The sequence below is a fragment of the Bos grunniens genome, chromosome 8 (assembly GCF_055505025.1).
Source record: "Bos grunniens cultivar Pamir isolate PY7600 chromosome 8, Bosgru_T2T1.0, whole genome shotgun sequence".
Classification (NCBI taxonomy): domain Eukaryota; kingdom Metazoa; phylum Chordata; class Mammalia; order Artiodactyla; family Bovidae; genus Bos; species Bos grunniens.
The window spans coordinates 110,631,629-110,698,056 of record NC_141172.1 but is presented as its reverse complement, the minus strand read 5'-3'; the positions used below and the strand labels follow the sequence as shown (position 1 = coordinate 110,698,056).

General features: G+C 51.3%; 3 protein-coding genes across 12 annotated transcripts; 1 reads left to right on the top strand and 2 right to left on the bottom strand.

Annotated features, from left to right (window-relative positions):
- Positions 1 to 5,917: 5,917 nt before the first annotated feature.
- ADI1 (acireductone dioxygenase 1) lies at positions 5,918 to 12,256 on the bottom strand. Of its 2 annotated transcripts, none has more exons than XM_086414061.1 (4): positions 12,045 to 12,256; positions 10,135 to 10,254; positions 7,519 to 7,698; positions 5,918 to 6,534 (listed from the first exon to the last, which is right to left on the bottom strand). In XM_086414061.1, the coding sequence occupies exons 1-4, from the start codon at positions 12,162 to 12,164 to the stop codon at positions 6,415 to 6,417; spliced, it is 540 nt and encodes a 179-aa protein (XP_086270187.1). In that variant the 5' UTR covers positions 12,165 to 12,256; the 3' UTR covers positions 5,918 to 6,414. The 2 variants fall into 2 exon arrangements, with proteins under 2 accessions (XP_086270187.1, XP_086270188.1); XM_086414062.1 differs by lacking the exon at positions 12,045 to 12,256 and adding an exon at positions 10,354 to 11,895.
- Positions 12,257 to 39,746: 27,490 nt separating this feature from the next.
- On the bottom strand, positions 39,747 to 48,869 carry RNASEH1 (ribonuclease H1). Of its 9 annotated transcripts, none has more exons than XR_015168794.1 (10): positions 48,691 to 48,869; positions 47,552 to 47,667; positions 45,185 to 45,355; positions 43,486 to 43,585; positions 42,599 to 42,653; positions 42,169 to 42,253; positions 41,587 to 41,711; positions 41,179 to 41,242; positions 40,396 to 40,486; positions 39,747 to 40,018 (listed from the first exon to the last, which is right to left on the bottom strand). XR_015168794.1 is itself a non-coding variant. In XM_086414056.1 (9 exons), exons 1-8 carry the CDS (start codon positions 48,804 to 48,806, stop codon positions 40,400 to 40,402), a joined length of 855 nt encoding a protein of 284 aa, XP_086270182.1. In that variant the 5' UTR covers positions 48,807 to 48,869; the 3' UTR covers positions 39,747 to 40,018; positions 40,396 to 40,399. The 9 variants fall into 9 exon arrangements, 4 of the variants coding, with proteins under 4 accessions (XP_086270182.1, XP_086270183.1, XP_086270184.1 ...); XR_015168795.1 differs by having other exon boundaries at positions 45,185 to 45,343; XR_015168798.1 differs by having other exon boundaries at positions 42,169 to 42,249; positions 45,185 to 45,343.
- A 10,153-nt stretch (positions 48,870 to 59,022) lies between these two features.
- RPS7 (ribosomal protein S7) lies at positions 59,023 to 64,442 on the top strand. Its single transcript, XM_086414044.1, has 7 exons — positions 59,023 to 59,079; positions 59,242 to 59,325; positions 59,420 to 59,491; positions 59,632 to 59,775; positions 61,229 to 61,293; positions 63,681 to 63,831; positions 64,336 to 64,442. Exons 2-7 carry the CDS (start codon positions 59,251 to 59,253, stop codon positions 64,411 to 64,413), a joined length of 585 nt encoding a protein of 194 aa, XP_086270170.1. The 5' UTR covers positions 59,023 to 59,079; positions 59,242 to 59,250; the 3' UTR covers positions 64,414 to 64,442.
- The last annotated feature ends 1,986 nt before the right edge of the window (positions 64,443 to 66,428 follow it).

The following is a 66,428-nucleotide window of genomic DNA, read 5'->3' as shown; positions in this document are numbered from 1 at the left end:
AAACTAAGATCATGGCATCTGGTCCCATCACTTCATGGCAAACAGATGGGAAACAGTGGAAACAGTGACAGATTTTATTTTGGGAGGCTCCAATATCCCTGCAGTTGGTGACTACAGCCATGAAATTAAAAGACACTTGCTTCTCAGAAGAAAAGCTATGACCAACCTAGACAGCATGTTAAAAAGCAGAGACATTACTTTGCCAACAAAAATGTCCCTATAGTCAAAGCTGTGGTTTTTCCAGTAGTCATGTATGGATGTGAGAGTTGGACTATAGGGAAAGCTGATATCAAAGAATTTATGCTTTTGAACTGTCGTGTTGGAGGAGACTCTTGAGAGTCCCTTGGACTGCAAGGAGATCCAACCAGTCCATCCTAAAGGAATTCAATCCTGAATATTCACTGGAAGGACTGATGCTGAAGCTGAAGCTCCAATACTTAGGCCACCTGATGTGAAGAACTGAGTCATTGGAAAAGACCCTGATGCTGGGAAAGATTGAGGGCAGGAGAAGGGGACGACAGAGGATGAGATGGTTGGATGGCGTCACCAACTCAATGGACAGGAGTTTGAGCAAGCTTCGGGAGTTGGTGATGGACAGGGAGGCCTGGCGCGCTGCAGTCCATGGGGTCGTAGAGTCAGACAGGACTGAGCAACTGAACAGCAACAAATACACTGTAGATACACGTGATTTTCTTCGTGGGTTTTTTTTGTTGTTTTTAATTTGTTTCTTGGCCGTGCTGGGTCTTCCTTGCCGCGTGTGGTCTTACTCTAGTTGCAGTTGCGGGGGCTTCTCGTGGTGGCCTTTTTTTTTGCCCAGCATGGGCTGTAGGCTCACAGCTTTCAGTCGTGGCACGCGTGCTTAGCTGCCTTGCTGCATGTGGAATCTTCCCTGAGCAGAGACTGAAGCCTCATTGCCTGCATTGGAGGGCAGATTCTTAACCACCAGGGAAGTCGTCTGTAGACAGATACACATTTGCAGAACTGGAGAAAAACACATGCAGGAGCCTCGTGGCTCAGAGTGACTGTCCCAGCAGCACAGGCACCAGGGGCTGTTTAAGGACAGGGATACCCTCTGCCACCTTGGCCTGGCATGGACAGCGAGGCCAGAGGTCCTGAGAGCATCAAGCAAAGAGGCTGCGGTCAGTGGGGGGGAGGCCAGGGGGCATCCGCTCACAGGCAGGGCTTCATGCCCAGCAGGGGTGGAGCAGGCCATCCCCTCCCCTCCCCGGGTAGGGGGCCTCTGTCCTTCCAGAGGAGGTAAGGGCAGGGGGCTCCTCGCGTCCCCCTCCATCCCCAGCACACGTCAGGGTGGCGCCCACCCCCCCACCTCCTCACCAGCAGGCAGACCCAGGCCGCCCCCAGGGCTAGGCCTGAGCCAGGCGGGAAGGACCCCCAGCCCGTGCCCGCATCCAGCCCAGCTTTCTGGTGACCAAGCCTTCTCAGCTGGTCTCTCACGTGTGAGAGGAGATGGCCAATTCAGGCATTGGGAATTATGTCAAATGTGGCCCTATGTGAACCTCAGGCAAGTCTGTTACCCACAACAGACGCATAAATAAAGCAGATAAAGTGCATGCCAGCCTCCCCTGTCCATGACCCCCTCCTAGAAAATGGATCCAACCCTTCCAGTTACTGATCACAGAGCATCTTGGACCTCAGGGTTCCTCACCCAGGACCCTGCTGCGGTTTCAGCACCATCCCCATGTTGAACTCCCCCCATACCCACCCCCAGTTACTCCAGAGAGCAGGGTATTTGGCGGGTGCTGGGCAAGGAAGGTGAGGGAGCGGGGAGGACTCACTTCGGGAAGACGTGGGGACGGCTCCCCCAGCCCTGTCCAGGGACAGCAGATCTGGCCAGGAAACCGCACGGGCGTCCCTGAATGACTGCCATGCCGGGCGGCCTCGTGTGGCTGGTGAGCAGGGTGGGCTCGCCATGTTGGGAGCCTCCCACTTGGGGTTCTCGAGGAAGGACGTGATTGGGGTCACCTGCGTGGAGGCGTCCGGGGACCAGGGGACCTGCAGGAGCTCGGGTGCAGAGCTGAGCAGTTGGAGCCTCGGGTCTCGCCTGAGAAATGGGGGACGGGCTGGGCTCAGCTTGCTGACGCTGCCACAGCAGACACCCACAGACGGGCGGCTGGACACGCCCCGAGTCTGCGCCTCAGTCTAGGCCGGCGGTGCACTCCCAGGCTCTGTGATGCTGTCTTGGGGGGCTCTGGTCACAGACCTGCCCGGCCCTCAGGGTGCCCGCATGGCCTCTGCCCCCCGCCTCCTCTTCAGTAAGGACCCCGGGCCCGGGTTCAGGGCCGCCCTCACTCAGGAGGACCTCCCTGAGGGCCGTATGCAGTCACACCTGCAAGGACCCCATTTCCAAGTAAGGTCAGGTTCCGAGGCTCCAACGACGGGAGGCTTCGGTGTTGGGCACTCAGCCCCCAACACCTGCTGGCAGCACTCGGGAGGGCGGAAACAGGCTTGTTCCACTCCAGGGTCCTCCTGGACGCCCCCTGGGACCTCTGCTCTCCGTGGACCCCCAGGGTGTGCTGCCCGTGTGTGCCTGTGGGCCCCCCTCAGTGACCCGCCTCACCAGCCAGCCATCAGGATTAGTTAACGGTGGCGCGGGCCCCAAGACGGGTGTGACAGCAGGCTGCCCGGACTGCACTGATGCCTCTGCTGGGCTCCTGCGTCCTTCAGATGAGACTCTGTCTGGCCCCGGGATTTCTTGGAACTGTCTGCTTAAATCAAACACAAGCATTTGAAGCCCGAAAAATAAAAGGCATTCATTAAAATCCAGGAGGGGAAACCAAAGGACGGGAGCTGAGTAGGGGGCCTCCTTCGTTAGAAAGGCAGGCCCCATTCCAGTAGGGGCCACGGGGCACAGAGGCCCCGGGTGACCTGGGTGTCCTCCTCCCGGTTGCCACCGCATCTAAGAGCTCAGTTCAGTTCAGTGGCTCAGTTGCCGCCGACTCTGCGACCCCCTGGACGTCTAAGAGGATGTTTGGGAAAACGGCCTCCTAAGGCGGAGCCTGGAGAACACCTGGAAACGCGGGGCGACAGCGCACTTCCTGTGCATCTGCATCAGCAGCGCGGGCACACACACACACACACATATCCCCCGCGCGAGCACGTGCGCACACTGCACATGCGCGCACACGCACGCGCACACTGCACATGCATGCACGCACGCACACTTTCCCCGCACACACTGTACATGCGCGCACACGCACACTTCCCCCTCACACACACACACACACACACGTGCGCACACACTGCACATGCGCACACACTGCGCGTGCGCGCACACACACTTCCCCCTCACACACACACGTGCATGCACACACACACACTCCCCCCACACCTGCACCCACAGCACTATCGCTGGTGATGAAGCCCGGGCGGTGCTGCCTGTGGTCTCTAATCAGGAGCGCTGATCGCCCCGCCCAGCAGTCCGGGGCCGCCTTGTCCACCTGCGGAGTCAGCTTCCTGTCTGCGGGCCCGGGCTAGCTTCCTGTCTGCGGGGTCCCGGCTCACGGGCCCGGCTCCACCACCGCAGGCGGTGGTCTCGGGAGGACCCGGCGGGGCTGCCGCTCCCGCCCCGCGCCGCGTGAGGACGCAGCCAGGAGGGGCCTTCCAGGAACCGGCCCGCCGCCCCCAGGGCTGCCGCGGACATCTCAGACCCGGGGAGACAAGCTCCCCGAGCAAAGCAATGGGCCGACCTCTCACCCTGGAAGGAAGCCGGAGTCTAGAACCTTGCGGGGGGAGGGGGACCGCATCCTGCACGCTGGCCCTCCAGCAGGTAGACACCCGGCGCCCCTCTTCCGAGGTTGTGTGTCCTCGGCCCCCTCGGCAGACACGAAAGCCCCCAGCTTTGGGAGACCAGAGCTGGGCAGGGAGTGGTGTGAGGAACGAGCCCCCAAACCCAGCTACACCAAGTCCCCTCCGTAAGGACCAGAGAATGAGGCCAGAGGGTGAGGCTCCAGGGTCACCTAGATGCCCTCCTGCCAGCCTGTTCGGCCTGAGCTCCTGGGAGAAGCAACATCAGGGTGTCCGGGGGAGGAGGCAGACCCCCTGTGCTCAGCCTCCTGAGATGTGCCCCCCACCCCCACCCCACCCCCGCCCCAGCAGGGCTTCCCTGGTGGCTCAGCTGGTGAAGAACCCGCCTGAAAATGAAGGAGCCCCCAGTTCGATTCTTGGGTCAGGAAGATTCCCCGGAGAAGGGACAGGCTACCCACTCCAGTCTTCTTGGACTTCCTGGTGGCTTACATGGTACAGAATCCGCCTGCAATGCGGGAGACGGGGGTTCGATCCCTGGGTTGGGAAGATCCTCTGGAAGAGGGCATGGCAACCCACTCCAGTATTCTTGACTGGAGAATCCTATGGACAGAGGAGCCTGGCGGGTTACAGTCCATGGGGTCACAGAGTCAGACACGACTGAGCAACTAAGCACAGCACCGCAGCTCCCTCAGCACCCGCCACCCCCCAGCCCCCCAACCGCACCCCCGCGAGGGGCGGGGCCGGAACAGTGATGCTCACGGCCCGGGCGTGTCTGAGGGCCGAGGTCGGGCTCTGCTCCCAACCTCCTGCAAATCAGCAAATGACACCGCCTGTGGGGCATCCCCACTGCCTTTGGCTGTTAACTTCACCTCCTTACTGTGCTGTGCTTAGTCGCTCAGTCGTGTCCGACTCTGCGACCCCATGGACTGCAGCACGCCAGGCCTCCCTGTGCATCACCAACTCCTGGAGTTTACTCAAACTCATGACCATTGAGTTGGTGATGCCATCTAACCATCCTCTGTCATCCCCTTCTCCTCCTGCCCTCAATCTTTCCCAGCATCAGGGTCTTTTCAAATGAGTCAGCTCTTCACATCAGGTCGCCAAAGTATTGGAGTTTCAGCTTTAGCATCAGTCCTTCCAATGAATATTTAGGACTGATTTCCTTTAGGATTTACTGGTTTGATCTTCTTGCAGTCCAAGGGACTCTCAAGAGTCTTCTCCAACACCACAGTTCAAAAGCATCAATTCTTCGGCACTCAGCTTTCTTTATGGTCCAACTCCCACATCCATACATGACCACTGGAGAAACCACAGCCTTGACTAGACGGACCTTTGCAGGCCAAGTGATTTCTCTGGCTTTAATATGCTGTCTAGGTTTGTGAGCCACGTGCCACCCCCCAAGTGCTGCACACCTTTAAAGGGAGGACACGTCTGTCAAGTGACACGTTGAGACATGTCTTACGCAACAAGCAGTGCTCCTAGGTCCACACGGACAGCTCAGCTCCCAGACGTGTGCTCCTGGGAGCCCCTGACAACTGCAAATCCGTAAACCACCATCCTCTGTATGACTGACGGTGCCCACAGGAGGAGCCACCCCTGCTCCGAGGTTCCCTCTCATCTCCTGAGCCCTGTCTCGGCAAGAAGGAGGAGGGGCAATGCCCGACCCTGGGGGCTGACGGTGTTACCCGTGTGGCTGGCACACAGCTTGACCCTAAGTCTAGCGTTCACCCACACGGCGAGGCCTGGGGTCCCTCCGTGCCTGGACACGTGCCAAAACCAACGTGGAAACGATGACATACCCATTTCCACATAAAGATTTTTAATCCAGTTTAAAAGAATACCCAAAGCAAACTGCCCTTCACATCTGAGGCTAATTCAGGGTTTTTCTATGATTATAACAAATGAGATATAATTGTATCTCAAAACTGTTGATTTAAAATACAAACGATGTACCAATTCTTGTTAAAATTCAAAGGCTTGATTGTAGAATTCGTTTCCTGTACGAGTTTAACCAGAAATTGCGCGTGGAACAGTGCTGACCCGGGAAACACAGACGTAACTACACACAGGCACACACGTCAGACGACGAACGCAAAGGGGGTGACGTGAGGGAACCACAGGTACCAGAACAGAAGGCGACTCCAAGCCGCCAGCAGAGCAACAAGGCAGCTACTTTATTTTGAGCAAGAAAGTGGCGTAAGTGAGTGCGTGTCCCCCAACATGCCAGCTTCCCCCTCAGCACCCCTGTGTTTTGGGAGAAAAGTGGGTGACCTCTCCACCGCCCTGTCACCCACTGTCACAGTCTGCACAGGGCAGGCATGGCCTCGCCTGGCGCCTGTTTAAAGCCCGAGAATCAGGCAGTAAGTGGCTATATTTGGGGAGATGAAATTCACTGGTCAGAGCTGAAGGCGTGATCTAGTGCGGGGCCACTGACCCCTGACCCCGAATCAGAGAAGTGAATCACCTGCCCAAATTTCCAGCTGGTTGCATGTGCAACCAGCTCCATGGCTCCATCCATTAAAACGTGTTCTGATCAAAAAAATACAGTGTTCTGATCTGACAAGCTTGCAGAGGAGGCTCCCCAGCCTCACGCCTGCAGCATTGAAGCCGGAGAAAGGGACAGACTCCGTGCTGCCTCACGAGGGGCCTCTAGGCCGACTGCGCCAGGAACTCCAGGTATTGCGTCCGGGCCTCGAGGTGGTCCGACGGCCGGTTGTATGGCGTCCACACGGGGTCTCCCACGAACAGCCGCATGGCCTTCACGTAGTTCTGGGGAGACACACAGACAGAGCGGCGCTGGGCATGCAGCCGTGAGGTCACGCCCCATGCCACGCACCCCTGTTCTCATACACATTCCTCTGAAAGGCAGGAGGGCCTGTGCTCAGGCAGCCGCAGGGCAGCGTCGGGCGCACGCTCTCGACAGACACACCGCCTTGCACGCGGGCCCCTCCCGCAGCACGGTTTGAAACCCACACCCCTGTCCAGCCACGGTGCACGTCCGGGGGTGTGTCCTACAGGGGAACTCTCAGCAGGCCACGATGGCAAACGCGTGAGGTTCTTTCTCCCGGAGCCGTTTACGACAGCAAAGAACTGGAGACAGCTGGCGGACCCATCTCTTGGGGTCACCACTCAACGCAGTAAACCAGAGTGGGTCCCAGTGGCCATCAGGCAGCTGCACCCAGGCTGGGGCTCTCTATATGCCGACAGGAAACAGTCCCAGAGCTCAGCGAGCAGAAAAGAGGGGCGCCACCCCCAGACAGATTCGGCTGGCTCCTGTGCACGACTCACATTCGCCTGCCAAGCGAGCCGTCTCTCCAAGAAGACTTTTGAGGACCTGATCATGGCCACCTTCAGGGAGAGATGCTGGGGCCAGGAGTGGGGCGACCTTCCTTCCCTCGCACATCCTCTCCGAGTCCTGAGCTTTAAGCTGAGCACACCCGTGAGTCTCAGGTCAGTCCCAAGCCCACGGAGGGAGCCCCAGACCACCCTTCTCCTGCTTCTGTGACCGTGTCCATGGCTCCAGCACCCAACGGCTGAGGCCCAACGGACATGCTCTCGAATGACGAAGGAGCAGGGACCCCTGGAGGGGTGCCTCCCGTTGGCCTGGGCATGTGCTCCCGTGCGCCCCTGCAGACCCCCGGCCCCCACGAACCCCCGGCCGCTCGCTGAGGCAGCGTCCTCGCCTGGCGCTGCCTGGGCTGAGCGTCCGACAGGCGCGCAGACCACACTGTGGCAGAGGAGCCGCGAGCCCACCTTCTCGTCCAGCGTGAAGCGGTGGTAGATGCCGGCGGGCAGGGTGATCATGTCCCCCTTCTCCATGGAGATCCGGATCCAGCGGTCCTCCTGGTCCCGCACGTCAAAGTACCCGCTGCCGTCCAGGATGTAGCGGATCTCCTCGTCCAGGTGTAAGTGCTCCTCAAAGAACATCTTGATCTGGGGGTGGGGAGGCTCTGTGAGCTGGGGGCCCCCCGGGGTGAGGTGGCCGGAACCACCCCTGCGCCAGCGCGGACCACCTGGCCCGCCCCCAGGAGACGCGAAGGCACGTGGTCACCCCGGCAGGGCAGGAGCACGTGTGCATCTGAGGAAGGTGCTCAGTAAACACCTCCCCCTCATCCCAACCTGGCCTGTGTCTTTCAGGGCTCCATCCTCTAACGTTTCACAATAAAAATGCTTGAATGTGCACAAACGTTGGAAGCATTCTCTAGTAAACACCCACGCAACCTTCACGTTTCTCTTTAACTGGCCTTAAGATTCCCCACCTCTTGCCTGCTGTCCCAGAGGGTTTCAAAGCTCTCCTCACATCATGCTTCCACCCTCTGGACAATCCACAGACGTTTGGAAAATCCCCGCTTCCAGTGAGAACGGCAGCCTCTCGGGCGGGCGAGGCCATGGGGACAGGTCCCTGCCCTGCAGCTGGACACGCACCGACCCGCCACCTGTCTGGGAATCTACCCTGAAGACACACCTCCAACAGCACGGGAAGGCGTGCACACGCCGCTCCCTGCTGTGCTGTTTGTCACTGAGGAACGCTGGAGGCGCCCGGAAGGCGGGAGCAGAGCGGGCTGGTAGAGTCAACGGGCACGCGGGCTCCGACAGCAGGGCGCGGTGCAGGCCAGCCAAGGGGAGCCAGGGGCCTTCTGGTAGAGTCTTCATTTTAAACCTGGCTATGGCAGCCCACTCCAGGACTCCTGCCTGGGGAATTCCAAGGCCAGAGCAGCCTGGTGGGCTGCAGTCCATGGGCTTGCAGAGAGTCGGACGCGACTGTGTGACTCACTTTACATCTTACAGAGTCACAAATAAAACTAAAACAGGCTTGGGGGCTGGGGGAGGGGGGACCTTAAATCTGGAATCAAGCCATATGCTCACAACCACAGGAGGAAAAGAAAACTCACCTAAGTGCTTTTGAACATAGTTCTCTGACTACACCCTCAGTAAGACAGGACCGCAACTCACCTGGAGCTCCACGGACAGGCCTGCTGACCCTAACTGGGTGGATGCAGCCACCATCGGGCACTGTGGTATGTGCGGGAGGAGAGAGACCCAAGGATGGGCCGAGGGAGCCCCGAGGGGCACGAACACCCTGAGCCAGGGAGCACGGAGGGGCTGGGAGCACGGCGGGGACGCGGCAGGACCACAGAGAGGGCCCCCCCCGCCCCCCGCTGAGTCTGGACCAATCTGAACATCAAGGTGGATCGCGGCAAGAATGGACACGGGCCCACGAGGAAACCACGAATCCGCACGCGTGTACTGATGGGCATCGATGGAGAGAAGCAGGCCCAATCAGTACAGGAAGATGACGGCACAGGGACAGGGTAACTGACTCAGGCCGGGTCAGTGAGATTCACTCACACGAAGCCCAAGTTTGACTCCGAGCAGAAAGTCACTCTCCACAGACCCTTCCTTAGAGCGGGAAGAGGTGTCCGGTCCCAACACGGAACCCTGGCGGGCACCAGTTCAGCCAAGTTTTGCATCATGGGCACTGGGACCCCCACCCCACCCCAGGCACAAGCCTCCAGGCGGGATGCCCTGAGCAGACGCGGCACCCCTTCCGCAGGATTCCTGCCCAAAACGTGTTAACCTAAGACAACCGTGAGATAATCAGATAGTAAAGAAGTATGTGTTACGAGAACAAAAGATAAGCTGGTATTAGGGGCAGGGTTTTATTTCAGGAGAGAAGCCGTTCGAGAAGGTGGTAATGACACGGAGACAAGGGTTTGATCCCTGAGTCGGGAAGATCCCCTGGAGAAGGAAATGGTAATCCACTCCAGTATTCTTGTCTGGGAAGTCCCATGGACAGAGGAGCCTGGTGGGCTACAGTCCATAGGGTCACAAGAGTCGGACACGCGACTTACCGCCTAAACAAACAAACAAACCCCACGGCTTCATTGGTTAATCTGCCAAACATTTAAGAAAAAAGTAAAACCATTCTAGACATACTCTTCCAAAAAACGGAAACGGACAGAATACTTTTCAGCTTATTCTAAGGCCAGCATGCCTCTCATATAAACCAAAATGAAAGACATTTAAAAAGAAGGAAAGGCTTGCATTTATTAATGTGTGTGTGTGTGTTAGTTGCTAAGTCATGTCCAACTCTTTGCAACCCCATAGACTGCAGCCCATCGGGCCCTCCATCCATGGGATTCTCCAGGCAAGAACATTGGAATGGGTTGCCATTTCCTTCTCTGAAAGTAACTATAGAAAGAAAGGAAGTGAAGTCGCTCAGTCGTGTCCGACTCTTTGCAACCCCAGGTGCCTCCATCCATGGAATTTCCAGGCAAGAGTACTGGAGTGGGGTGCCATTGCCTTCTCCTGCATTTATTAATAGTGAATAATTAATAATTCCCTTTTCCAATAATACAGAGTCCTTACCTTTTCCTCGTAATTCGGTAGTTTGTCTTTGCATATGGTTATGATGTCCACCCAGGAGTAGTTTCTCTCTTTTCGGATCTTCTCTAATTCTGGATCGTTCTCGTATTTGTCTGCATCCAGCTAAAAGAGTTTAAACAAGCAACAAACAGGAGGTCACGTGAACACACCGAAACAGTCTCTTTCTGGATCTCCAATATGATTATACTCTGAATTTATTACCTAGTCCTGTGTCCGCATTCTGGATCTCCAGTATAATTATATCCCACATATACTGCATTAATATCATTTGGTCCTTTGTCAGTCCTAAAGTCACCTTTCTTCCCCTCCTTTCCCTATTTCTTGGCATGCTTTCCCTAAAGGCTAAAAGCAGTGCAGTTGCGTCGAATTTCCGCCTCCCTTCTCTCCAACAGCGCTTCCAGGGAGATTCTATTGAAACTTCACGCTTCCAGTCCCACCACCACGAGTCGGGGAAGCTCTGATCGCCTCAGGCCTGTAACGGGCGCCTCCCCCGCACCGCCGCGTCCTGTTCCTCTGCCTCCTGTCCACTCTGCAAGTCTGCCTGACCTTTGTCTCTATGGCAACTCTATGGTTACTTTGTTTCCCCGAGCCAAAACACCTGAGGCCCTCTGAGCCCACAAATAAAACCCAAGTTCCTCAGGCAGACAAGAGGCTTTCTACCCCCTGGCCTCAGCTGCCTTTTCTTTCTTTAAAATTTTATTGATGCCTTTCTGACTGTGCTCGGTCTTCACTGCTGAGTGCAGGCTTCGTGGAGCTGCAGCTCCCCGACTACAGAGCTCCGGCTCGACAGTTGTGGCAGCCTTGCCCCAGACACGTGAGCGCTTCCCAACCAGCCTGTCTCCTGTGTCAGCAGGCAGCCTCTACCACTGAGCCACCAAGGAAGCCAGAGACATGAATTTCTCAATGACCACTCCCCAGGTGAGCAGACCCCCACAGTGCACCTTCACATCCAGGTGAGAGCTTCCCACTCCCTACGGCGTCACTGAGACACAACAGGTGAACATGCCCAGCTATCGTCCTGCTCCAGATCAAGTTATTATAAAGTACAAAAAGGCCCAGGGCACTGGAAGCAGAGCAAACAAGTCTATGGGCGACTCCCTGGAAAAGACCCTGATGCTGGGGAAGACTGAAGGCGGCAGGAAAAGGGGACGACAGAGGATGAGATGGTTGGATGGCATCACCGACTCGATGGCCGTAAGTCTGGGTAAACTCCGGGAATTGGTGATGGACAGGGAGGCCTGGCCTGCTGCAGTCCATGGGGTCGCAGGGTCGGGCACGACTGAGCAACTCAACAACTTTAATTCTGACAGTCCTGGGTCTTCCCATCCACAGGAGAACCAGGAGCCAGGAGGAGTCCGACTCGACCTGGCGGAGGAGCTGAAAACACAGCCTTACTTTATCCCCGGACACTTTCAGAGCTTGGCCAGTGTCCACTCCTGCTCCAAAACTGTCCCGTGGACAGCGAGACCGAAGGGCAGGAGTCTGAACAGACGGCGCCTCCTGTCGACCCGCCCCTCCCCCCCACCAGGGAGACGCACGGGGACACTTCAGGGACCCCAACCGCCCTCCCGCCGCCCCGCCAGGGCCCCTGGGGACAGGCCCGCGCCTACAGGGCCCCGGCCTCCCACTGGGGCGGCGGGGACCCGCGGGCCCAGGGCCCCGCTCTCACTCCGACCCCTCTGCCCTCCCCCGCGCCCCCCATCCCGGACCCCCGATCCCGGCACCGAGCACGCGGCGCGCCCCGCGGTGGAGGCCCGGGGGCCGGCCCGGTCGCGCCGAGCGTGCGCAGTGAGCACGGGCCGGGGCTCCGCAGGCCCGCTGGCCGGAAGGCGGGGCGCGCGGGGCCGAAGGGGCCGAAGGGGCGCCTGTGCCGCCGCGCGGGCTCCGCGTACCTTCCAGTAAAGGACCCCGAGCCGGCGCAGCTGCTCCAGGCCGACAGGGCGCGCGGGCTCGGCGCGGTGCGGCAGCCGCGGGTCGTCGGCCGCCTCGTCCATGTACCAGGCCTCCACCATGGCCGGGAACTGAGTGCGGGGCCTGGGCCGGGGTAGGCAGCAGTGAGCCTGGCCTGAGCCTGGCCGCACGCGGGCGCCCGTCCTCCTGCCCTGCCTCTTCCTGCCCTCACCCGTGCCTCCTCCTTTCCTCCTCCCTCCTTTCCCCTCCCCGGGAGGCGGGCGGGGCGCGCCTGGAAGCCCGGGGCGGAGCGCCTCCTTCCCGCCGGCGGGCGGGCTCCTGGCGCGAGGCGGTGTCCCTGAAGGAAAGCTGCAGCTGCTGCTGCTAAGTCGCTTCAGTCGTGTCCGACTCTGTGCGACCCCAGAGACGGCAGCCCACCAGGCTCCCCCGTCCCTGGGATTCTCCAGGCAAGAACACTGGAGTGGGTTGCCATTTCCTTCTCCAATGCGTGAAAGTGAAGTCGCTCAGTCGTGTCCAACTCTTCGCGACCCCATGGACTGCAGCCCACCAGGCTCCTCTGTCCGTGGGATTTTCCAGGCAAGAGTACGAGTGGGGTGCCATTGCTTCGGGTTACGTGAAGGAAAGCTACAGGGCTCAAAATAGCCTCCAGTTGAAACTCCAGTTGGGCTTCCCTTGTGGTTCATCTGGTAAAGAATCCACCTGTAATGCGGGAGACCTGAGTTCGATCCCTGGGTTGAGAAGATCCCCTGGAAAAGGGAAAGGCTACCCGGTTAAAACTCCCCACCATTCGTTCAGTTTGGTTCAGTTCAGTGGCTCAGTCATGTCTGACTCTGCATCTTCATGGACCGCAGCACGCCAGGCCTCCCTGTCCATCACCAAGCCCCAGAGCTTGCTCAAACTCATGTCCACTGAGTCGGTCATCTCGTCCTCTGCAGTCCCCTTCTCCTGCCCTCAATCTTTCCCAGCATCAGGGTCTTTTCAAATGAGTCAGCTCTTCGCATCAGGTGGCCAAAGTATTGGAGTTTCAGCTTCAGCATCAGTCCTTCCAATGAACACCCAGGACTGATCTCCTTTAGGATGGCCTGGTTGGATCTCCTTGCAATCCAAGGGACTGTCAAGAGTATTCTCCAACACCACAGTTCAGAGGCATCAATTCTTCAGCACTCAGCTTTCAAGAACTTTCTCCCCTAAAGAAAGGAATGGACATTAAGATTGATTACGTTCAGCTCCCAGCTGATCCCAGTTTCCAGCAGGTCTCAGGAATTCCTTGCCCCAGTTGTTGAAAGCTAACTAATAAAAAATAATCTTGAGGAAAAACAGACCCCCTCAAAACAATGTATCTCCGCATATATATGTTTTCTGTATATACCTACTCTCTTCTTGGCGCAGCAGCCCACTGATCTGACTGCTGCCCCTTCTCACCTCATTAAAGGTGATCTGTTCCTGTAAAGTGCCAGTCTCCTTCTTTCTCTGAACCTCAGCTTCTCTAACTCCCTTACCCTACAGTTTTTGGTGCCAAACCCAGGAGGTTGAGGTTCCTTCTCAGACTCCTTCTCCATGGCCAGCTCTTTGGAGCGAAGAAACCTGCCATGCTCACTTTCCCGCCCAGGCTTTCAGTACCTCCTCGGGAGGACGCCCTGTGCCTTCATGAGCAGTACAAGCCCTGGGTAAGGTCTGTATTGGTTTCCACGAACCCCAAGGAATATTGGCCTCTCTCTCTCTTCCTCTTTTCTCTATGCGCTCTTTTTAGCGAGACCAACCAACTCCAGGACAGAGGCCTTTTGCCATTCGACCTCCCTCCATCCACCACGAATTCTCACCTGACCCAGTAGCCCAGGGAAGCTTGGACAGTACTCTAGGGCGCCAGAGACTATTGTCCTTTCTGCGTTCCCAGGGAACCCTCCAGCCCAAAGGCCCTCTGGGGAGGTACTTGGGGGACGCCCCTCCCTCCTTAAAAGTCTCTCTCTCTCTCCATTTGCCCGGTCAAAAGATTAGGTGACGACCTTTTCTCTCGACCAGACAGTCGTTAGCCATTTGCTATGGGGTCAAGCCAATCTGGAGAAGGCACTGGCACCCCACTCCAGTACTCTTGCCTGGAAAATCCCATGGACAGAGGAGCCTGGTAGGCTGTAGTCCATGGGGTCGCTAAGAGTCAGACATGACTGAGCAACTTCACTTTCACTTTTCACTTTCATGCATTGGAGAAGGAAATGGCAACCCACTCCAGTGTTCTTGCCTAGAGAATCCCAGGGATGGGGGACCCTGGTGGGCTGCCATCTGTGGGGTCGCACAGAGTCGGACACAACTGAAGCAACTTAGCAGCAGCAAGCCAATCCATCCCATGGGACTGTCCCTTGGCCTGCGTAAAACAAAACCTCAAACCTACTCTTGACCAATCTCAAGGTTCATAAACTCGAGTCACTTTGTACTCAAATTTGGCCTCAATACAAACTGGATAACCAAAACCGCTGGCCTGAGTTCAGGACTTCCGATTTCAATATTTTATCAGATCTCACTAACTTACTCAAATGGAATGGTAAATGGTTGGAGGTCACCTATATTCAAGCCTTCTGGGAACTTAGAAGCCCTCCTTCTCTCTGCAAGTGTTTGGGGAAGCACACTGACCGAAACCGCCCACCCTGGCCAGGCACCGTAGTAACCATTTGCACGAGTTGTTTTACAACAGGAGGTCATGGTAAGGGACACGGAACTAATAAGCCACCACCAACTGGAAAAGTTCAGAAAAGGTCAAAAGGAGACACCACATGTCCGACCACCTCCCAGAATCCTCCTCGCTGGCATCCATCTTGGCTGAACAAGGCGTGCACCATCAGGAAGGACTCTGAGTCAGAATGATTGGCTAAAGGCAACCTGGAAACTAATCCCATCACCATAAACCCAAGACTGCGAGCCACATCGCAGAGTGGTCCTCCTGGGTTCCCTGACCCTACCTCTCTCCACCCGGGCGCCATTTCCCAATAAAATCTCTTGCTTCGTCAGCACATGTGTCTCCTCGGACAATTCATTTCTGAGTGTAGACAAGAGCCCAGTTTCGGGCCCTGGAAGGGGTCACCCTTCCTGCAACAAATGGTGATTCTGGCAGGGAATTTTCTTTGCTGCCACTGACACCCTGACCGCTCGGGGTACTCAGTGGCCAGCTTGCCTGCCGATGGACCAGACCCAGTGGCCACATCTGGGACCCTTTTGTCCCTGGACTCCTCCTGATGCAGACAACTGGCCAGACTGCCCTGACCGGAAAGAAACAAGAGACTTTATGGACCTCTCTCCCCTTCCCGCTCTCTTTGCTCTCCTTAACCCTTCCTATCCTCCCCCTTTTTTCTAGTCCCCTGGTCCTGGACGCAGGAATCTGGTGGAAGGGCCTCAGCCTGAGATGAGGATTAGAGACTGATCACCTCCTCTTTGCAGAGAACTCGAATTCTGGTTCTGTTCTGGCTTGGTTTCTGGTAGGGCCGAGTTCAGTCCTCCCTTCTCTGGAGGCCCAGGGTAAAGTCCCATAACACCTGGGTATCTGCAGGTGTCAGGAGATGTCTGTAAGGCCACCCCTTTAGCCCCCTCTCCCTCCTCCTCCCCCTTCTTCTTTCAAGCTGGCTTCCTTTCCTCCCTTTGAAATCTTTGAAGACCTGAGGTATTTTCATTTACTCTGTTAGTACTTGGATCTGAAGTTCTCTGTTTTTAACAGAAGATTTTCTGAGAGACTATTCTCGTATTTAAGGCACTGTATGATGAGGAGCGCCAGGTCTGTGTGTGTGTGTTTTAACTCTGTGTTGTGTTCTGATTTTTGATGGCCATTTTGCTTTGCCTGGCCACCATTTGGTTTAGACCTGCCACCATTCTGTTAGAACTTGCTTTCCTTTCCCTGTGCCTTGAGACTAGGGCTCTCAGGAACACTTATCTAGACCATCTCTAACTCCTGAGACTGAGGAAAAATGGGGGAAAGCCTTTAAAAGTTTTATTTATTCGAACTGTTTTTTATAAACTAGTAAATTTTATATTGTAATATCTAATTCATGACTAAGCTTAGAAAATGAAGCTAGATCTTGCGTTGTGTATGTCTATATATGTCTTGGTATGTCTTTGTCTCTGGGCAATATTTTTGAGGTTAATTTGTAAATGAGCTCTATTTAATTGGCTTAAAGAAAAGTAAGTGCTTACAAATCAAATAATTCTAAATTAAACAATAAATTCCAGGTTCATGTGAACTGGGAAATATTCAGTATTAAATACATGCTATTAATGTTTATTTGTGACCTATCTAACAAACATCCACTGGATCATTGAAAAAGCAAGAGAGTTCCAGAAAAACATCTATTTCTGCTTTATTGACTATGCCAAAGCCTTTGTGTGGATCACAATAAACTGCGGCAAATTCTGAATGAGATGGGAATACCAGACCATCTGACCTGCCTCTTGAGAAACCTATATGCAGGTCAGGAAGCAACAGTTAGAACTGGACATGGAACAATAGACTGGTTCCAAATAGGAAAAGGAGTATGTCAAGGCTGTATATTGTCACCCTGCTTATTTAACTTACATGCAGAGTACATCATGAGAAATGCTGGGCTGGAAGAAGCACAGGCTGGAGTCAAGATTGCCGGGAGAAATATCAATAACCTCAGATATGCAGATGACACCACCCTTATGGCAGAAAGTGAAGAGGAACTAAAAAGCCTCTTGATGAAAGTGAAAGTGGAGAGTGAAAAAGTTGGCTTAAAGCTCAACATTCAGAAAACGAAGATCATGGCATCCGGTCCCATCACTTCATGGGAAATAGATGGGGAAACAGTGGAAACAGTGTCAGACTTTATTTTGGGGGGCTCTAAAATCACTGCAGATGGTGACTGCAGCCATGAAATTAAAAGACGCTTACTCCTTGGAAGAAAAGTTATGACCAACCTAGATGACATATTCAAAGCAGAGACATTACTTTGCCAACAAAGGTCCGTCTAGTCAAGGCTATGGTTTTTCCTGTGGTCATGTATGGATGTGAGAGTTGGACTGTGAAGAAGGCTGAGCGTCGAAGAATTGATGCTTTTGAACTGTGGTGTTGGAGAAGACTCTTGAGAGTCCCTTGGACTGCAAGGAGATCCAACCAGTCCATTCTGAAGGAGATCAGCCCTGGGATTTCTTTGGAAGGAATGATGTTGAAGCTGAAACTCCAGTACTTTGGCCACCTCATTCGAAGAGTTGACTCATTGGAAAAGACTCTGATGCTGGGAGGGATTGGGGGCAGGAGGAGAAGGGGACGACAGAGGATGAGATGGCTGGATGGCATCACTGACTCGATGGACGTGAGTCTGAGTGAACTCTGGGAGTTGGTGATGGACAGGGAGGCCTGGTGTGCTGCGATTCATGGGGTTGCGAAGAGTTGGACATGACTGAGCGACTGAACTGAACTGAACTGGCCCGCCAACCTCGACCCACCCGTATGGGACCTAACCTTCCAGGCCCCTGCTTTAGATGTAACCAAGTGGGACACTGGGCCAAATTCTGCCCAAACTCCTGGCCACCCACCAAACCCTGCCCCACCTGCAAACATGGGGACACTGGAAAATGGATTGTCCTCAGACACTACCCATCAAATCTCGGGGTCCACCCCAGGCCCAACAACAATGGGCTGGGAACCAGACTTGGGGGGCCCTGGAACCCCAGACCATGGCTCCTCGGATGAGGTGAGAGGTGACCCAATTGTGCCTGAATTATTCCAGTGACGGAGCCCAAGCTCCAGACCACAAGCCCATCCCGTACAGACAGACTTGGAGCTTTGGGTAATTGGCACGGTGGCCAGACACAAAGTCTCATTCTAATAGACACTGGAGCAGCCTTTTCACTTTTAACCTCCTTTAAGCGCCCTCTCCAACCTTCAGAAGTGGCCATCGAAGGGGTCTCAGGCATCCCTTTTTATCCCAAAATAACACCTCCTCTCCTACATTCCTTTGGCAAAACCACACTGACACATCCTTTTATAGTTCCTCAATGCCCAGTGGCACTGGGGGGATGTGATCTTCTGGTTAAGCTACAAACTTCTATAAACATCCCATTCTTAGATCCCATATCAATTCTTTGCATCCAATTGGCACCCTAACCCCTGGCCAGCCCTCCCAAAATCTGCCCCCTGACCTTCCCCGAGAGATCCTCGGGTCTGGGACACCGAAGCCCCGTCAGTAGCCTGACACCATTCCCCCGTCCAGGTTTTTCTAAAAATCCCTCTCCGGTCATAACCCAAACTCCGTATACCCTGCCCACAGTATCCTGACAAGGACCTAAACCAATAATCTCCGGACTGCTCAAAGCCGGCCTTTTGCAGCCCATCTGTTCTCTTCATAATACCCCTATACTGGCAGTCAAAAAGGGGCCCCACTCCTGGCGTGTAGTCCAAGATCTTCTCAAGATCAATGAGGCCATGATACTGTACACCCCGTGGTCACTAATCCCTGCGCCCTTCTCTCACATATTCCCCTGACACACCCTACTTCAGGGTACTGGGCCTCAGAGATGCTTTCCTGACTGTACCCCACAGCACTCCTCACAGCCCCTATTTGCCTTCACCTGGACGGACCCAGACACATATCAATCTCAACAGTTAACTTGGACTGCTTTACCACAAGGGTTTAGAGGTAGCCCTCATTTTTTCGGTCAAGCCCTCCAAAGAGACCTACAGACTTTAGACCTAGGCTCTACTACCTCACTCCAACATGTAGACGATTTATGTAGTTCCTCTCGCCGTAACTGCCTATTCCACACCGCAATGCATTGAATGCCCCAGGCAACGGGCCTACGAGCCTCCCTCTCCAAAGCACAATTGCTTCCGCCACTGACAGTTACACAGGATCGCTTCTCACTCCCACATCCAAAATAATCCCAACTCAGAGACTTCGAACCTTGACACAGACCCCCAGGCCCCAAACCAAGAGGAAACGTCTTTCTCTATTAGGTCTATTAAACTTCTTCTGAATATGGGTCCCAAATTTTGCCCTCCATGCAAAACCCCTCTACCAAGCTACTCGAGGAAACTTAGATGAACCCTTAATGGCCCCCACCTCTCTCCACACCCCCATACAGACACTTAGCAAACTTTTACTACGGGCGCCTTCTCTTTACTTACCTGATTACACCAGGCCTTTTTTCCTTTTTGTACATTCTCGACAAGGACATGCCTTAGGGATTCTGTGCCAGAAACGCGAGGACATATAGGGCCCTCTAGCTTACTTATCCAAACAACTCGATCCCGTCACGCTCAGATGGCCACCTTGTCTCCAGGCCTTGGTTGCAACCACCCTCTTAACACCTGAAGCCCAAAACCTAATCTGAAACGCCCCTCTAAATGTATGCTCTCCTCATTCCTTCAAAGATTTACTCTCTCATCGGGCTTTCCTTTCTCTGCCCACTACTCGACTACAGATCCTCCACACACACCTCCTCGACCTATCCCTTTCTTTTACGCCTTGTAAACCTCTTAATCCTGCTAGCTTACTCCCTACACCAGATCCAGAAGCAGAACACCTATCCTATGACTGTGTTTAGACCTTAGAACATATAACCGATCAGCCCCTTACTGACCCCACAGTCCCATCCTGGTTCACAGATGGCAGTACCCAGAAGCAAGCCCCACTTGGGGCTGAATACGCTATAGTCCAGGGACAGCCTGACAAAGTTATCCCCCCTACCCCCGCCTCGTGAAGTCAGCCACACTCCCAGCTCACACATCCTCACAGAAGGCTGAACTGATAGGTCTTACACAAGCTTTGACCCTAGCCAAAGATCAAAAGATAAACATTTACACTGACTCCAAATATGTCTACAACATATTACATTCTAACATTATAATCTGGAGGGAAAGGGGATTCCTGACTCAGAACGGCACGCCTATTCTCAATGCTTCTTTTATTTCTGAACTCCTCCATGCGGCTCAGCTCCCAAAACAAGCTGCTGTAATACGTTGCCAGGGACATCAGCGACACGGCCCTATCTCCTTTTATAACAACATAGCAGATCATGAAGCAAAGCAGCAGGCTGCCTCTGTTAGTCCTGTCTTTACTATAGCCCAGGTTGACAAGCCAAACAGCCACACATTACTTTCATATTTACATTCTCTTTTCCACCCCTCCGCAAAAGTACTTAAGACTTTCCTTCAGAACTATTGAGTTAACTAAAGACAATGTGGCTTATTTAAGTAATCTGAGCCAAACCTGTACCACTTGTCAGTGGACAAACCCCCATTCTAACATTCGTCACCCACCCCCTTCTCCACCCACCAAATTCTCAGACATCTTCCCACACAAGAATGGCAGGTAGATTTCACCCACATGCCACTCGTAAAAAGGGTTAAATTTCTCCTAGTCTTCATAGATATATTTTCTGGATGGATCGAAGCTTTCCCGACTACTAACAAATAAGCCCCTACTGTGGCTCACCTTATCCTTACTGAAGTCCTCCCCAGGTTTGGGATGCCTTCCTCCCTCCAGTCTGACAATGGGCCCAAGTTCACATCCCAAATCACCCAAAATATTGCACGAGCCCTTCGAATTCCTTGGAGGTTTCACATTCCTTATCACTCCCGGTCCTCCAGTAAGGTTGAGAGAGCCAATCGAGTCCTAAAAGAAACTGACTAAATTAACAATCAAACTTCATCAAGATTGGATTAAACTCCTCCCTTTAGCCCTCTTAAAGGTCCAGTTCAATTCAGTTGCTCAGTCGTGTCCAACTCTTTGCGACTCCTTGTACCGCAGCACACCAGGCCTCCCTGTCCATCACCAACTCCCGGAGCTCACGTCCATTGAGTCAGTGATGCCATCCAGCCATCTCATCCTCTGGGCCATCCCCTTCTCCTCCCACCCTCAATCTTTCCCAGCATCAGGGTCTTTTCAAATGAGTCAGCTCATTGCATCAGGTGGCCAAAGTATTGGAGTTTCAACTTCAGCATCAGTCCTTCCAATGAACACCCAGGACTGATCTCCTTTAGGATGGACTGGTTTGATCTCCTGGCAGTCCAAAGGACTCTCAAGAGTCTTCTCCAACACCACATTCAAAAGCATCAATTCTTCGATGCTCAGCTTTCTTTATAGTCCAACTCTCACAACCATACATGACTACTGGAAAAACCATAGCCTTGACTAGACAGAACTTTGTTGGCAAAGTAATGTCTCTGCTTTTTAATATGCTATCTAGGTTGGTCATAACTTTTCTTCCAAGGAGTAAGCATCTTTTAATTTCATGGCTGCAGTCACCACCTGCAATAATTTTGCCAGGCCTTACCAAAAAAACCTCTAAATATCAGTCCGTTCGAGGCCATGTATGGGCCACAGTACTTTTAGGACTCCCCCACTCCCATGATGGTCCCAACTGCCATCCCACCTGCCTTTTCCCTTACTTGCCCAGATACAAGATGCCCTTTGGCAACATATGGATAACCTACTCCCTCAACCGCATCCCAATCTCCTGTACCCATTCCTCCAAATAGGAGACAAAATCTATATGACAGTTCAGTCCCACTCAGATCTAATCCCCAAATGGCAAGGACCCTACACGGTAATTCTGCTGACCCCTACCACTGCAAAATTAAAAGAAATCACCCCTTGGGTGCACATTACTTGACTAAAAAAGGTTATGCAGCCCAATGATGAGAATGCTTACCAGACAAAAACTAACCGAGTTTCTTCCACAGGCCCTACAACTCCAAAGTTCTCATGGCTTCCACCGGCCCCAGCTGACGACAGATGAGCCTGTTGGTTTCACGGCTGCAATTACTTCTGGAACAACTCCTGACAGATATCTGGGTCTCGAGTCCTCAAGGATCCACGTTCGAACACGATGAAGATTACATCTCTACCCTGTGGCTGCAGGGGACCTTTTATAACTTTTACCCTTTTGAAATCCAATTCTTCTCCACAACAGTCTACCTTATATTTACTTCCCCAAATATTGGTTAACATCTTCTTCCTATCTTCTTTCTCTCCTCTGACCAAGAACTCTTTCAAAACCCTAACTTCAACTATCTATTCCGGACCCTTAATTTAACCCATACTCTCCCCAATGCCTCTAACCCACAGTTGGCTAAAGACTGCTGGATATGTCTATCCATAACTCCTCTGGGAGATTCAGCCCCCCCCCCCCACATCCATCCTTGACTGGACCAGTGGTAACATATCCCTACACCACTCATACCGTGGGGAGCCTTTATTCATCTCATATCTTAAATATCTTCACTGCTGCTGCTGCTGCTGCTAAGTCACATCAGTCGTGTCTGACTCTGTGCGACCCCACAGACAGCAGCCCAACAGGCTCCTCTGTCCCAGGGATTCTCCAGGCAAGAATACTGGGGTGGGTTGCCATTTCTTTCTCCAATGCATGAAAGTGAAAAGTGATATCTTCACACTAGTGATCAAATCCAGAATTCAGACAAACTCTTAGAATCTTTCCTCACTGACCCACCCTCCTACAATGGAAAACCTCCAATAGGAGGCCCTGTCACCCAGAGAGTAACACTGTTATCAGATCAGATCAGTCGTTCAGTCGTGTCCAACTCTTTGCGACCCCATGAATCGCAGCACGCCAGGCCTCCCTGTTCATCACCAACTCATAACCAGCTCCTTTTGATGGGGGAGCCTGGTGGGCTGCCGTCTATGGGGTCGCACAGAGTCGGACATGAGTGACGCAACTTAGCAGCAGCAGCAGCAGCAGAAACTTCTGAAACGGTTCATATGACCAACCCATGGGCATAATCTCTAAACCCATGTGTAACCATATGTCCACTTTACTCTTTGCCACTGGAAAGGCTATATATATAATGTTTCTGGTCCTACAGGACATTCGTTAACCTTTACAGGACGGTTCCCTCAACATACTCCTCCACTTCTCCCATCATTGGGGCCACCTTAGCGGGGTCCCTGTTCTTGAACGAATGATCAAATCCCCACCCCCCACCCCAACTCCTCTTCACCATCGACTTCAGCTGTTGCATTGTGACACCTGGCCTGTTCCTCCTGTGTGGGGCATCTACATACCTCTGTTTACCTACTAATTGGATCGGAACCTGCACCCTGGTATACTCCAGTCCAAACATTTTTATAGCCCCCAGTGATCAACCCCTACCTATTCCTCTCATTCACAAGTGAATGAAACAAGCCCTTCATTTCATTCGCCTCTTAATGGGACTAGGAATAGTGGCTGGAATTGGAACAGGAACTGCCGGCCTAACCACCTCCGTCCACAACTACCAGGTACTATCTAAAGACCTACCAGACAGCCTCAGGAGATAGCCCAGGGTCCAACAGCTCTCCAAAATCAACGCGATTCCTTGGCGGCCGTAGTTACAACATAGAAGGGGATTGGATCTACTAACTGTAGAGAAGGGAGGTCTGTGCCTTTTTCTAGATGAATCCTACTGCTTCTATGCCAACCAGTCTGGTGTTGTTCAGGAAGCTGAAAAAACCTTAAAGATTGAGCCTCTCGAGTCTGCCTGAGATTAAGCAACTCCTGGCAGTCATGGTTGATGGACTGGGACCGATGCCTTGGGTTTTGCCCCTTCCCGGACCATTCATACTCATTATCCTCCTATTCACATCTGGACCTCGTTTGCTTAATCTTTTCCAGGGATTCCTCTAGGACCAAATCCGAGCCATTTCTTGAGATTGAGTCAAGACTGTTCTGCTCAAGACCCTGGCAACTAGAGTAGAAAATCAGCACTATGGGCCTTAGACTTCCTTCCTCCCAGACCACAAACCTGCTACTCTGCAACCCCATGGACTGTAGCCCTCCAGACTACAGCTCCTCTGCCCATGGGATTTCCGAGGCAAGAAACTGGAGCAGGTTGCCATTTTCTTTTCCAGGGGATCTTTCCAACCCAGGGATTGAACCCAGTTTCTTGCATCTCCTGCACTGGCAGGCAGATTCTTTACCACTGTGCCATCTGGAAAGCTCATACTGGTACCCACTCCTGAATGCCCAGAGCAGGCCAATGGGGATGAGCTAATGAAACAGAGATCAGCAGTCTCGGTCTTCCAGATCCTCCACCCAGGAGCTAAAATGGCTCCGCTTATGACCTTCTCTTGTAGCTGTTATCCCCTCCTTCACCCACGAATGCGCAGAACCCCCAGGGGCTTTGCTTATGTGGATTCTATCTACTAAAATTCATCTGAAAGGAGAAAAAAAACAGGTTTTATGTATTAATTCATCTAAACATAACAGTGATCACCATTACATCTTAACAAATAACATTTTAGTGAAGAAGTCAGATTTTACAAAAAAAAAATGAAAAGAGTAGCATTTTTTTTTACATTTCTACAATTCTTGTCTGGCTTAATAGCAGGAAGAGAGACGCTCATCTGCTTCTGCAGAGTCTCTTGATATATGTTATTTTGGTTGAATTGTATGAAGAATATCCAGCCTCACACAGGTATATAGTTGGAAAAGGGAGGAGTATTTTAATAGCTTCTGGACAGTTGTAGATATTCATACTACACCAAATTTGTAGCTATTGATACTACACCAAAATTTGACAGTTGGTGGTTTCCTAAAAGTTAGTTGCAATGTGGAATCTGACAACTAGAGCAATGATTTCAAATTCTGTTATATCCACGTACACTGAACTTTGAATAGTTGATTTGTACATGATTGTGTAACAGCATGCACCAGTCCTTTTGAGAATACTGTTCCACAAAGTTATATATCTCTTTCAAATATTGACACAGGCTGGTCTACAATACCACTAGGCTTACCAGAAAAATCCAGGAGTAGGCAAGCTGTAAACTTCATGGGGCAGAAACAGTTTCACAGTGTTTGAGTTTTCTTTTGAAAGCTTGAATTGGCCATAAATGTTGTCAGTTGTTTACTTCCTGATTTTTTTGGCCACACCTCAAGACATGTGGGATCTTAGTTCCTGATGAGGGACTGAACCTGCACCCTCTGCAGTGGAAGCTTGGAGTCTTAGTCCCTGGATCTGAAGAGACAGGGTCACCCTATTTTGGGGAATGTCTGCCAAACACCCTGGTTGGAATAACCACGGTTACCTGGTGGCGAGATGGGTTTGTAGCTCAGTCATACAAGAGCTTCTGCCTCAAAACGACCCAGGCACTTTGTTGAACAGTGTGTGAGAGGCTTTCTGTTACTTCCTGCTTTGTCCCAGAGGGTATTAAAAACATTGGTCCTCAGGGGTCAAGATTAATAAAATTGAAAATGTGATTGCTTCTTTGGGCCCTTCTTAAGAGAAACTGAGCTGTTTTGCTTTGTCTTATGAAGAACATGATCACTGATGGTAGTTGGGAGCTGCAGCCCAACCCACACTGCAGCACCAACAGCGTGACCCCCCCGCCCAGGGCACCAACAGGGTGACCGCCTCAGGGCACCAACAGGGTGACCCCCTCAGGGCACCAACAGGGTGACTCCCTCAAGGCACCAACAGCGTGACCCCCAGGGCACCAACAGGGTGATTGTCCCTAGGGCACCAACAGGGTGACCCCCCCCCCAGGGCACCAACAGGGTGACCCCCCCCCTCCCAGGGGACCAACAGTGTGAGTGACCCCCAGGGCACCAACAGGATGACCAACCCCCAGGGCACCAACAGTGTGACCCCCAGGGCAGCGCTCAGCCCTGTGGGGTGGCAGGGGCAGCAGGTGCTGGCCTGGCCTCCTCACCAAACTGTCCTCCCGGGTGTCCCTGCCCTTGAAGAACGCAGCTCTCGGGAACAGACACAGCCGCTCCGTAGACCAGCACTCAGCGTGGGGACTGATCCTCACCGTCTGGTAACGACTGACAATGAGGCATAATCTGCAAAAGTCCTGACTCACTATGCTGTACACCCGAGATGAACAGCGTTGTAAACCATCTACTTTGATCTTAAACAAAAAGACCCAGCTCTGAGCTCTCCTGGTTACGGTGCAGGTGACAGAGACACAGCCAGCAACTGGAGCAGACAGAACCCAATGGGGGTCCTGTCTCACGTGCCTGAGAAGGCCCGGAGCTCTCCTCCCGCCGCGCGGCTCTGGAATCTTGTCCCTCACAGCTCAGCTCAGCTCGCCCAGGGCACTGACTCGCTTCTCACCCGCCCCGCGAGCTTTCCGGACCTGACAGGAAACAGCCGCAGGAGCGCCGATTTGGCGGAAAGCGCTCCCGGCATGCTGTGCGGACATCCGGCCTCACGGAAGCTTCCAGGTGGCCGGTGCGTCCACATCTCCACAGCGTGTCTCCGCGGGAGCCCCGGGCCGGTCGTGGCCAACGGGGAAGCCTCGGCCCGGCAGCGCCGTCACAGCCCATCAGGGCGGGCAGGGGGACGGCAGCCCTGGAGGGGAGGAGAGGCTGACGGCACACACCGGACGGCCAATCTCTCCTCCTGTGGAGAGCTTCCACTAAAAGAATGAGACAGACGACACAGCGGCTCTCGGCTCCCCACTCCTGTGTCTTCATGGGGTGCCGCGCCCTCCCGGCCCCAGCAACCCGGAGCACACCCTGTCCCCCGCGGGCCTGTGTCTAGACTCCTCTCCCGTCAGGGCCCAACTTCCGGGAATGTCTTTCTAATGGAAGGAGTTGCAGGGTCTTCTGAAATACACAGAAAACGCTCAGGGAGAGTGGATGCCACAAATAAGGAGGGCAGAAGCCGCAGAGGAACACCTGTGCAAAAAGCACAGCTTCAGGAGCATTTTAACGGAAAGCGCTAGAAACAGGAGTTTGCTGTGAGACACAGGGGTCCATCTGTCAATAAAGGTGAAGCCAAGAGAAGGAGCCACAGAGGGAATCCAGTGGGGCCCACTGGTTTCACACCCCGCAAGTAAAAAGACGTGGAAAGCTCACTAACACAGCCCGTAACAGGACGAGAACGTGAATAGAACGGAGCCAGGTGACTGAGAATTGAAGCTTTATGAAACTGTTCTGTGAGGTGTAAATCTGAACATTTCTGATGCTAATTTTTATAAAAAGTAATGGAATTTTTAGCTGAGAAGCAAGCCGTCTGTGCATGAGCCTGGATTTCTTCACAAAGAAGTCATGTTTGGAACCAGATGCCTAGAGGCCCCAGTCAGCAAAATTTTATTCAAACTAATTAAAAGGAAAGTGTTTCTCGCTCTTAATACATCTCCGAAATAGGGTCAAAGACGGCAGGCGCCCTGTCCTGGGGGTGCGGGCGTATTTACAGCATGTCAGTGAATTATCCCAACCTCTGTGTTCCGGCATGAAGATAAAACCGATGCGTATTCCAGTGCGTCACCTCTGCCGTCTTCAGCCTTACCAGCCGACTGTCCCCAAAATGCTCGCTCCAATAAAGCCTTTCCCTGAGTGTGCTCCAAGTCACACAGGGTGAGGAAAGGGATTCGAGAAAGGGGTTCCAAGGTCAAACACTTGGAGGAAACTCTGCTGACAGCATCTCCCTTCTGAGAAGTAGTGGAGTTTGTCAGGGAGAAATTGTCTCCTGGAGACAAAACTTATTCGTGCCTTAAAGAAAGAAAGTGAAAGTTGCCCAGTTGTGTGTGTCTGACTCTTTGCAACCCCATGGACTATACAGTTCATGGAATTCTCCAGGCCAGAATACTGGAATGGGTACCCTATCCCTTCTTCAAGTGATCTTCCCAACCCAGGGATCAAACCGGGGTCACCTGCATTGTAGGCGAATTCTTTACCAGCTGAGCTATCAGGGAGAGGCATCGGCTAATTCCAAATGCACATTCTTTGTAAACACTGTCCAAAGTTCAGACATAACAGAAGTAAAGCCAATGGAGTGCCAGAGTGGTGATCAGCAAGTTGAGATCTGCACTCAACCAGACAGAGAGTCTGCAAACTGGAGGACTCCACCCTAACATGGAAGGAGCCTGGCATGTGTGGATGTAGCCAGGAGATCGTGACGGCTGACTCTTCACAGTGATTGCTGACACACACCAAAATTTTCTTAAAAAACAGGGAATTGGTCAGTAGTTACCTCATAACAAGTTGGGGAAACCATTTCCGTTTTGCCCATGATTGCAGAGGCCTAAGCAAGAAATGGCTAGAGAAGGAAATGGCAACCCACTCCAGTGTTCTTGACTGGAGAATCCCAGGAACAGGGGAGCCTGGTGGGCTGCCATCTCTGGGGTCGCACAGAGTCGGACACGACTGAAGTGACTTAGCAGCAGCAGCAGCAAGCAAGAAATGGCACTTCCCAGGTGGCTTAGTGGTAAAGGATCTGCGTGCAAATGCAGGAGATGCAGGAGAAGCAAGTTCAGCCCCTGGGTGGGGAAGATCCCCAGGAGGAAGAAATAGCTACCCACTCCAGTATTCTTGCCTGGAGAATCCCACGGACAGAGGAGCCTGCCAGACCACAGTATGTGGGGTCACAAAGAGTTGAGCTACTGATGACAGGCAAGAAAGCAAGACAGGACCCAGGTCAGGACTTCCCTGGCGGTCCAGTGGTTAAGATTTTGCCTTCCGATGCAGGAGGTGTGGGTTTGATCCCTTGTTGAGGGAGTTAAGATCCACATGCCTTGCAGTGGAAAAACCAAAACAAAAAACACAAGCAGTATTGTAATGAATTCAATAGACTTTAAAAAAGAAAAGAAATGACCCAAGTCAGTCTGGGTCTTTTGCTTTGTTTGTAGGACCTGAGTGCTTTTGTCTGCTCAGGGGCGTTTCAAGGCAAGTCTCTTTTTTTTTGTTTGTTTTTATTTTGACTGCACCACACAGCATGCAGGACCCTAGCTTTCCAACCAGGGCTTAAATCTGGGCTCCCTGCAAGGGAAGCACAGAGTTCTGAGAGAATTAATTCTTAGGTAGGCTGATAAGAAGTCCAGGGTCCATAAAGAATAGAAAGGGGTCTAGGGTTCTGGAGGAGGAGAAAGGGACAAATGTTTATTTCTATATTGCTTTGTCTTAGTCACATGAGACATTTGTTCTTAAACTTTGAGTTGTTATGACAACCATCTTTAAGACTAACTTTCTTTAAGCCCAGAGCTAATGATTCAGTTCAGTTCAGTCGCTCAGTCCTGTCGGACTCTTTGCCACCCCATGGATCGCAGCACGCCAGGCCTCCCTGTCCGTCACCAACTCCCGGAGTTCATTCCAACTCATGTCCATTGAGTCGGTGATGCCATCCAGCCATCTCATCCTCTGTTGTCCCCTTTTCCTCCTGCCCCCAATCCCTCCCAGCATCAGAGTCTTTTCCAATGAGTCAACTCTTCGCATGAGGTGGCCAAAGTATTGGAGTTTCAGCTTTAGCATCAGTCCTTCCAAAGAACATCCAGGACTAATTTTTTTAGGATGGACTGGTTCGACCTCCTTGCAGTCCAAGGGACTCTCAAGAGTCTTCTCCAGCACCACAGTTCAAAAGCATCAATTCTTCGGCACTCAGCTTTCTTCACAGTCCAACTCTCACATCCATACATGACCACAGGAAAAACCATAGCCTTGACTAGATGGACCTTTGTTGGCAAAGTAATGTCTCTGCTTTTAAATATGCTATCTAGGTTGGTCATAACTTTCCTTCCATGGAGTAACCGTCTTTTAATTTCATGGCTACGATCACCATCTGCAGTGATTTTGGAGCCCCAAAAAATAAAGTCTGACACTGTTTCCACTGTTTCCCCATCTATTTGCCATGAAGTGATGGGACCAGATGCCATGATCTTCGTTTTCTGAATGTTGAGCTTTAAGCCAACTTTTTCACTCTCCACTTTCACTTTCATCAAGAGGCTTTTTAGTTCCTCTTCACTTTCTGCCATAAGAGTGGTGTCATCTGCATATCTGAGGTTATTGATATTTCTCCCGGCAATCTTGACTCCAGCTTGTGCTTCTTCCTGCCCAGCGTTTCTCATGATGTACTCTGCATATAAGTTAAATAAGCAGGGTGACAATATACAGCCTTGACGTACTCCTTTTCCTATTTGGAACCAGTCTGTTGTTCCATGTCCAGTGCTAACTGTTGCTTCCTGACCTGCATACAGGTTTCTCAAGAGGCAGGTCAGATGGTCTGGTATTCCCATCTCTTTCAGAATTTTCCACAGTTTATTGTGATCCACACAGTCAAAGGCTTTGGCATAGTCAATAAAGCAGAAATAGATGTTTTTCTGGAACTCTCTTGCTTTTTCAATGATCGGGCAGATGTTGGCAGTTTGATCTCTGGTTCCTCTGCCTTTTCTAAAACCAGCTTGAACATCTGGAAGTTCACGGTTCACATATTGCTGAAGCCTGGCTTGGGGAATTTTGAGCATTACTTTACTAGCATGTGAGGTGAGTGCAATTGTGCGGTAGTTTGAGCATTCTTTGGCATTGCCTTTCTTTGGGATTGGAATGAAAACTGACCTTTTCCAGTCCTGTGGCCACTGCTGAGTTTTCCAAATTTGCTGGCATGTTGAATGCAGCACTTTCACAGCATCATCTTTCAGGATTTGAAATAGCTCAACTGGAATGCCATCACCTCCACTAGCTTTGTTCGTAGTGATGCTTTCTAAGGCCCACTTGACTTCATATTCCAGGATGTCTGGCTCTAGGTGAGTGATCATCGTGATTATCTGGGTCGTGAAGCTCTTTTTTGTACAGTTCTCCTGCTAATAATTATACAACAGAATGACCCATCTTGCTCAAGGGTATGTTTTCCCTTAAGTTCTGTACTAAGGATTCAGTTCAGTCACTCAGTCCATCTGACTCTTTGCAAACCATGGAATGGCGCACACCAGGCTTCCCTGTCCATCACCAACTCCCAGAATTTGCTCAAACTCATGTCCATTGAGTCGGCGATGCCATCCAACCATCTCATCCTCTGTCATCCCCCTTCTCCCGCCTTTGTTCTTTCCCAGCATCCGGGTCTTTTCAAATTAGTCAGTGCTTCATATCAGGTGGCCAAAGTATTGGAGTTTCAGCTTCAGCATCAGTGAATGCTTCCTAAGGCCTACTTGACTTTGCCTTCCAGAAGGTCTGGCTCTACGTGAGTGATCACATCATTGTGATTATCTGGGTCGTGAAGATCTTTTTTGTATAGTTCTTCTGTGTATTCTTGCCACCCCTTCTTAATATCTTCTGCTTCTGTTAGGTCCATACCATTTCTGTCCTTTATTGTGCCCATCTTTACATGAAATGTTTCCTTGGTATCTGTAGTTTTCTTGAGATCTCTAGTCTTTCCCATTCTGTTGTTTTCCTCTGTTTCTTTGCATTGATCACTGAGGAAGGCTTTCTTATCTCTCCTTGCTATTCTTTGGAACTCTACATTCCAACGGGTATATCTTTCTTTCTCTCCTTTGCCTTTTGCTTCTGTTCTTTTCTCAGCTATTTGTAAGGACTCCTCTGACAACCATTTTGTCTTTTTGCATTTCTTTTTCTTGGGGATGGTCTTGATTCCTGTCTCCCGTACAATGTCAGGAACCTCTGCCACAGTTCTTCAGGCACTCTGTCTATCAGATCTTGTTCCTTGAATCTATTTCTCACTTCCACTGTGTAATCGTAAGGGATCTGATTTAGGTCATACCTGAATGGTCTAGTGGTTTTCCCTACTTTCTTCAATTTAAGTCTGAATTTGGCAATAAGGAGTTCATGGTCTGAGCCACAGTCAGCTCCACAGTCAGTTGTTTTTGCTGACTCTGTAGGGCTTCTCCGTCTTTGGCTGCAAAGAATATAATCAGTCAGAGAAGCTGATTAGTACAGAGCAGCTCTGTAGTAAGGATTATATAACAACATGTTTCTCCTTTTTAACAAGAACCTTCTGACTGACATGTAGGAATGGGTAAGACCTTTCTATTGTTACTTTTCATCTTGTTAATTTAGGATATATGTTGTGGGAGTGGGTCTGGTAAAAGTATATAAGGCCTTGATAAGACTAGTGGGGTGGGGGGCACTCTGTCCCCCTTCTGATGTCTATGTCAGAAGCTTTCTGTCCATTTTTATACTTTAATATAACTCTACTACACAAAAGCTTGAGTGATCCAGCCTGGTGCCTGGTCCCGAAGCTACATCTTCTTTGGAGGTCATGAATCTGCCCTCGTTCACCGTAAGCTGTCAGTTCTAACCACTGGACCACAGGAGTAGTACTGGTCTATTTTCCATTTTAACACCACCCGTGTTGGGGAGCAGCAAGTAGAAACTTGAGGCCGAGGGAGTGAAGCATTAGGACCAAATCTTCTTAGGAATAAAACACACAAGACTGTAGAAATAATAGACCTTGAAATCTGAACTACAGGGAAGTTTTTTCAGAAAGCAAATCTCACTCGGATGAAATGTAAACTTCTGCCAAAGTGGCAGATCCCCACGGGTCAGGTGTGCGGTGACTCAGCACCCCTGGGACTTAAAACACCTGACCGCCTCCCCAGCCGTCCCAGGTCACCCCCGAGGGAATGGGAGGGGCAGTCTCCTCTCAGGTCCGCCCAGCACCCCCCCTTCCCCTCCATCCTCAGTCTGCCTGCTCTGTCCAATCCGGCATCTCCTTTGGGCTGAGAACCACCCCTGGCTTTCAGGTGTTTCTCAATCCACTCAACAAATATTTACGGAACCTGTTCTGGGTCAGGCACTGTGCTCGCCCTGGGGTGCAGTAGTGAGCAAACAGGAAAACACCCCCGCCTTCACAGAGCCGGTGTGTCATGCGGGGACACACAGAAAAGCAACAGCCGTGGGTCAGACGGAGGGGGCGCTCGGTGGGAACGTGGCACAGGCCAAGAGGAGGAAGGGTGCCAGCCCTGTGCGCGTGTGCATGTGTGCATGCACACACGTGTGTGAGACGGGGACAGGGAGGGACACAGAGTCGGTGTAGACAACGGGGAAGCAGAACTGCACTTGAGAGGAGCGGCTAGGAAGGCTGGTGGTGAAGTGACCTTCGGGCAGGCGTGGGAGGAGGCTGGGTCACCTGGAGGAAAGCATGATGCCAGGCTGGAGGACAGCGGGCACGGCCGAGGGAGGGGCCTGGGGCCCAGGGGGTGCGGGGCGGGGGCGGGCCGCACGTCCCAGGGAAGCAGAACCCAGGCTGGAGGCGACCACAGGGCTCTGGGTAGCAGAGAGCGAGGGGCTGTGGGCCAGGAGGGAGGAGGCTGCAGGATCTGCAGCAACAGACCGGGCACGGGGCTCCAGGCTCTCTCAGGGTCTAGGCCCGAGTGCCGGGGAGGGGGTTTTGGTGCCTGGAGATGGGAAGATGGTGGGGCGGCTGGGAGCACAGCCCCCAGTCTGGCTGGCCACACATCTGCCAGCCTTCCCATGTCTGAGGGCAAGTGCTGAGAGGAGTCGGGCCTGGGGCTTGGGGAGGGTCCAGGCTGGAAGGCTGTGCCCACAGGGACTTGTCTGCGTCTCACAGACACCAGAGCCCCCAGGGAGAAGGCAGGCGGGAGAGGGCAGAGTGTTGACCCCGAGGCCGCTCCTGCTGTGGTCAGGGGACGCCCCTTCAGCTGGCCCTGGCTTCCTCCAGGCTTCGGCCCTTGGATTGCCTCACCACTGGGTCTGGGGTCCCTCCCAGCTCAACTCTCAAAGCCCAGGCCCAGCACTAGTTGCTCTCTGACAGGCAGCAAGCTAAAAAGGCGGTGCACAAAGCCCGGAATCCCAGCTCTACAGGCACTGCTCTTCCTCCGTGTTTCTCCATTTTTAAAAAATACTGCTGCAGAGCTGGTGTGCGCTTCACGTAAGTTACAGAGCTGGTGTATGACATCATGGAAGTTACAGGTGTACAACACAGTGATTCACAGTTCTTACAGGTTATACCCATCAAGTGTTGCTATAAACTAGTGACTCTATTTCCTGTGCTGTACATGTGGTTTATGACTTGTAAGTGATACAAACAGTATTTGTCTTTCTCTGAGTTAATTTAAGCATAATATCCTCCAAACCCACCCATGTTGTTGCAGGTGGTAAAATTTCATTCTTCTATGGCTGAGTATTATTCCACTGTATCTATTTTTGCATACATACATACACACACACACACACACACACCACATGCCACTGTATGGGTGTATACACACACACACACATACACCATACACCACTGTACACATGCATACACATCATGTCTTCCATGTCCATTCTTCTGTGAACAACTAAGGTTGTTCACATTTCAGCAATTGTAAATAATGCTATGAACACAGGCAGATCTGAATGAATATCAACATTTTAGGAATTAGTGAATTCAGATGACCGTTAATCTACTACTGTGGGCAAAATTGCCTTAGAAAAAATGGAGTAGGCCTCAGTCGACAAGAGTCCGAAATGCAGTACTTGGGTGCAATCTCAAAAACGACAGAATGATCTGTTCATTTCCAAGGCAAACCATTCAATATCACAGTAATCCAAGTCTGTGCCCTGACCAGTAATACTGAAGAAGCTGAAATCGAACAGTTCTATGAAGACTTACAAGACCTTCTAGAATTAACACCAAAAAAAGAGGTCCTTTTCATCATAGGGGACTGGAATGCAAAAGTAGAAACTTAGGAGATACCTGGAGTAACAGGCAAATTTGGCCTTGGAGTACAGAATGAAGCAGGGCAAAGGCTAATAGAGTTCTGCCAAGAGAACGCACTGGTCATAGCAAACACCCTCTTCCAAAAACACAAGAGAAGACTCTACACATGGACATCACCAGATGGTCAATATCAAATCAGGTTGATTATATTCTTTGCAGCCAAAGATGGGGAAGCTCTATACAGTCAGCAAAAACAAGACCAGGAGCTGACTGGGGTTCAGATCATGAACTCCTTATTGCCAATTCAGACTTAAATTGAAAAAAGTAGGGAAAACCACTAGACCATTAAGGTGTGACCTAAATCAAATCCCTTACGATTTGATTTAGTGACAAATAGATTCAAGGGTTTAGATCTGATAGGAGTCCCTTTAGATCTATGGATGGAGGTTCATGACACTGTACAGGAGGTGGTGATCAAAACCGTCCTCAAGAAGCAGTAATGCTAAAAGTTAAAATGGCTGTCTGAGGAGGCCTTACAAATAGCCGTGAAAAGGAGAGAAGCGGAAAGCAAAGGAGAGAAGGAAAGATATACCCGTTGGAATGCAGAGTTCCAAAGAATAGCAAGGAGAGATAAGAAAGCCCTCCTCAGGGATCAATACAAAGTAATAGAGGAAAACAACAGAATGGGAAAGACTAGAGATCTCTTCAAGAAAATTAGAGATGCCAAGGGAACATTTCATGCAAAGATGGGCTCAATAAAGGACAGAAATGGTATGGACCTAACAGAAGCAGAAGATATTAAGAAGCAGTGGCAAGAATACACAGAACTGTACAAAAAAATCCTCACAACCCAGATAATCACGATGGTGTGATCACTCACCTAGAGCCAGACATCCTGGAATGTGAAGTCAAGTGGGCCTTAGGAAGCATCACTATGAACAAAGTTAGTGGAGGTGATGGAATTCCAGCTGAGCTATTTCAGATCCTAAAAGATGATGCTGTGAAAGTGATGCACTCAACATGTCAGCTAATTTGGAAAACTCAGCAGTGGCCACAGGACTAGAAAATGTCAGTTTTCATTCCAATGTCAAAGAAAGGCAATGCCAAAGAATGTTCAAACTATCACACAATTGCACTCACCTCACATGCTGGCAAAATAATGCTCAAAATTCCCCAAGCCAGGCTTCAGCAATACGTACACTGTGAAATTCCAGATGTTCAAGCTGGTTTTAGAAAAGGCAGAGGAACCAGAGATCAAATTGCCAACATCCATCGGATCATTGAAAAAGAGAATTCCAGAACGTTTACTTCTGCTTCATTGCGCTAAAGCCATTGAATGTGTGAATCACAGCAAAATGTGGGAAATTCTTCAAGATATGGGAACACCGGAGCACCTTACCTGTGCCTCCTGAAAAATCTGTATGCCAGTCAGGAAGCAACAGTTAGAACCGGACATTGAACAATGGACTGGTTTCAAATTGGGAAAGGAGTACGTCAAAGCTGTATATTGTCATCCTGTTTAACTTATATGTAGAGTACATGATGCAAAATGCCAGGCTGGATGAAGCACAAGCTGTAATCAAGATTGCCGGGAGAAATACCAATAACCTCAGATATGCAGATGACACCACCGTTAATGACAGAAACCAAAAAGAACTATAGAGACTCTTGATGAAAGAGGAGAGTGAAAAAGTTGTCTTAAAACTCAACATTCAGAAAACTAAGATCACGGCATCCAGTCCCATCTCTTCATGGCAAATAGATGAGGAAACAATAGAAACAGTGACAAACTTTATTTTGGGGGCTCCAAAATCACTGCAGATGGTGACTGCAGCCATGAAATTAAGACACTTGCTCCTTGGAAGAAAAGCTATGAGCAACCTAGACAGCATATTAAAAAGCAGAGACATTACTTTGCCAACAAAGGTCTGTCTAGTCAAAGCTATGTAGTCAGGTAAGAATGTGAGAGTTGGACCATAAAGAAAGCTGAGCACCAAAGAATTGATGCTTTTGAACTGTGGTATTGGCAAAGACTCTTGAGTCCCTTGGACTGCAAGGAGATCAAACCAGTCCATCCTAAATCAGTCCTGAATATTCATTGGAAGGACTGATGCTGAAGCTCCAATACTTTGACCACCTGATGTGACGAACTGACCCACTGGAAAGGACCCTGATGCTGGGCAGGAGGAGAAGGGGGCGACAGAGGAGGAGATGGTTGGATGGCATCACTGATTCAGTGGACGTGAGTTTGAGCAAGCTCTGGGAGTTGGTGATGGACAGGGAGGCCTGGAGTGCTGCAGTCCACGGGGCACAGCATCGGACACAACAGAGTGACTGAACTGATGAACATGGCAATGCACGTTATATTTTCCAAATTTTTTTTTTTGATAAACACCCAGGAGTGGAATCGCTGGGTAACAGGGTAGTTCTAACTTTAGCTGACAAACTGCCATAGTGTTTTCCATACTGCTGCGTATGGCAGCTGCACCAATTGACATTCCCGCCAACAGTGTATGAGGGGTCCCTTGTTTCTGCATCCTAACTGTTGTCTGATGGCTGCCATTCTGACAGGTGTGAGGTGATTCTTCCTTAATCTGTTTTTAAATTAACTTACGACTCCAGTACTTTGGCCACCTCCTTCGAAGAGTTGACTCATTGGAAAAGACTCTGATGCTGGGAAGGATTGGGGGCAGGAGAAGGGCGACAGAGGATGAGATGGCTGGATGGCATCACTGACTCGATGGACGTTGAGTCTGAGTGAACTCCGGGAGTTGGTGATGGACAGGGAGGCCTGGCGTGCTGCGATTCATGGGGTTGCAGAGTCGGACACGACTGAGCGACTGGACTGGACCTAAGACTACACCAGGTCTTTGTCGCTCACGCAGGCGCTCTCTGCTTGCAGGGAGTGGGAGCTCCCGTTCCCAGGCTCTAGGGTGCTGGCTGAGTAGCTGTGGTGCACGCGCTTAGCTGCTCCAAGACATGTGGGGTTTTCCAAGACCAGGGATCGAACCCGTGTCCCCCGCACTGACAGGTGGATCCTTATCCACTGCACCAACAGGGAAGACCTTCCTTAATGTTTATATTCTATTTGCATGGGTTTGTATTAAACATATATGACAACTTACCCGAGAAAAATTACAAAGACTAGCTCAGCCAACAACCTTCAAAGTCTTTAGTAGTCACTGTGACCCTGCAGCTTGTGGTCACCATTTCTAGTCAGAAACCTTCCAAACTTCCACATACACAACTGTCCTGTCTGCTCGGGCGTCCAGAGCCGCACACTGCAGCCTTGGGGCCGAGACAGAGCTCTGTCCTTTTGGTCCTGGAGCTGAGCTCGAAGATGACCATGTCAGCAGAGCTGGCTTCCCGGAGGCCTCTCTCCTTGCCCTGCAGACGGCCTCCTTCCCACGTGTCCTCACGTGGCCCTCCCCCTGCAGGTGTCCCTTGGGTCCTGAGTGGACTAGGACCACCCAAACAGCCTCATTTTAATGCAACCACCTCAGGAAAGGCTCAACATCCACAGCCAGCCACAGCCTGTGCTGGGGGCGTATCTCAGCCCCTTGAACCCCCCACGCTCGCATGCAGTGCGGCGTCCTCCAGCTGGGCCCTGGCGACTGGATGGGCTCATCCAAGGAGTGCTCTGCGCCCCAACTGAGCCACTATGCTCATCCACTCCGTCTCGTCTTGCCCCAGTAGGGGTAGTTCTCCTGCATGTCCTGTCTGCCAGCCCCACCATCCTTCCCAGATGCCAGCCAACGGCCTCGGCCTGGGCGCTCAGCACCCCTGCCCTCCAGGAGACATGCAGAAGGGGGGGCTGTTTTCTACTTGAAGCCCCTCCAAACTCAGGACAGGCTGGGCCGTGGCAAGAGCTCAACGCCCCAGGCCTAAGACCCTGCCTGTGGATCGAGTTGCCTACTCCAACAAATTAAGACCACCCCTGCCCCCCACCCCGCCAAAATAATGCAGCCAATTCTCAGGCCTTGAGGAGTGAAAATACTGCTAAAGAGCGACACATCCCTGACCATAAGACCCTGATTTCCAAGATGCTGAAACCTAAATGAGCATCTTGAAGCTGCTGAACTGCAGGGGTGCCTGGACTGACTTCCCCCGGGTTCCTCAGCCCCCATGACCCTAATCTGGGAGATGCTGGCAGGGCCTGCCCGGTGCTGGGATGTGACAGGACACATCTAAACCCCGGAGGGGACACAGGCGCAACTGAGGCCCTTGTTACAGACACAAGAACGTAAAATCTCCCCCAAACAGGAAACTCACATGGCAGCTGGAGACGGACAAGCAGGAAATGCACACACATGAACACAAAGAGCAATCAAGAGCCACCTGGAAGGCTCCTCCCACAGGCCAGAGCAGCTGCAGGCTGGCTGCGACGGGCTAAAGTCCACCAGGAAGGCTCAAGTACATGAGTTCATGAGCTGTACATACCTTTACATGTTATAAAAACACATAAAGAAAAACCCCTAATTGGTCACCTTCTCAGGATGACAGGGAGCCAATCTTAGCACTTACCCTGCCTTTCATATGTGACCTCTACCCCCTGGCACCAAAACTGATGAGGGGAAGGAGCTTCTGAAACCATTCCAGCTAATAAACAAGTAGGATGGGAGGGTATCAGCCTTCTGCCACCAGCGTGACTTAACAGACCCGGGCCCTGAGCGCCGGCAGCTGCCCGCGCAGGAAGGACGAAGCCGTGGCTGCCTTTTGATGAGCGCCCAGGACACTCACGCCCACGGGAGGAGCCCACGGCAACCGAGCCTCCAGACCCCACTGCCAACCTGCAGGCAATGGAGACGGGAGAACACGCTGGATGGACCAAGATGGCGAGTAACAGATCTCAAAGTGGGAAGCGGCAGGGCAGATTGCTCAGGCTCTTCCACAGATAAACTGTAGGGAGACCAATGGATTGAGGCAGAACCTGTGAATTAAAGAGACTTAAGAAATGTCAGGTTAGGGTGGGGGAGGTTCAAGAGGGAGGGGACATACATATACTGACGCGGATTCCTGTTGTTATGAGGCAGAAACCAACAGTGTGGTAAAGCAATCAGCCTCCAATTAAAAGGAAATTAAAGAAAAGAGAAACGTCAAGGGAAGAAATCAGCAGACTAAACTGCCACGGAGAAAAGCAGGCAGTCACTTCTGTAGCAGTGGGGTTAGTCTTGGGGGGCGCGGAGGCTGTGCGCGGAGGCGCCGGGCTGGGGCTGGTCACAAGGGCGTTCACTTGCAGCCATCGTCATAACGTAACGGTATTTGTAGTGACAGTAATCCAGTAAGCAGTCCATTTATATCATTTTCTGCATGCTTTTATGACAACATTTGTAGAAGAAAAAAATAATGTTAAAGTTTTTAATTTTCAAGGTGCTTTTAACAAAAATAACCAAAGACACTTTTAGAGCATTAACAACCGCAGTCTTCAGACGCTGTGACTGCTGCTATCTGGTGGGCACGCAGCCGGGACTGCTGGGAGCAGGCGGCCCCCCTCATGCCCACCGGGCACGGCCATGTCCCCCCAGCTGGGCATGGGTCCTGGGGGGCGGGGGGGCACACCTTCCTCCAACCCCGCGGAGGCACCGGTCCGCCTGAGTCCTGACTCCATCCTGCTGACTGGAAGGCAAATGAACGCTTTCAGAAAATGTCTAGATTTCTTGCCTGCACTTTTAAACCCGTGTTTACCTCATCCTTGTGAAATCAAGGCCCTGACATTTTTGTCCAAACTGCAATACAGCTAATGAGAACAGTATCAAGCCCAATAAAGCATAATGCTAAGATCTCACACAATTCTCAAATCTGAACAATGTTCAATTTATGAACCATCCAACCAGCTTTACTGCACACACCACAGACCAGCACCCGCCTTCTGGGTTTAGTCTGAAAGCCGGGTCTGCCCACTGACGGTGGGGCCCAGCCTAGAGCTTTATTCTTCACCCCAGTAAGTAAAGGGGATGCGGGCCATGGCTTAGGGTTTCCAGGAGCTACAGCACCTGCTCAGTCTGCGGGCTGCTTCGCGCCTTCTCTCGCTAGTCTGTCCGCCTCTTCGTTGCCTCTAAACCCCGAATGGCCAGGAACGTGCATCTGTTAAATAAAGTTTCCTTTTATTCTTACCAGTTTTTTACACGAGCAGCACATCACTACACGCTCACTGCAGTACGAGCCAACCCCTCAGAGGGCGACCGCAGTGGCCCCCACAGCCCCCCTCAGCGCAGCCCAAGGCGTGGGCCCCCCGCACTCAAGCACCAGACACGCCGGCAGGAACCAGTTTCTCCACAGACTGGGCTTCAGCGCTCTGTTGGTCTTTTCCCACTTAATGGTGAGCTTCCAGGCAGAGTAGAGGTATGGATGGATATGTACGTCTCACACACACACACACACACACCCTACTCCCCTCAGTGCTGCTACACAGAAGGGGTGCACCCGTGTAACTGAACTGTCTGCACTTAGGCTGCTGAAAGGCAAGTTTACTTTATTTTTTAATTTTAGTTTTTGGCTGCATTGCAAGGCTTGCGGGACTTAGTTCCCTGACCAGGGATCAAACTCGTGCCCTCAGCAGTGAAAGCGTGGAGTCCTAACCCATGGGCCAGCAGGGAAGTCCCTGAAAAGCAAGTTTAAATGACAAACAGGTTGCCAAACAGTCAAGAGGGTCCTGGGCTGGGAGAGCACGGTAGGGTTAAGAAAGCGACTGGACTTTTAACTTTCTGTTGTTCAGAAAGATAATTTTCTGGGGGGAGAATGGATATACACTCTCCTTTGGATATGGATATACATACACCCAGTGTATATTCAGGGCTGAGCCTGCTGTCCTCTGGAAACTATCACACCATCGTTACCTGGCTATAGACCGACATAAAACAAAAGGTGAAAAAAAAAGGTAATTTTAGTAAAAGTGACCTCGTGTAAGAAAAAAAAAAATCACATTACTAAAGCTTCATCACGCTTCTTAACGAGACACAGTACACATTAGTTTACCCAACGTTATGCAGACTTCCCAAGAGACCTGGAGCTGCAGCTCACAGGCGGCTCTCAGGGGCGGGGGCGGCGGGGGCGGGGGCCGCCTGCAGGACCAGCACTCCTCATGGGGGCGCTCTCACACACGCTGCCGCAGCGAAGCAAGTCATCACCCCACCACTGCTGCGCTAGCTCACTGATGCCCCTGGTCCTCGCGGCCCGGCACTCACCCACTGAATGTCCATGCCCCGCGCCAGCCGCTCCAGCTCCACGAAGTCCTCCTTGTTGGTCACCTCCTTCCCGGTGCTGGTCCTCCAGCCATTCTGCTTCCAGCCCTTCACCCAGGTGGTGATGCCTGGGTGACACACACTCAGAGGTCCCTCCCGCACGCGCCCATCTTCCCTCCTCCCTGGACGGCCCTCTGACCGCTGCTCCACTGGCACCCAAGTCACTATCTGGACCCTCCTTCCCCCCGGGCCGGGCGCTGGCTCCTCCGTCCCTCCACTCAACCTACAACCCGCGGCTCCGGGGCTCAGGCCCCACGTCCTCCCCCTCCTCCACAACCCCCAAGCCCCCAGCAGGCCGTGGGCCCACAGGCAGAACCTCCCAGAGGAAGCGCACATGCCCATCACGGCTGAGCCTCTGGGGTAACCCCGGACCAGTGCGGGCTTCCTTCAGCCCCAACACACCAGCGCCATCCCCTTACAGTCTGGGTCCCGCCCTGACACCACACCTCCTCCAGGAAAGGAAACACGGACTTCCCTGCATAATCATTCCAAAAACCCTAGGAGAAGTCAAACGTGGCTGCTTACCATTGATGGTAAACATGCTGTCTGTGTAGAGAACCAGCTTAGTGATATCCTGAGCCTTAGCTTGCTCTATGGCTTTGCAGGCTGCCTTGAAGAAACACACCAGTTTCATGCTGAAAAGACCATTCAACTTTCGACACTGTTGTTCAAAATTACTGAAAAATTTAAATTCCTTTTCCTGTGCTAACTGTAAGGATAATATCGTCTATCTGAAATAAGGCTACACATACAATTCTGTTCAGACATCTACTCAAAACAAGTTTTATCATTTTTCTAGAAAACTCCTATTCATCAGGACTGTTATAGCCCCAAACTTCTGGACTCTTGAGTATTTTACATACAAGGAGCGTAGAAAGTCCACTGATACGTTCGAGTCAACAGTAAAGAACGATGAATTGACATATTTAGCAGAAAAATACATCCAGTAACTTACATGAATCTCCGCCCTTTGGTTTGTTTGTCGCCCAGGAAGTCTAATTCCTACATTTCTGGTATCAAAACAGTACAAAGGAAAATAAAATTATAACACTAATTCTCAAAGTGATTCCTTAAGTCACTTAATGGCTAATATACTTCTCTACATTTTTTATTTGAAATGAATGAAAGCATCATTCAAGAACATAGCCTTTAAAAATCAAACCAAGAAACCCAACATTTTATTGAAAAGCGCCACGGTATGGTCTTATAGGAGAACCCTGGACCAGGAGGCAAAACCCGAGATTAATTTCTGGACCTGAAACACACTAGCGTGTGATCCTGGCCAGGTACTAAGCCTCTGGATGCTCACACCACCTGAGCTCGCCACCCCGTGGAGGGTTCAAGGCTAAGTGAGGCATCAAGCGGAGGCGGGCGGACGTACAGGCCAGGAGGCGCGGCAGCAGCACCCCGCTCCCTCCCGGGGCCGCTCGGGAACCTGGACACCGCTGAGCGCTGAGCGGCTACTCCGCAGGGCTGCAGTCCCTCCTTCACGTGGATTCTGGGCTGTCAGTTCCTCCTCAAGTTCTTCCGCACTTGGGGCAGGCGCGTGTGAACAATCTCACCCCCCTCACCCTGACTCTGTGCCTTTTGAAAACCACGGGTCGCCTCTAAGCTCACTCATCTTCAGGAGTGGCAGGGGCACAGGGTCCCCGTCTGGGGACTCGCCACTGATGCATCCTTGCAAAAACCACTGCCCAGGGGCTCGGGACCCTCCCGCCAGCCCTGCCAACGCTTCCAAACAATCAAACGGTAGCAGATGCTGCCTCATCCGTTCCCAAGTTTTGAAGCGTGACTCGGTTAAATGTGAAGCTTAATAAAAGCCACCTCTTCTGGCTTACTTACAAGGGATGGCCTGGCCCCCAGTACACGCCGATTCCTGCGCGAGCCCTCTTGCGCCCGTTACTGGAGCAGCAGCCATCAGTGTAGACGACCACAGAGTCCCCTGTGAGTGGGAAACTGAGTGAGTATCCAAGGACCAGTGTTATGAAAAACTCGAATTCATCTAAAAAATTTACTGCAGTTGAGATAGCATTCTACTCCAAGAGGGCATTTGTGCTTTGGAAGTTTTCTGCGCAGGAGACCACTACTAATGCCTCATGGGGGCACTTGACTCTTCCTGCTTGGAATCCGCTCATATTTCAGTCCTGCCTGCTGGGCAAGTTCAAGTGAAAGGGATCACTCTGTAAACCTAGAACCTGCTGCTGTTTACAATGCTTGCTTTAGAGGCCAACCAGCAATGCCACGGCCCCCTCCCCACAGGGGTGGGGGTCGGGGGTACGTTTATCCCCAAAAGCAGCCCTTGCAGACAACAGCGCCTTGATGGTGATGAAGACCTCCCTGCCCGAAGGGATGTCCTCTGACAAACGCGCACCTAATTTTTGTCTTCGGCCTTCTGCTACTAGTGAACTGTGGTCCTGTTTGCTTCTTTCCACCAAAACAGAGTTTGATTGACACACCAGTACTGTATAAAGAACAAGGCAGAGGAGGAGTGGCTCTCACGCTGCTGATGGCCAGCAGAGCACTCAGCCAGGCGGAGGGGGCACTGGGCTGCCAGGTGCCGGGGAGCAGGGGTGTGGGGCAGACAGAGGCGGTGCCTGTGAGGCGTGTCACAGGAGGGCAGACTAAGCAGGTGAAGGCAAGCGGGGCAGAGGCGAGGTGTGAGCGGGCGGGACTAGGAGCCTCCAAGACCACGGTCTGCTGAAGGAGATGCTCGGCATAACTGCCTCTCGGGTCCTCAGCTCTCTGCTGGCTGTGAGGACCCACCAGGCACTGAGGTGGGGACCCTCGCGCTTCCTCTTCCAGTCACCCCGCAAATATCTGCTTCACTTGATTTAGATCATTTGATTTTGCTTTTCACATAACTTCAAACACAGTTTCCATGCAGTTTGACCAAACATTTTTTACTGGTTCCCTTGAATTTATAATTCCCTTGAATTATAAAATGGCTTCTTCTTTGGGAAAACTTGGAACCCACAAATGCACTGATTTATATAAAAATTGCTACTTATTCCTATTTTTCATTCATACGTGTAAAGGACAAAAAGGAGACTCATGTACCATAAGTCACTGAATACGGACACTCGATTCCTAGAGCTAAAGGCACGGGAGGAATTCACAACCATCTTGCTTCCCAGGAGAAGACAGGATCATGTCTGTTTTGCAAAGATGGTATGTAAATGATTAAGATGCTGGTGCCAGTCAACATATAAAGGAGCTTTGTCCAGGGCCTTTCTTACCTGAAGAACTGAAGTCTTTGCATTTTCTTAGGGACCAGAAATACTGTGTCCATAGAGAACAACGGTGTTTACAAAGATCACAGAGTTTTTCATGTATAGCTTATAAAATAGTTTTCAAGTGAATGTCCAAAATTCTAATAATTCTGCACCATTTGATCGGTTATAAAACAGTGACCTTAGAGATTTTTAAATGACTTTTTCAGGTAAGAAGGTTACACGTCAGCTCAAACTTCCCTTAAGCGGAAGAGGTTTTTACACATAAATAATTACAGTACTAACATTTTTAAAATTCAAGACAGACATACCCATGTAAGAAAAGGTGTCTTTGCTAACTGGAGGCAGTGGCTCTGCGCTCTGCCGCACGTGCTTCGCACACGCCTCTGCATCTTCATCCTCATCCAAGGGCTCACGGAGTCGCTTGCTCGCTTTCACTTGTGGTTCTTCTACGTGTTTAGTTTTTTGCCCTGAAAGACAGTCTACTCAAAAGCTAGAAACAACACAACATGAGAGGAGGGAAAGACTGATGTCCTGGAAAGTGACTCTAAATTTTCCTTAAGAAGCTCCACAAGGGCAGGGTAAAGACCACAGCAAAGCTGCTGCTAAAGACGACCGCTGGTTGCCATGGAAATGGCAGAGATACCATGGGTGCTGAACCCTCCAGGGCTCAGAGTTAGAAACTCTGAGAGGCTCTTTCCCAAAAGAAAACAAGGACCCAGTTTTTGTACATAAGCTGAGAACAGACGATGGGACATATTAAGAAAGGGAAGTGGAAGCCAAAAGGGTCCGTGCAGGGACGGCACTGGTGGGCACCGCACGGGGGGAGCGGCACTGCCCAGGGGGACAGCACTGGCTGAGTGCTCCTTCCAGAGTGGACCCGAGGGTGACCCTCAAGGGATACTCATACCACTCAGGCTGTAGCTCGCTTCACTCTTTCATATAATTACGGCAGCTGACGCAGAAGAACTAGACCATGATTCAAACAACTGGTTTCTATCTGAGCTCTACCTTTCATCAGCTGTGAACTCTGTCAGATGACCTCACCCACCACAGCTGCTGTACAAGGAAGCACTCGGTGACCTGAAGCCACTTTCCCTGCACCTCCCTTTCATGGAGCAGAAACAGGAACACAGAGATCTCGAAAACCACCACCTTAACCCAACGCTAGAGGGCACTCCCTCCCCTAAACCCTAAACCAGTGCATTCGCTGAGCACCGACCAGACAGGCATCGGCTGAAGCCCCCTGCCTGGCGCAGCCTCTCACCCCACACCTCTCAAAGGGCGGCAAAGCCAGCCTGGCAGCGCCGGAGGGAAGTCTCCACTACGTCCAGAGCAGCACCGGTATGTCCGCTCTGACGTACTCGATCCGCCTCATGTTTACCTTCAAAGTCCTCCTCTAGGGGATTCCCTGGTGGTCCAGGGATTGTGAATCTGCTTGCCGATACAAGGGTTACAGGTTCGATCTCTGGTCTAGGGAGATCCTACATGCCAAAGGGGCAACTAAGCCCCTGAGCCCACAACTAAAGCCTGCACGCCAGAGCCCATGCTCCACAGCCAAGAGTTATCCCCACTTACCAAAACTAGAGAGCGTGCCCACGCATCAGTGAAGAGCCAGCACAGCCAATCTTAAAAAAAACAAAGGACCCAACCACGGCCCACGCATCAGTGAAGAGCCAGCACAGCCAAAAATAATCTTAAAAAAAAAAGGAGCCAACCACGACAAGACTGATACTCCCAAACTAGCTTTCTATCCCAAGCCAATTTCCATCTGGGGAGAAAATGAAACTGTCAATCACACTCCCGTTGAAAGGCTGCTGGCAGATGGAGGAGGCAGCCACACGGGAGGCTGGGTCTCCTCCTCCTCGGAAACTCGCCTTTCAGGGCAGACTCCCAGCAGGGCCTGCCTCCCCCTGAACTCCGCTCGGCCCAGAATGGTCACGACAGCCCAGAGGAGCACTTGTTCAAAGTTTGAGCACCTTGGTGAGCTCCAGACTGCTAAAAAGAAGCTCATTTGAAATATTCTCCTCTCAGCCTTCATCCACTGCAGTAAAAAATGCCTTAGTAAAGTTCATGAAAACAAAAAAACTTCTTCAAGGTCGGTTACAGTTTAAACTTTTGTGCTCTAATGCAGTCACTCTCGGTGTCCCTTATGTTAGTCCGTAAACGTCAATTAACTCTACTTTCTAACACGTGAACTGCAGGAAGTTCCAATGGCATGACTTCATCCAGGGTAAAAAGAAAATGCCAGAGATGCATGTTGGGAAAAGAACTACATTCATCATTTTACAACTAGAGCCCATAAAATCCACTAACAAGAATGAGTATATTTAAAGGTGGAATTAAGCATAGTGAGGACCCTGAACAGAATAGGAGATCTGAGTCCTGGCTTGTCTCTAATACTATTACCAACAGGAGTCCCTAAGTTAAAACGCTTTCAGCCTGTTTCCTAATCTGTAAAATGGAAACAACCATAATCTCTCCTCTCTGTGTTTAGAGGAGTAGCTACATAGATCATAGCAGAGGACAGAGGAGCCTGGTGTGCTGCAGTCCATGGAGTCACAGAGTGACACGACTTGGCAACTGAACCACCACCACAGCATATAAATCAAGAGACTCCTGGGCTATGACAGGCTTTGAATAGGCTACAATGTCACAATGCTGTGAACTGTGAGTACCTTCTGAATCACTGGGGCTTTCAGACCTTCTGACAAAGGCCCAGGCTTCCTCCTCTGTGGCGAACTTCTTAAATCTGGCTGCAGGAAAGCGGTCCACCTGTGCTCTGCATTCATCCCTGAAACACAAGGCAGGGTCACTCCTTCGGGCTGTGACTCACCCACTTTCTAACAGACTACTTTCTCAGGCTGGGAACGGTGTGAAAAGGTGGGCCTGTCAGCTCCGTGGAGGCGAAGGATCAAGCCTCCGTGTTTGTAGTTTCCTCTGCACGTCCAACCGTTCGCCCCGTGTCATGTTATGTGCCGGCCAGAGAGCACGCTTGCACCATAAGGCCTTCCTCAAAGCACAGGAGAACTTTGGAGATGTAATCACTTCATTACAACATAAAGATCAGCTTCTGAGGCCTCTTCCTCACAGCACAGCTGCAGGGGGCAACACAGGGCACTCACAACACATACACAAATAACAGACCTCGATAACGCAGGGGGAAGAGCCCTGGCCCTGGAATCGTAACACCCGGGTTCAAGACCTCCATCTGTCACTTACTCGCCCCGTGAATTTCTGTAACACAGTAACTACACCCAAAAATGAGAATCCCATCTAACTCACAGGATTGTTACGGGGATATGAACACTAGTTGACAAGAATTTCTCTTTTTAAAAGCAGAAGATGAGACCAGGCGTTGAGCTCCATTATGTGTCACCGTTTGGAAACTCTTTCCGTGCAACAGAAGGGAAGAAGTGAAGTGATGTCACTCAGTCGTGTCCGACTCTTTGTGACCCCATGGACTGTAGCCTACCAGGCTCCTCCGTCCATAGTATTTTCCAGGCAACAATACTGGAGTGGGTTGCCATTTCCTTCTCCAGGAGATCTTTCCAACCCAGGGACTGAACCCGGGTCTCCCCCATTGTAGGTAAACGCTTTACCGTCTGAGCCACCAGGAAGGATTAAATAGAAGCAAGCCTCTGGCCAACCGTGACTGTAAGCGGCGTTTCTGATATTCCCAGCAAACACGAAGCGGACCCGAGGCCTACCACGTCAGGACCCCCGCGCGCCTACCCCAAGGTGGCCAAGAGGGCCGCGGGCTCCGGTCCCCAAGCGAAGCCGCCCACACCGCCCTGGGTCGGCGCGACTTGCTCACCAGGTCAGGAAGACCCCGGCCTTGCGGCCCCTCCTCACGGCATAGAACATGGCAAGACTGCGGCATCCCACAAAGGCCAAAGCCACTCTGTGCACCACGCCCAGAAGCCGGGTCATCGCTCACTCCTTGCCACCGCCGAGCCCCTCAGCTCCCGGCCAAGCGCCGCCATCACAGAGCCCGAACTTCCGGCGGCGGCGCAGGGAGATGACGCAACCCGGCGCCGAGGGTGGGGCCCAGAGCCAAGTGCTCTCCTGACTCGTCAGTTTCCCGGATGTCCGTGAGGACGCGGGGCCTGGGCGGAAGTCTCGGAGTCCGGGCCCAGGGGGCAGAGGCGGGGACAGGGACTTCCGGGGCGGGGCCCCGCGGAGACGGTCCGGGGGGTGGGGCCTGCGCGGGGGCTGTGCCTTCCGGCTCTCGCCCGCCTGCGCTCCTGGGAACCGTTCCCGGGGTCTGCGGCTGTGGTGGGCGCTGGAGGCTCTGCACGCTGGGCGTCGGGTCCCCAACCCCCGGCCCCAGGTCAGCCCCCCGTGTTCCTGGGCTTTCCCGGGGTGCGGGATACACTCAGGGTCAGCCAGGCACGCGGATGGGCTGGTTTACTCGCCCACTGTTGTCCTGGCCGGAAAGACATTGGCGTCCACAAGTGAAAAGAGGGGTGGGTGCGGCAGAGGGAGGGAGGGGAAAGGGGTGAGCCCGCACCCCGCCGCCGCCTCCACGGTCCCCTCAAGTTGGCGGGGGCACGTTTTCCCCACCTCCACCCAGGCTCTGCAACCAGAGGGATGTCCAGAACTTAACGCACTGCGACCCAAGGGGGTATTTATTGGAACGTTAATGTCTTAGAATATTGTCTTAGACTATAATCTACCCAATATTTCACATTTCGTTCTGTAAGCAAATGGACTTCTGTAAAAGTCCTCTCCATTGACAAGCCTTCCTTTTCAAATAATTTTAAACTACCTAATTTTCAAACCAGTCCATCCTAAAGAAAATCAATCCTGAATATTCATGGCAAGGACTGATGCTGAAGCTTCAGTACTTTGGCCACCTGATGCGAAGAGCCGGCTCACTGGAAAAGGCCCTGATGCTGGGAAAGATTGAGGGCAGAAGAAGGGGACGACATAGGATGAGATGGTTGGATGGCATCACTGATTCAATGGACAAGTTTGAGCAAACTCAAGGTGATGGTGAAGGACAGGGAAGCCTGATGTGCTGCAGTTCATGGGGTCAGAAAGAGTCAGACAGGACTTAGTGACTGAACAACAAAAACAATTTTCTTGAAGTCTTCAGTTCAACAGATGTTACTGAACACCTATGCTGTGTGACCCAAGCCCCGGGGATACAAAATTGACAGAGATAGGCATGTGAACAGACAGAAGACATCTGAAGAGAAAAGTGTATGCCAGGCAGGGGGAGTGAGCCAGTGCCTGGAGGGCCAGGGAACGCAGTAGTGCATGAGTAAGGTTTGAAGGATAAAAGAAGCGTTCCCTGGTGGCTCAGCTGGTAAAGCGTCTGCCTGAAATGCGGGAAACCGGGTTCAATTCCTGGGCTGGGAAGATCCCCTGGAGAAGGAAATGGCAATCCACTCCAGCACTCTTGCCTGGAAAATCCCATAGACGGAGGAGCCTGATAGGCTACAGTCCATGGGGTTGCAAAGAGTCGGACACGACTGAGCGACTTCACTTTTCTTTCACTCGGGTGAATTAGGCAGAGAAGGAAGTCTGAAACTCCAGGAAAAAGGAACCGTAACCGTGTGATCAGTGTGTTCTTGCCTGTGAACTCAATAAATATCCATTTGAAAAATTTCAACTTTACTAATTTAAATTGGCTCTTGTCCATTGCTCATTCCTATTGTTATTGCACTTCAAGGTAGCTTCTTTCAAAAAAGTTGCCCTTAAAAATCGAGTAATGATTGATGGCCACATCTCTTCTGTGGATATATGATCAGAGTTAGGGATGGCCCAGTGACCACTCTAAGAACGACCACAGCCCCTCTTCTTGAGATCATTCATTCTCCATTTGTCCAGGGCCTCTGGAGCTCCTGCAGCCTCCTGGTAGGCACAGACCAGGGCCTTGGAAATGTTACTCTTGACCTACTTTCTTTAGACGCATCACTCGCTCACCTCCCAGTGGCACAGGTTAAGTTGTGGACACAGATGGCACCTGGAAGAGCTGACTTCTGATTGAGAAGCTGACGTGGAAATAAGTCAGGGTAGTGAGTCAAACTCCAGTACTCTTGCCTGGAAAATCCCATGGGCAGAGGAGCCTGGTGGGCTGCAGTCCATGGGGTCGCTAAGAGTTGGACACGACTGAGAGACTTCACTTTCCCTTTTCCCTTTCATGCATTGGAGAAGGAAATGGCAACCCATTCCAGTGTTCTTGCCTGGAGAATCCCAGGGACGCGGGAGCCTAGTGGGCTTCTGTCTATGGGGGTCGCACAGAGTCGGACATGACTGAAGCGACTTAGCAGCAGCAGCAGCAGCAGTGAGTCAAAAGCAAATATCTTCAAAGCTTGGAAAGAACTGGGATTGTCAGACAGATATGAAATGATAATAGTTGTGCAGGATATAGACACAGCTGTAGGCTGCAGTGTTGCCTGGAAGAAGAAAGAGGCTGGGCCCCTGAAAAGGTGCTGTCTGACTGTAGCCCACCTCCCACTAGCTTGATCCTTGCGTCTGACCTACTTGATTAAGACTTGCTTTTGCATGTAAGTTAGCTGGCTGTGGTCCTTCATCACAGAGTACTCATCATCCCTGCAAAGTTGTTGTTTGAATTATCTGACTACGTTCAGAAAAGCATCTGAGTGGCTTTCTGCAATTATAAAACTGTTTCTTCTGGCATTTTTGTTGACGGATAACTGTAAATATTTTTTATCTTAATCTCTGGCTCCAAGTGTGTGACTTTACTTACTCTGGGCAAAAACTGGCTCATTCTCAATAAGGTACAGAGCCCTGGACCAGAGTCGGAAGATACTGTCAGGGGATATTTGCCCCGGGGTGGGGGGTGGGGCTGAGTGGCAGAAGTAATGAAGTGTTCCTGTGACTCAATCCCCCAGTTCTGCTGCTCTCCTGCCCCTGAGCTGTGAAGTTCACAATGTTGACTGAACATTCCAGCCTCACAACTGCCAGCTGTATAAATTCAGGGAGTTGCTTAAAGTCTCTGTTATACGCTTTGGAAAATGGAGATGCTGCTGCTGTGTCCAGGGGCTGTGAATATCCACTGACTCCGTGTGCATAGTGTGGTCGATGCACAGCATGTCTGCAAAGGCACCAGTTCTTTTCATCTCGTGCATGTTTCATGAAGATGCCTGGGAAGAATGATGTTGCGTTTGATGAGATATATTGAAGATGCGCAAATAATTAGTTTGTGATAAAAGTCAAATGTATTAATATTTCTATAATTTAGAGATTAATATCTCAGCAATCACCTACTGCCTACTGACAGTTCACCAGTATTTCTACAGGCCACCTATAGTAATATAGGAAAAGTGACCTTGAGACTCTCCAGCAGAAGCCAGTGACCTCGCTTCAATTAAATGCATAAGATTTTCACATTCATTACAGGCTTCCACATTTATTTCATTCACGTGCTCCTTACACTGGCTGATAGATAATACAATAAAAATCCTGCCAGCTATAAGTGGAGGGGAGAGAAAACCTTCTGTTAAATTCAGTCCATTAATTCTTGATCAGACAGGCAGGTCCATAAATTCATTTTACACTCAAGGACTCATCAGTAACTCTCCTGTCACTTTATTATGAACATCAGGAGTTGTGATCTGGAGGGAAGAGAATTGTTTTAACGTGTAAGCTCTCTCACCCCCTTGACCTCTAGGCTTTCTGCCTCACAGAGCTGAGATAAGGCATTCCCAGCACAGGATCCTTTTTCTCGGGGACTTTTATACAATAAACAAGTTAACTTTTTAAAGGAGAACCGATCTTGCTTGTTTAACTGTGCCCTCTGCCCTGGCAGTATTCTGTCCTGGGCCAGAACTACCCAGTGTAAAAAATTAATGAGCAGAAACCTTAAATAGACCTGGGAGACCAGAACGGGAGCTCTCCTGCCCTGCGACAATGGCAGAGCCCAAGATGAAGAGGACTTCTCTTCTTTGCGGCAGAGACGTGGTCAGTGCACAGCCACAGACTGTCTTCCACAGCCCCCACCTCCCTCTTCTCCACAGAAGCACTCTCTTTCCCTCGCTGTGCTGGAACTCCACATGGCTCACCACGGTGGCAGATCCTGAACTGTACTTCCCTGCTGACCCTGAATAAGCCCATCTTCGCTGGAGAAATACCTGGCAGTCTATTTGTTTAAGGCCATCACTTTTCTTGTCCCTACAGGGGCCAGAGAAGGCTCCAGAGCACTTCTGGTGTTGTAGCCATGCGTTCCGGGAAACATTCAGAAGGACAATGCAGATAGTGGAGTGCAGTTTATTACATCGGCGGGCCCAAGGCAGAGTCTCCTCTTAGCCAAGGACCCTGACCAGTTTTTGTGAAAACCTTATATACCCTAAGTGTACGTGCCCAAACCTACCTCCCCTAATTCCCTGAAACTAGTCTGAATAAGGGAAAAGAAAGATACAATCAAAGTTAACCCATGATTCATATGCCTTAAGCCTAGGTAGTTAACAGTGAACATACCCCTGTGATCATACCCCAATAAGCATAATAGAATTTATGATTCTATTCGGTTACAGAGATAATTAGGTATTCTTTTAGGCTACAGAGAGTCTAGGTATGACCCCTGGGGCTCTTCCTTCCAGGGGCCTGGTTTTCCAGTTGGTATGTCGTTACTGTAGATACTGGGCATATAGCTCTAAGTCCACAGTCCGGCGCAAGATGGAGTCCTGCTTTCAAGATAGAGACTGTTCTGTCTGTTTCCTCCTTCACTGGGTGAGCAAGGACGGGTGGTACCCACGTTGCTCCTTTGGGCTCACTGCTTTTCCTGCTGACCCTGCAGTTTGAGGGTACATCTTTCTCGTGGATCCAAGCTCACGCCCTCTTGTATGTGAGATCCTCCAGGCTTTATTTGGGATCTATGTAAAGGCTTCTTCTTTCCAGTTCAGGCCTTGCTCTGTGAGTTTGCCTTTGGCACTTCAGTCTCATCTTGAGATCAGACCGTTTCAACCAAAGCTGGCTGAAAATGCCACTGGCCTGGTTCCTGGGAAGGGGTGTTTCAGATAATGGGGGCTTCCTAGATGGCTCAGTGGGTAAAGAATCTGCCTGCAATGCAGGAGACACAGGAGCCATGGGTTTGACCCCTGAGTTGGGAAGATCTCCCAGAGGAGGAAATGGCAACCCACTCCAGTATACTTGACTGGGAAATCCCATGGACAGAGGAGCCTGCTGGGCTACAGTCCAAAGGGTCCCAAAGACTTAGCACAGCACGTAGCACAGCTTCAGATAAAGTAGCACTGAGTTTTTCAGCCTTTGGCCTTTTCCTTCTGGGGAGAGACATTATTGTATTGCCAATTGGGAAAGATTGAAAGCAAAAGGAGAAGAGGGTGATAGAGGGTGAGATGGTCGGATGGCATCAGCAACTTAGCAGACATGAGTTTGAGCCGACTGTGGGAGATCGTGAAGGACAGGGAAGCCTGGTGTGCTGCAGTTCACGGGTTTGCAAAGAGTTGGAGGGCAAGACTTAACAACTGAACAACAGCAACTGTGTATGGGAAGATGCAAGAGTCTGGGCTCGCTGAACCCCTTCCTTTCATAGGCACCTCAGTGTTTTCACATCCTGATTTCCTCAGGGCTCACTCTAAGGAGCAGCTGCAGTCTGATAGCTTCCCCTGGCTGATACTCTTTGGTTCCTCCCTGAGTTCCCTCAGGGCTGGCCGACTCTCCTTCAGAGTTGGCTGGACTGCTGATGACTGTGACATTCTTTGCCTGCCACAGGCAATATTCCGCTTCTCAGTATCTCCATTTCCTTAGTATTCCAGTCAGTGAAACAGGCCAGTACCTTACCCCTTTCACTTGAAAGAAAAACAACTCAGGGAGAGCATCGCCTCAGGATTTTACTGAGAGTCCTCATTCTTCACAAATCCCAAAGGCTGACCCAGAGGTTACAAACTTCCCGAGGTTCTACTCTGTTGCAACATGTAGATTTGCTTCTTTGCTCTCCTTTTTGAGCCTCCCCTCAGGAAGACAGCATCCACTCACTAAAGCTTTCAGCCATAAAGGGACCTAGGATTGCCAAAGAAAAATGGCAGTTTTTCCAAGCCCAGGTTCGACACTTAAGGCATCTGCTGTCAGAACAGATGAAAAACCTGTCCTCTCCAGCACTGAGTGACCTTCCTCTGACCTCTGGAAGGTAGATTTTCCTAAAGAAGGGGTGCTTTGTTGTACCCCCTCAAAAGACACTGCTCTCCCGATCACTGCCCAGATGTCCTTTAACCCTGCGATGCACAAGCTGTTTCCACGTAGTACTTTCCTCCTGCGGGAACTCGAAATAATGTACTGACTTGAAGGTTCTTGTGGAATCTTCTTAAAAATACATATTTTATTGTTCTGAACATTAAAAGGATAATAAGGGAATATTATGAACAATTCTACTGGCATAAATTCAACAATTTAAATGAAATGTACCAGTTCCTGTAGAAGCACAAACTGCCAAATTTCATCCAATATGAAAGAAATAATCTAAATATTCTTGTAACTATTAAAGAAATGGAATTCATCATAGTGAAAACCCCTGGAAAATGACATCTCCAGGCCCTGATAATTTCACAGCTGAATTCAACCAAATGTTTGAAGACTTAACACTGATTCTACACAATTGTTTTCAGAAAATACAAGATGAGGGAGCATGTCCCAACTTATTTTATGCTGATATTAACCTAGTCCAAAACCTGACCAAAACAATACAAAAAAAGGAAACTACAGACCAATGTCTCTTGTGAATAGACATTACAAATCCTCAACAAAATATTAATAAGTGGATGATGAGAAAGTAAGATGAGAGTAAGATGATGAGCCCATCTCACATGAGTGAGAAAGAATTATATTGCATTACCAAGCACGGTTTATTCCAGACATTCAAGGAAGGCGCAATATTTGAAAACCCATTAAGGTAGTCTACAATATTAACAGGCTAGGAAGAAAAACTCACATGATTATACTAACTGATGCATAAAATGCATTTGACATAATCCCATTTATGATAAAAACCCAGAAAACGGGGATAGGAGAGAACTTCCTCAATAAATCTACAAAATATCTACAAACACCTAATGCTAACATCATAGTCACTGATGTGATGAAAGAATGCTTTCCCCAAGGATGGGGAACAGGCAAGACAAGAATGTCCTCTCCCACCAGGCCTTCCAACAAAGTCCTGGAGACCAGAAAGAACTTTACTGGACGAACTTCTGGAGTGCTACTTTTGTGGAGTGGGAGACAGAAGCCAGGTTGAAAAAGTGGGAAAAGGAATGGAAATGGTTCATCAAGGAGGTTTGGAATGGTGACCCAGGTAAGATCACAGGTCAGCTCCATTTTTTCTCTTCAACAAGTTCCAAGCTGATTCCAGTGAGATAATCAGTTGGCCCCTCTCTCCCTAACACTGGAGAAGTATCAGTTCAGTTCAGTCGCTCAGTCATCTCCGACTCTTTGCAATCCCATGAGCTGCAGCACACTAGGCCTCCCTGTCCATCACCAACTTCCAGAGTCCACCCAAACCCATGTCCATTGAGTCAGTGATGCCATCCAACCATCTCATCCTCTGTCATCCCCTTTTCCTCCTGCCCTCAATCTTTCCCAGCATCAAGATCTTTTCCAATGAGTCAGGTCTTTGCATCAGGTGGCCAAAGTATTGGAGTTTCAGCTTCAACATCAGTCCTTCCAATGAACACCCAGGACTGATCTCCTTTAGAATGGACTGGTTGGATCTCCTTGCAATCCAAGGGACTCTCAAGAGTCTTTTCCAACACCACAGTTCAAAAGCATCAGTTCTTCTGCGCTCAGCTTTCTTTAGAGTCCAACTCTCACATCCATACATGACCACTGGAAAAACCATAGCCTTGACTAGACGGACCTTTGTTGGCAAAGTAATGTCTCTGCTTTTTAATATGCTGTCTAGGTTGGTCATAACTTTCCTACCAAAGAGTAAGCGTCTTTTAATTTTATGGCTGCAATCACATAGAGAAGTATATATAGCTTTAAATATCTGAGATGAACACAATCTTAGTAAAGGCTGTTGGAAATCTTAGACATCACCTAGTGTAACATTCTAAGCATTTTCCACAGCACCTGGCCCATGTGGATAATTGCTCTGGTAAATTTGACAGGTGAGGAAACTGAAGTTCAAGTAGATTATCTCCCCACAGCCAGATACTGTTTGCTAGGTTGGAAATGCCCTTCTCCCTAGTGACTCTTTGCCACCTCATGGACCGCAGAATGCCAGGCTTCCCTGTCCATCACAAACTGCCAAAGCTTGCTCAAACTCACGTCCATCATGTTGGTAATGCCATCCAACCATCTCATCCTCTGTCTTCCCCTTCTCCTCACCACAGATTAATCTCATCTCTTCCACAGAATTCCCTGGTTTCTTAAAGCATGAGTCCTCCTGGCCCCCTTTACTCATTTTACTCGTATGTACTGTTGTAACTTGTCATTATGTATTCAGTCATACAAATTATGTTTTCTTCACTAAACTTCCCTGGTGGGCTTCCCTGGTGGCTCAGCACGTAAAGAATCCACCTGCAATGTGGGAGACCTGGGTTCGATCCCTGGGTTGAGAAGATTGCCTGGAGAAGGGAGAGGCTACCTACTCCAGTATTCTGGTCTGGAGAGTTCCATGGACTGTGTAGTCTATGGGATTGCAAAGAGTAGGACACGACTGAGCGACTCTCACTTTCACTCTCGAAATTGCCATCTCCCAAGGGCAAGGATCCAGTGGGTTTTCCTTATAGTTAGCACAGAACACACACCTAGACAATTATTTGTGAATTGTATTTTTCACTCCTGTCTAGGGCAGGAAGTCCTTGACACACGTGTTTCAAGTGACAGGATAGTAAGCATTTTTCCAATAAAAAATTCTGCTGTGTCGAATTATTGACCCACTTTAAGGCCATTTGCCATCCCCGAATCTTTCACCACAGCTGCACTAAATTCAGCTGTCCAGCCTGAGCCCCAACTTTGCCCAAGTGTCCCTCATCCTCCTCCTGGAATTGCACCCTGTTTGGCCCCAGGTCTTTGCAGATGGTGACTGCAGCCATGAAATTAAATGACGCTTGCTCCTTGGAAGGAAAGTTATGACCAGTCTACACAGCATATTAAAAAGCAGAGACATTACTTTGCCAAAGTCTGTCTAGTCAAAGCTATGGTTTTTCCAGTAGTCATGTATGGATGTAAGAGTTGGACTATAAAGAAAGCTGAGCACCAAAGAATTGATGCTTTTGAACTGTGGTGTTGGAGAAGACTCTGGAGAGGCCCTTGGACTGCAAGGAGATCCAACCAGTACACCCTAAAGGAAATCAATCCTGAATATTCACTGGAAGGACTGATGCTGAAGCTGAAGCTTCAATACTTTGGCCACCTGATGCAAAGAACTAACTCACTGGAAAAGACCCTGATGCTGGGGAAGATTGAAGGCAGGAGGAGAAGCGGACGACAGAGGATGAGATGGCTGGATGGCATCACGGACTCAATGGACATGAGTTTGAGTAAACTCTGGGAGCTGGTGATGGACAGGGAAGCCTGGCATGCTGTGGTCCATGGGGTCGCAAAGAGTCGGACACGACTTGAGCGACTGAACTGAGCTGAACTTTCCCTCTTGGGATGGTTCTTCAGCTCCAGGCCGCCTCCACCACAGGTGTCCCTAGACGTCTCAGAATCGTCGGCCGCACCAAGCAGTCGATACGAGAGCCCAGTGTGGCCTGGAAACCACATTTATTCGTAAAGCAGTTCGTTCCCAAAGCGCTTTCACAAGCATCTCATTTGGTCCTCCACAGCCCAAACGGAACCCAAGTCTCCGGTTCCTTTCCATTGTTTCAGCTGGGACGTTAAGCTTCCTCGTGTTAAGTGAGGCTTTTGGTCCTATCTTCAGGGGTAGCCCAAGCCATTTTCCTCAGGCGGACCTGGGACCCCCGACAGACTCTCGCCGGGCCCGCCCACCACCCGCCTGGAACCTCGGCTGCCCACACGGGAATTCCCGCCAGCAGCCGAGACAAGGATAACAGCGGAGCCAAAAAGCCTTCCCGGCTTTCCGGCCCTCAGGAGCCGCTTCAGGGGACTCTCTAGGCTGCCTCCGCGTCTCAGTGGTTCTTCCGGTTTCTCTATTCGCGCTATTCCCGCCTCTTCCCCTCCGCCGCCGGGATTTAACGAACTCTCGCGAGATCTAGGCCTCTTCCTAGGCCTGCTCGGGTCGGCAGCGGCAAGAATCTTTGGCCGCCCCTGCAAGGTATGTGGTCCGCGGGCGCTATGCCGGTCCGCCGGCTTCGGGAGGCACACGTCTGGGGCCCCCGGGTGGGGATGCGGCCGATTGTCCGGCCCGGGGGCCCCGATGGCTTGTGCGGGGGGAAGATGGGGCCGGCCGCTCGCCCTGAGCGCCCTGTGCTTCCAGGTCCCGGCCATGTTCAGCTCCAGTGCCAAGATTGTCAAGCCCAACGGCGAGAAGCCGGACGAGTTCGAGTCGGGGATCTCCCAGGTGAGGGGGCGGGCGAGCCGGGGTCCCGGAGAGGGTCGGGGTGAATGAAGGCTGCGCGCGCTGAGCGTGGGCTGCGCCCTCTGCCGCCCCACAGGCCCTGCTGGAGCTGGAGATGAACTCGGACCTCAAGGCGCAGCTGCGGGAGCTGAACATCACGGCCGCCAAGGCAAGGGGGTCCTCCCGGGGTGGGCTTCGGGTTCCCCCAGGACGGGGCGGGGCTTGGGCACGTGCTCGGGCCGCCGGTAGTGCCGGGGTCCCCCTCCCCGCCTAACTGCATCTGTGCCTCTCTTCCCGCTTCGACTCTAGGAGATCGAAGTTGGCGGTGGCCGGAAAGCTATTATTATCTTCGTCCCCGTCCCGCAGCTGAAGTCTTTCCAGAAAATCCAGGTGCGCCTGGTGCGCGAGCTGGAGAAGAAGTTCAGCGGGAAGCACGTCGTCTTCATCGCCCAGGTGCGTCCGCGGGGCGCGTCGTGTTGGGTCGCTGGAGTGAGGGCTTGTGTTGGTAGAGTCACTGGTCGCCGCTTGCACCAGGTTAAAGAGATAGGGGGTACTGCTGCTGGGTGGCCACCTGATGCGAAGACCTGACTCATTGGAAAAGATCCTGATGCTGGGAAAGATTGAAGGCAGGAGGAGAAGGGGAGGACAGAGGATGAGATGGCTGGGTGGCATCACCGACTCGAAAGACATGAGTTTGAGTAAGCTCCGGGAGATGGTGATGGAGAGGGAAGCCTGGCTGAACTGAACTGCTGATGTTAGTGTTAAAGCGGCCCCAGTGCCTTCCTTGGCTGCAGTGCCCTGAGGGTGCTGGGTTGTGCAGAAGTGATGAAGGCAAGATGTGAACTGGGCGCATGCTTTGCCTGGTGGGATTTCACAGCAGACTCACACCACCCTGGGGAATTACGTGTAGATGTGGAGAAGGCAATGGCACCCCACTCTAGTACTCTTGCCTGGAAAATCCCATGGGCAGAGGAGCCTGGTAGGCTGCAGTCCATGGGGTCGCTAGGAGTCCGACACGACTGAGCGACTTCCCTTTCACTTTTCACTTCCATGCATTGGAGAAGGAAATGGGCAACCCACTCCAGTGTTCTTGCCTGGAGAATCCCAGGGACGGGGGAGCCTGGTGGGCTTCCGTCTATGGGGTCACACAGAGTTGGACACGACTGAAGCGACGCAGCAGCAGCAGCAGCAGCTGGGAGGAAAAGGCATGCAAAGGAATGGTTGGTAGGGTAAGGAGAAAATGGTTAAGAGGCTGTGTTTTTGTTTTTTAAGTTAGATTAGGCCTTCTTGCAAACAGAAATCTCTAGGACTTAAGTGCTTGGCTGATGAGTAAGTCAAAGAGTAGTATTCTGACTTAGTACCTGTAAGTGGGTAGTGGGTTGGATGCAATGTAAACAGGCGTGTAATATTTGGGGGATCAGTCACATTTTTCCAGTTACATTTTACTATAAGCTGGAGAAGGCAATGGCACCCCACTGCAGTACTCTTGCCTAGAAAATTCCATGGATGGAGGAGCCTGGTAGGCTGCAGTCCATGGCGTCTCTAAGAGTATAACTGAGCGACTTCACTTTTCACTTTCATGCATTGGAGAAGGAAATGGCAACCCACTCCAGTGTTCTTGCCAGGAGAATCCCAGAGACAGGGGAGCCTGGTGGGCTGCCAGGACACGACTGACGGGACGCAGCAGCAGCAGCAGCAGCAGTGGGTTCTGAAAGAATAAATGAGGTCAGGAAGTACTTCAGAGACTCTTACTCACTTGTTGGGTCTAGGTTGTTTGACTTTCTGGAGCTTTGAATTTATTCAGCCATTAAGTCCTTTGGTTTGTAAAGTAGTTTTGATAGTGCTTAGTTTTCTGACAACTTAAGTCTTTTTAAAAGTTTGTTCAATGATAATTTTTACCTTACAGAGGAGAATTCTGCCTAAGCCAACTCGAAAAAGCCGTACGAAAAATAAGCAGAAACGTCCCAGGAGGTAGGTTTCTTCAGCATCGAAAATGTGTGTGCCCCTTTCAGTAACCGTTGTTGATTGGCCTGGGTTATTTACAGTAAGAGTTATATAAGGTTTTAAAATTCAGTGTGAGGGATGTAGGAAAGCCATTCACATGGGAATTTTTATCAAGTAACTGGGTTTCTGTAACTGTGAAATGTTTTAAGGTTGATTCTGGAGGTAAGAGTTACATACACGCACATAGGTGGTACAGTAGGTTGCCGCGCTCACCAAAGGTAAAGGGGAGGAGCGGTGAGGAGGGGTCCAGGGAGCATGGGGGGTAGAGCACACCCGATGTGGGCTGGCGGCACGGTGTGTTCTCACTGTTTACTTTTGTTGTCGATTTGACGTTGAAAAACTAGACTTGTCTGTTGCTCATGGCAGAGGTTAAAGGTGTTGCTGGTGATGCATGTTTTATGAACCTGATTGACTTGCAGGTTATCTGCTGTAAACTAGATACTGGAGGGTGGCTCCTTGGTCTGAGCTTTCTGGTGTTGAGTTGAAGTCGCTGACTCCACACACTTGGTTTCTTGGGTCCCTGCAGGCCTGCCTTGGGCGGTTTGAGAAAGGACTTGAGCGTCAGTGCTGGTGGGGTAGAGGGCGTCACTCATCCTCCCTCCGTCCAGCCAGTGTTCATGGTGCTGGCGTCTGAGCCAGGGAGTGCCTGGAAGCAGGGCGTGAGGGTCTCTAGTGTTGTGGACGGGTGTTGATGGTGCCACGTTGTGGAGGATGGAGAGGCTGGAGAGGCACGTGCCGGGCGTTACGGAACTTGGCTGTTGGTGCTTTGGTCTGGTTTTCAGGGCAGTTGGGGTAGCAGTAGAATGTAGAACTGTTGGGGGAGGGGGCTATTCTGGATAGTTTGCAGGAGATCAAATACAGGGGATAATCAAGGAGGTTTCGTTTGTTAATGCTGCTACTCAGGTGGTTTTGCAGCCTGGGTCCTGACGGCCTGAGTTAGTCCTTGACTGTAAGAGCAGCCCCTTTGCTCTGCACACGGTGAAGGTGCTGACTCCCAGGTCTGTAGCCGTGGCTCTCCCTCGGCTCAAGCCTGTGTCCACTCCTCAGCTGATGACGCCAGCCTGTCCCACGGCCTGGCGCAGACCCGGGAGTCTTCCCTTCCCTTGCGCTGAGCGATCCCCCCTGTCTCCGGTCTGCCTTCCTGCCTGCAGCTTCTCTTCCTTCTGCGCTCATCTTTCTCCTGCACAAGGTGTGTGCAGGGTCTCGGTCGCTTTCCTTCTGAAGCACCTAGCTCTGCTGCTTCGTGATTGTCAAGTTGTGCTTTTCCTCAGAAGTTTAGATCGGGCTAGAGTTTGAGTTTGAGACCAGCTAGATTCCGTTCTATTCTTGTGCTTTGAAGGAAGTAAATAACAGGGTCCATGGTGCTTTCCTAACCCGTAAGGGTGTGCTTGGCCAGTGGTTAGCAGCCATCCGTCAGCTGGGCTGACCGTCTGATTTGTGTGCTGAGGTGCTGAAGCTGCTCTTGGCCTTGGAGCAGTGAAGCTTTGCGGTCATTTAGGAGCCCCTTCCGTGTGTGCAGAGCTGCCGGATGAAGAGAAACGAGTAGGACGTGGTGTCTGAGCCACTGAGGGGTGAATAAGACCTGGACACGTTCCGTAATAAAAGGGAGCCCTGCAGACGTTGGGAGTGAGAACAGTCTCTTCATTCTCTCAGTCCTGGTATCCTGTGGTACAAAACTGATAGGCTAGAAGTTTGGGGTTAATTGAACCTTGTCTGGCAGCCAGATGGGTTGTGAACTTGGAGTCATATCCAGGAGAGGAGCAAGGCTCCCTTGGCAGTCTGGGATGGGATGGGCTGAAATTGGGATTCTCATGGGAGGGGCCACGTCCTAGAGCTGGGGTAGAACAGTGTCCTTTGGGTGGGGTGTTGCCTCATTCCATCACAGGAACAGGGAGGGGCTTTGGTGCATCTTAGAGGCCAGGGACACCTCAAAGTGTCTTCGGTAGGTAAAGCCTGTGGTGACATCTAAGCATTTGACAACACTGGAGAAGATCATTTTGGAAGAGAGGTTACTACAGAGAATCATGTGAATGACAACCTAAAGGTGTGTCCTATAATAAAAGTCATCACTAGTCTCCTTTTCTGGAGATGATCACTCATGACAGCTGGTGTGTGTGGTTTACAACACGCTAGCTTTGGAAGTGAGATGGGAGTGTGTGTGTCTCCCTCTCCTCGTGTGGCAGCGGCTCTGCTGTGATACATGAGACGAAAGGACGTAACTCGAAAGCTCGTGTTGCTGTGGCTTCGGGAACCTGGAGCCTTCCACTCAGGGTTTGACTTGCGGAGGTGCCCTGGAGGTTCCCAGGAGGGCAGACCTTGCTGGGTTTCTCACTTTTGTCGCTGTGTTCTTCAAGCCGCACTCTGACCGCTGTGCACGACGCCATCCTAGAGGACTTGGTTTTCCCAAGTGAGATCGTGGGCAAGAGGATCCGCGTGAAGCTGGACGGCAGCCGACTCATAAAGGTCCATCTGGACAAAGCTCAGCAGAACAACGTGGAGCACAAGGTAGGGACTGGCCTCCCGGGGAGGGGCCAGATGCAAGCCCGCCCCCTGGGGGAGGGGCCAGATGCAAGCCCGCCCCCTGGGGGAGGGGCCAGATGCAGGCCCGCCCCCCTGGGGAGGGGCCAGACGCCGCCCGGGCCTGGGTGAGCCCAGCCGGCCCCAGTGGTTCTGAACCTGCCTGTGGGAGCTGACTGCCTTGGGGGCTGATCAGGTTAAATTGGGAGATGTTTTAAACACTGGAATTGTTTTAAATTGTTAGCAGAAATGGATGTGAAGTAATTCCATGGTGTGTGTTAGGCTGAACTTAAGGCTGGGTGGTGGTCGAGATAGACTCTGGGGAGAACTATCATTTGGCTTCATTCCGGGTAAACCGTCACCCCCGGGTCTCCGAGTGACCCAGAGGAGCCAGCAGGCGGCGCAGGGGTGGAGCCCTTTGCCCACCACAGCTTGCCCCGTTTGGGGCTACCATCCTGTGTGTGTTGTGACCATTTATCTCTTCTCTTGTAGGTTGAAACGTTTTCTGGTGTCTATAAGAAGCTCACGGGCAAGGATGTTAATTTTGAATTCCCAGAGTTTCAGTTGTAAACAAACGACTAAATAAAATATTATTCTCAGTGCTGTGTTTTGGGCGTGGTTTTCAGACTTGCAGAGCTGCAGATGCAGAGCTGTCTGGATTTTCGGGTCGCTTCCTGCTCAGGCTGGAGGGTCTTGGACCGACGGCGCCTGTTGTTGGGGCCCCGCGTTGGATTCCCAGCACAGTGGCTCACTTACACATGCGTTCATATTTTTCAGATTCTTGCCCCTTGTAGGTGATTATAAGCACGTGTGTAGTTCATGGGCACTCAGTAGGCCCTCAGGGGTGGTCATCTGTGTTACATGGTGGAGCCCACTTCTGAGCTGCAGGGTTTGTCTTGGGGACAGTGACTGGCCGAGGACCCCGCTGCCCCAGCCTCCTGCCTGCCTGATGGCCTCCATGGCCTTCACAGTCCTCCTTGATTCTGGGCAGCCTCCTATATTAAGATCCCTCGTGACCTTGGGATCTTGGGTGTGACATGCCCTGACACCTCTCCACCATGGGGCCCTGGGTGCTCCACGCTTGCACCCTTGTCCGTGCTGGCTGGGCTCCTGTGCCGCAAGCCAGCGGGCCGTGTGGCCTGGTGTCCCTCTGCCATCAGGAACTCTGGAGAAGTGAAGCCTTGAGGGGAGGGCGGGTGAGGTTAACGTCCTTGTGGACAAAGTGTCCCGAGATAGGGCTGCACAGAGGCGACCTCTGGGGAAGATTCCCAGCTGGAGACACATGGGCTTGCTGGGGCTCTCGTGTCCAGATGTCTTGGTTATATCTGAGAAATGTAAATAATAACTGGGACGTGGGCCAGACTCTTGTCCGACCCCTTGGAAGTGACCCGGCTCTTTGGCAGTCAGCATTGGGCCGGGGGCGGTGGGGTGAAGACCGGAGGCCCAGAGGGGAAGCACCAGTGATGCTGGAGGCCTCTTGGTGCTCGTTGGCAAGGCAGCTGTAAGTGCGACTGTGACCTAAAACGGCTCTCGTTTACAGTCTGCTTCAAGGAGGCAAGTGAATATGGAGGCCTCTTGGTGCTCGTTGGCAAGGCAGCTGTAAGTGCGACTGTGACCTAAAACGGCTCTCGTTTACAGTCTGCTTCAAGGAGGCAAGTGAATATGGAGGCTTGTTGGCAAGGCAGCTGTAAGTGCGACTGTGACCTAAAACGGCTCTAGTTTACAGTCTGCTTCAAGGAGGCAAGTGAATATGGAGGCCTCTTGGTGCTCGTTGGCAAGGCAGCTGTAAGTGCGACTGTGACCTAAAACGGCTCTAGTTTACAGTCTGCGTCAAGGAGGCAAATGAATATGGAGGCTTTTTGGTGCTCGTTGGCAAGGCAGCTGTAAGTGCGACTGTGACCTAAAACGGCTCTAGTTTACAGTCTGCGTCAAGGAGGCAAGTGAATATGGAGGCTTGTTGGCAAGGCAGCTGTAAGTGCGACTGTGACCTAAAACGGCTCTAGTTTACAGTCTGCTTCAAGGAGGCAAGTGAATATGGAGGCTTGTTGGCAAGGCAGCTGTAAGTGCGACTGTGACCTAAAACGGCTCTAGTTTACAGTCTGCTTCAAGGAGGCAAGTGAATATGGAGGCTTGTTGGCAAGGCAGCTGTAAGTGCGACTGTGACCTAAAACTGCTCTAGTTTACAATCTGCTTCAAGGAGGCAAGTGAATATGGAGGCTTGTTGGCAAGGCAGCTGTAAGTGCGACTGTGACCTAAAACGGCTCTAATTTACAGTCTGCGTCAAGGAGGCAAGTGAATATGGAGGCCTCTTGGTGCTCGTTGGCAAGGCAGCTGTAAGTGCGACTGTGACCTAAAACGGCTCTAGTTTACAGTCTGCTTCAAGGAGGCAAGTGAATATGGAGGCCTCTTGGTGCTCGTTGGCAAGGCAGCTGTAAGTGCGACTGTGACCTAAAACGGCTCTAGTTTACAGTCTGCTTCAAGGAGGCAAGTGAATATGGAGGCTTTTTGGTGCTCGTTGGCAAGGCAGCTGTAAGTGCGACTGTGACCTAAAACGGCTCTAGTTTACAGTCTGCTTCAAGGAGGCA

Coding starts and splice junctions, on each gene's coding strand:
- RNASEH1 (XM_086414056.1), bottom strand. CDS start 48,806: ATGACCCGGCTTCTGGGCGTGGTGCACAGAGTGGCTTTGGCCTTTGTG. Junction 43,586..45,184: donor AGACACCTTTTCTTACATGG/GTATGTCTGTCT, acceptor TCCCACTCACAG/GGGACTCTGTGGTCGTCTAC. Junction 40,487..41,586: donor GGGGCATGGACATTCAGTGG/GTGAGTGCCGGG, acceptor TTTATTTAACAG/ATGCACGTTCCTGGCCATTC.
- ADI1 (XM_086414061.1), bottom strand. CDS start 12,164: ATGGTGGAGGCCTGGTACATGGACGAGGCGGCCGACGACCCGCGGCTG. Junction 10,255..12,044: donor TCGGGGTCCTTTACTGGAAG/GTACGCGGAGCC, acceptor AAACTCTTTTAG/CTGGATGCAGACAAATACGA. Junction 7,699..10,134: donor TACCGAATTACGAGGAAAAG/GTAAGGACTCTG, acceptor CCCCACCCCCAG/ATCAAGATGTTCTTTGAGGA.
- RPS7 (XM_086414044.1), top strand. CDS start 59,251: ATGTTCAGCTCCAGTGCCAAGATTGTCAAGCCCAACGGCGAGAAGCCG. Junction 59,326..59,419: donor TCGAGTCGGGGATCTCCCAG/GTGAGGGGGCGG, acceptor GCCGCCCCACAG/GCCCTGCTGGAGCTGGAGAT. Junction 59,492..59,631: donor TGAACATCACGGCCGCCAAG/GCAAGGGGGTCC, acceptor CTTCGACTCTAG/GAGATCGAAGTTGGCGGTGG.